This window comes from Ochlerotatus camptorhynchus, unplaced genomic scaffold (genome assembly GCF_037179485.1).
Source record: "Ochlerotatus camptorhynchus isolate MF236.1 unplaced genomic scaffold, CSIRO-AGI_Acam_v1.1 ptg000116l, whole genome shotgun sequence".
Classification (NCBI taxonomy): Eukaryota; Metazoa; Arthropoda; class Insecta; order Diptera; family Culicidae; genus Ochlerotatus; species Ochlerotatus camptorhynchus.
In genome coordinates this window covers 1,276,013-1,336,777 of record NW_027040606.1, presented here as the reverse complement: position 1 = coordinate 1,336,777, position 60,765 = coordinate 1,276,013, and the positions used below count along the sequence as shown (strand labels likewise).

Sequence of the window (60,765 nt, the reverse complement as noted above, 5' to 3'; positions counted from 1 at the left end):
GGAGACATACTTCAAGTCCCCGCGTACATCGTACGGGCTAGGCAAAAATGTGCGTCATCTTGAAAAACTGTCGCTTTAATGGCCCTTCGCTCATTTTCAACTTCTATTCAATTTTCATACTGCCGTACTCTAACGGAACTATCCACCTACATTCTTCTAAAGATCATTCTCTAGCTAATAAATCATCACACTAAAGCTTCATGTTAGCATTTCCAACCAACTCTGAAAATCGTTAACTTCGCGTATGAAGTAACATAAAAAAAAAACACTTTGAAGGTTATAAATTGTTTATAATCCCTGCTAAACTTCAACTGAAATGGTTATGGTACTTTACATGAACGTTTGTGTGATAAAGTTTTAACCTTATGTATTATGGTTTTTTGGAAGCGGACCTTACAAATTATGGGTTGTTAAGAACCATTACCATTCCAATTTCTTGTTTTCTCCATAGATTTCCGGAAAGAGAACTATATTAGAACGTTTTTACTTATGGTTTGAGAACATGAATGGTTATGGTTATGGTAGTCAGTAAGGTCCATTAATGGTTTTGTATTATCGCTCAACTTTACGTGAAATATATCGTGAATTGGTAATCAGTAATTTACAGGCAACCAATTCGCGATATATTCCACATAAAGTTGATCGATGTTACAAAACCATTCATGGACCTTACTGGTTACCATAACCATTATCATTAATGTTCTCAAACCATAAGTTAAAAGGTTTTAGTATAGTTTTCTTTCCGAAAATGTATGGAGAAAACAAGAATTTTGAATGGTAATGGTTCTTAACAACCCATTATTTGTAATGTCCACTTCCAAAAAACTATAATACTTAAGGTTAAAACTTTATCATTAAACGTTCATGTAAAGTTCCATAACCATTTCAGTTTTAAATTTTAACCATTTTAGGTAAGGGCAATTTATGGTTCGCGCTTATGCGGGCGTGTATCCACCGACAAACCGACGTGAATGACCATAGCAAGAACAATAAAATTTCTGGCCAAAGCACACTACTGACATCTGGCTCCGTATTCACGGGAAATATTTAGCTAAAGCCATGAACCTGTATACAAAAGTTATGAATTGGTTTGTGTCTGATCTATTCTGGACAAATTATTTTTATCTAGATCAAAAAATCCTATGGTTTTGACAGTTCGGATCACTGCACATTTAAATCGGCCGTTTACGATTTTCGGGCATAAGTCAGAATTAAGTGTCATGTCGGTTTGTCGGTGGTTTCGGTTCACGAGAAAATGGCTTAACAAGACTTGTTTACAATATGGAGTAAAGGCCATTTCAATTGTTGGTCTTGATTTTTTTTATATTTATATGCAGCTGTCAAAAAATGTGTATATTTGGAGATCCTAAAATGTGTAAAAAAAAAACACATTTGAAGAAGTACCAGTCAAAAAATGTATATTTTTATACTCATTATTGGGTTAAAAAAAACTTCAAACTTTGATGCATCCTGCTTTGTTGACGCACGCCATTTGCTAAATTTTCAGTGAAGAACAGCAAGAAATGGAGGAACTACTGGACAGTGCGCAACGATGGACATGCTAGAGGGTAGGTGATTTATACCTTTTTCATAGCTTTTAGTTTTAGTTTAGTTTATATACTTCATATACTGATTTTTGTTTTTCTTCCTTTGATTTGTTTTCCGTCCTGAGCACCAATGCTACCGACGCCAGGGAGGAAGCTCCCATACCTAGGCCTTACCTATCGACCCATCAACTCATGAACCGGAGACCAATGGCTTCACTTCCCTTCCGAAAGAAGGCGTAATCCTCGGCGCAATCATCAGAGATGTTATGCCTCAGAACATCCCGGCAGCGTCGACTGGGATTGAACCCAGGCCCGCTGGGGTGAGAGGTAATCACGCTTACCACTACACCTCCGGGCTGCTACTTCTTTTTGTTGATGGCATTTCTTTTTTTAATAAAATATTATTGTATTCGAGCAATCTTTATTTTACCATTGACACAAATAAGAAAATTCCGAAGTTAATAAAAAACCATGCGCACCCATTATATTTAAGTTCTAGAAATGATTACTTTTTACACATTTTGCTGTAAAAACCGTTCTTAAAAAATGTGTACAAAATACACTTCTTTTGACGTTTGCTGGGTTCACACATAATTACGTAAACGCAGTTCACACATTTTATGAGTAGGCCCCTTTTTTTCACGAATTATGTTAAATTTTACACATTAATGTGTTTACGCTGGTTACCGTGTAGTTCGTTCGCAAATAGTGTAGAGAAGTACGTGAAAATTCGCAGAAGGAAAGTTTAAAATAATTTATTATTATTCCGTATTATTAAGAGTAATAATATTAAAAAATGAGCAAACTGGACGTGGAGAAAATATGTCGTCTCTGTTGCGAGAAAAAAAGCCGTATGCGTTCCCTGTTTGAGCAACGCCAAGAGTACCCACTCTCCTTGCAGCAGATAATTTTCGATGTATCACGGCTAGAGGTACACTGAACTAACGAGAAACGTAAATTTCACCTGAAAAATCAGGTAACCTTTCAAAAATAGAAATCCAATAAGAATTACATGCTGCACATAAATATCAATGGCATGGTAATGAATTCCACTAAATTCACTGATGGAGTTCAAGTGTTAAACAGATAAATGTTAAGTGAAGTTCACGTAAATTTTAAGTGACCTCATGATGTAAAAACTGTTTTTGCGTATTTGTTAGTTCAAAATGGCGCCGGTTGAAAATATGTGATTTTTGTTACTAGAAGATTGAGGATTTTTAATGTTTGTGAGCGTAAGTTTGATTAATATCAATATATGAATCCTGATTTTCAATACCCAAAATAAATTGAGAGCGTAAAATCGGATTGAGCAGTCCTCACAAGCTTAATCGCCAAACTACAGGAGTGCTTACAACAAAAAGACGTCTATTGGAGACATGATGTCCTTTTCGAAGTCATCAGTTGGAGGAAAATAAATGTAAGGATCAAACTTAATGTTTTAAATAAACCAATAACCAACTTTAACTTTATTCAGAAGCAGCAATTATTATAGAGCATTGAGGAGCAAACAAATGCAGAACGATCAACTTAACAACAGCCTGTTGCACTGGGTATAGATTCAAGAATAGGTTTGATACTCACGATAATTACTAAAAAGAACAATTTTATGTTGATTATAATAAAGTAAAAATTCAACAAATAAGTTAAATTTTATTAAAAAAAAAATCCGGATGATATAATGCAATACCACTGCATTAAAACACATGAAACATACCACAAATTCACATAAATATTACTACAAAATCCAGTGACGATTACTAAACAATTCACGTAACTTTTAAGTGAAGCTAATTTGACGATCATCGGAACGTCCGATAAAATTTACGTGAAAATCACTTGATTTTCATATGAATCACTTGAAACAACATTTCATTCCCAAAACACGTAATATTCACCTGAAAAGTACGATGGAAAATATTTACGTACCTTTTCAGGTGAATATTACGTGAATTTTATTTGCAGTGTAAGTGGAAACCTCGCACATAGAAGTATATTAATGGCCAATGACTTGAAACATAATCATAATCGTTTCGTGTCGTGTTTGTTGTATTAGAAGATAGATAATAGTTTCTTTCATCGATTCGTGTGCTGAAAATATATGGGAATGTCCTAACATGGCCTAGGACCTAATGTTGTAATGTTAGTCCAACCAAGTTATTAACAAAAGCGAAAATCAATGAGCCCTTATGATTCTGAACACTACTTTGGCCACAATCATTTATGCGAAGAACGATGTTTAGCAGAACCGTAATGCTGAATGTATTTTTCCTAAAGATCGAACCCGAGGACGGAATGCCACAGAAGATTTGCAAATGGTGTGTCACCAACCTGCTGAAGATTCACGAATCAATCGAGCTCATCCGGAAAAATGATCTAAAGCTAAGAAATCAGCTGGCCGGACCGTTGCTGATCGAAATCAAACAAGAAGAAGAAGAGATGGACATGGCATTGCTGGAGAAGGTCCTTACGCATGATTTGTAAGTGTGCGTTATCTTATGTTGAATATATTTAGGAATTATGTTCTGCTTTTAGGAAAGTTGATGATATCTGCGTTAAACAGGAAGTTATGGAGGAATACCTAGATGAGGAACTGTGCGAAGAAAACGAAGTCAATGGCAAAAATGATGAGAGCGTTGTTAATATTGAAATTGAAGAAGACATTGCCACATCAGGCAAGGAGGACGACGCGTGGAGGCCAATAGAGCATGATAATGAAGATAAGGATCCCCCGGTAAAAAAATATCGTCGTAGAACAAAGCAAGAGAAGGATGCTAAAGGTAAACGGAAACTTGGACGCTCACGCAAGAAGGTTGTAGATCGACCTCGATTACACGATTACAAATGTTATATTTGCAAAAGTGAGTCGCACGGATCGCCAGAAGCTCTAATTGCGCATCTGAACAGTAGTCATACGGATAAAGTGCCTTACACTTGCCCAGAGTGTGTTATGGAGACGGTTGTTATTAAAGGCGTTCAAGGACTGAATGCTCAGATGAGACAACATTTGAATCCGGAAAAATGTGCATATTGTGACAAGCGGTTTAGCGACAAACGAAGTCTTGCGCAACACGTGCAGACGTATCATATGGATGGCGATGCCCAATGCCAGTCCACGTGTAAATACTGTGGCGAAGTGTATGCTTCCAAGGCCTCACTTCTGCATCATATGAAACTGCATACCAATGCAGCGAGTTGCGAGATTTGTGGTAAAGTTTTTAAGGAGCGGTCGAAACTACGATTGCACATACAACGCAAGCACGAAAAGCTAAAAAAACATGAGTGCTCTATTTGTAATAAGAAACTTGCATCATTGGACAGTGTCCAAATGCACATAAAAACTTATCATTCGACCCAGGTGTTCAAATGTAGTTACTGTCCAAAAACGTTTGGATCAGAGTCATCACACCGATCCCACGAGAAGAAACATATCGAAAATCCGGAATATGTTGTTAAGAAGGATTGGACAGAGTACTACAGCATTGTCGAGGGACAAGAAGAAAAGCAAGGTGCTAAAAAGAAAAAATGCCACCTTTGTGGAACGGTTACCACAGCAATGTTCTTCCATTTATCTTCGGCGCATTTTCCGACCGAGTACCGTTGTACAATCTGCGGTGACATTTTCAAACGTAAGCAAACCTATGATACCCATGTACTGGAGCACGAATATGGAAAAGCATACCAATGCCCGATCTGTGAGCGCAAATTTTCCCTTAAGAAGAATCTTATAATCCATCTTCGGACGAAGAAGCATCAGGATCATCCACTAGCTCAGTCACTGGATTGGCTGGGGGTTAGTACCGTAAAGTCAAAACCAAAGAAGCCCATAGAAGTAAATGATGATGCACAGGACGGCGCACAGATCGAAGATCGAGAGCTGAATGCTGATAGTATGTAGTCAAATTTCGAATGTTTCAATACAATTATTGTATGTTTCTATGCATCGAGTAAATGCGAATGTATATAAATAATTCTAGGGTTCAGAATCATAAGAGCGATCGATTCTTTTCACAGATTTTGTTAATAGCTTGGTTGGATTAATGTTGCTTTTGATAGCAAATACAACTTTACACTGTAGGAAAATATGTTCACTTAATGAGAAAATCGATGAAGAGAATCGGTCATCGCTGTTAGACCCTTATGATTCTGAACGCTAGAAATTAACCAAATAAATCGATGACTGTAGACGGACATAAAAAGTGTAAAAAGTAGCTCGCAACTTTGAGTAGACTTGACTCAGCCTTTGAGTTATTTTTTACGTCCGCGTAGGACGGTTCTCTCTCTAATTTGGTATTGATTTATTACTATACCAAGCAGCCAATAGCCATCGGTCTATACTAATATAGAATATACTAATAAGCTATTTTACGTGACGTCTTGATGACAGTTTCTGGCGGGCCACTCGAACGCGCTCGAGGCATTGTTATTGTTTACGTCTGATGTTTTTGTTTTGATTTTGGTCGTGGTTTGTCAACAAATCGGCCCGCTGGTAAACGTCAAAATAGGTAAACAGAAAAAAACAGCTGACTCGAAACGTCTCGTAATGCCTTTTGCGTTTTTGCGCGAATTTGAGCGAACGAAACATTTGAAACGGGCCTCCCGCATAAACGCAAACCATCACTTAACCTTACCGATAATGGTTATAAATTGTTTATAATCCCTCCTAAACTTTAACTGAAATGGTTTTGGAACCTTACATGAACGTTTGTGTGATAAAGTTTCATTTTCAAGCACAGAAGGGGGTCATAGGGCCAAGTCACCAGCGAAAAATCGCTGTCCATACTGCACCAGGGTAGAGGTATAGATTTGGCATCACAGAATAATAACCACAGGGGTCAAATGAATCCTGTTTACGATACCGGATAGTAAGGAAAGCTGTTGAACATAGGGGATAGTCAGAGTAACAGCAATAATAGTGAAAGTTAGGAAAATAAGCAGGTAGAGATGGTTGATTTGCAATGGCTATCGACTTTGTTATATGGCCTACCGTATCAGATTCAAATTTAATGTCGTTTAATATTGCGCTTATTACTTTTATCTTTATTCTAAGCAATCTCCTTTCATATTTGTTTGTTTTAAAGTGAACTGGATGAAATGAACAAAAAACGTTGCAGAAGTCCATACCATAACATATCTAACTTACTATCGACATTTTTTGACTAATACCTAAATGTAATTTTTAATTTTATGACGATAAGTTGCTCTACTACTACTACTAAAATCTGACTACTATAATCTCAAAAAGATATTCTCACAAATGTATTTCACGCAACCAGGAATCTGAAAACCATTTGACGCTATAATATTACCTTGCACATGCTAGACACAAGAAGAGGCCAAAAGGCAAGCGTCCGACACACAAAACCCTTCAAATCAACCCACAATCAACGATTCTACGAATCACGAGCGCTCACGAATCATAAAACCGCCGACTGCGACACTCTGAAAGCGAAATTGACGGCTCTATGCGTCAAACACCGGCCCTCCAATCTCCTCCCGCATCCAACAAACACAAATCCCTTCTACAACATCTAACGAATTCAAAACTCCGAAAATCACTCATCTATAGCATGTGAATGGAAGAAACTCTGCATGCAACCATTCTTCATGATACACTTTTTCTGCCTATCTTTCTATTCAGCCTGTGGACATGCGTTAGCTTCGAAACTTCTTACCAAACTGGGAAATCTATCAGATCACAAAAACTTGAAAAATCTTTCAAAGATATTATTGATTATTTTACACAAAAACCAGCTAGTAATATTAAATCTTTTGTATCATATGCTAATGCCAATTGACTGTAACAAAACTAATATGCTAAAATAAAATAAAATTTTAATAATATTATATGCAAAATTTACTAGAAGATCATTACTTTATTGGTAAGAAGTTTCTAATAAGCCCTCCCAGTTCCTCTGTATACAGAACAAATCTGATACTACAATCAGAATTGCTCAGTCTGCATGAAGCAGCCGATTTCATCAAGGAAGTTCTATTAACAACCAAGAATTAATCGTTTGAGGCATACTGAAGCATTAAGAAGGTGATATGTGTCACTATAGGAAATCATCATCGTTGCAAATATAAAGAAATTAAACATAACCCTTTGCTTCAGTACCGTCAACCTCCATGTCATTGGGGAGGGAACGTTTGTGTGATAAAGTTTTAACCTTATGTATTATGGTTTTTAGGAAGCGGACCTTACAAATAATGGGTCGTTAAGAACCATTCCCAAGTAACCAAAAGTTCTGATAAAAGGCCATTTGTGGCTTAAGCAGCTTAGTTGGTGATGGTCTTTAGAATTCTAAGCAGCCTCATTTTTAAGTAGTTATAAGAACTTGAAAGTTCCGGTATAATAATTGAAGAGCATTCTAAGCAGCTTCAGGCGGAACTTGAACGGAACTTTTAGAAAATAAAATAAAAAAGGTTTTTGTCCTCTACACCAATTCTATGTTTAAGTTCGCACTTTTATGAAAGTTATTTCTAAAGACAGGTATTAATGTGTATTGATTTATCAGTGTTAGTAATAGAATTTGAGCTGTTTGAAGAATTAAAGCCAGTCCTTCTGCGCGAGAGCCCCAGCACGAACCGCTGCGTCATCTGAAATATATTAAAGTGAGCTGTTGTCCCGCCTACTGTTGGAGTTTTCAGTGCCAGCTGACTGACTTGCATACGAAACACAACACCTTGATGAATTTTAAATTGCTATTTGCCCGCATGGTATTCCAACACATTTGTGGCGCAGTGGTTAGCGTTAGTAGATCGCATGCCAAATACACGGGTTCGAATCCAGGAAATTACTTTTTAAATTTTTTTTAATGTTTGGATACAATGTTGATGCACTGCATAAATATAAGAATTATGATTTATTCGGGCCACTGATCATTTAATATTTACGTACATTAAATTTTGTTACTAATAAAGACTTGTGAGGATTGCTTCATGTGGCTTGAAAGTTCTATCGGAACTTTATTTGAACTTTATGAAACTTGATAGTTCTGTCGGAACTTTATTTGAACTTTTTGAAACTTGAAAGTTCTGTCGGAACTTTATTTGAACTTTATGGAACTTGAAAGCTCTGTCGGAACTTTATTTGAACTTTATGGAACTTGAAGGTTCGGTTGGAACTTTATTTGAACTTTATGGAACTTGAAAGTTCTGTCGGAACTTTATTTGAACTTTATGAAACTTGAAAGTTCTATCGGAACTTTATTTGAACTTTATGGAACTTGAAAGTTCTGTCGGAACTTTATTTGAACTTTATGGAACTTGAAAGTTCTGTCAGAACTTTATTTGAACTTTATGGAACTTGAAAGTTCGGTTGGAACTTTATTCGAACTTTATGGAACTTGAAGGTTCGGTCGGAACTTTATTTGAACTTCATGGAACTTGAAAGTTCTGTCGGAACTTTATGGAACTTGAAGGTTCATTCGGAACTTTATTTGAACTTTACGGAACTTGAAAGTGATTTTAATCGTTGAATGCGGAACTTTTGGTTACTTGGGTTACCATTCCAAATTCTTGTTTTCTCCATACATTTTCGGAAAGAGAACTATATTAGAACGTTTTTACTTATGGTTTGAGAACATTAATGATTATGGTTATGGTAGTCAGTAAGGTTCATTAATCGTTTTGTATTATCGCTCAACTTTACGTGGAATATATCGCGAACTGATAATTATTAATTTACAGGCAACCAATTCACGATATATTCCACATAAAGTTGATCGATAATCCAAAACGATTAATGCTTTGTGGGCAGGCGCACTCCCATCACCATGTATGCGTCATTTCTGGAGCAGAGGAGGAGGAGCCAAGAGTTCATTTGACAGCATGTATATACAATTTCGTGAGCTGTTTTAGCAAAACAATTTGAAACTTCGGAAGATTTTCAAGATGTTTTCTAGCAAAAAACAGATACAATTGATGTAATTTTGTTCGCAAAATCGGTAAGCATTTGTAAGGTTCACTTAAACAAACATAATAGCAGAAATGGATGTAATGTCGGCTTAAATGCTCCTAATTTGGACCCTACTTAAACTCAGCAATCGACAAAATTTTCAATAGCGACCAGAAATTAATATCCATTGGTACCGTCCCAATGACGGGTTCATCTAGATAAAATTGATAAACAGCAGATTTTTAGCGATGGGCCTAATCTTAGATCCATACACGCTTATTCTGGTCAACTCAAAATTGAGTCGAATGTACTCATCTCAGCGGCAAGTATGGCTACTCAAAATTGAGTAGCCTTATGTTGACTCACTTTTGAGTAAACTACGTTCTCACGTAGACTGAGTCAAATCCACTCGCCGGTATTTTCAGTTGCGGGGAGTGTTTTTGTTTTGATTTTCATTCAAGGAAATGGAAATTGCCTGCTCCGGATTCATTCTACCGGAGCAAAACACGGTTCAACACCGTTTCCCTAAGCAATTCGTACTTACCTAAAGGCATTTCAGCCGGTTTTGAGTAACATTTTCTATGAGGTTCCCTCCGACATGACTGGCATTTTTTCCAACTCCAGGATTTTGCTGACTGAGTGGCTTTTACTCAGTTTGACATTTCTCGTTTACTCAATTTTTGACAACTCGATACATCGGACGAAAGTGAGTACGATCGACTCACCTGGTGAGTAAGCAGAAGTTAGCGTGTAGGCCAACACTAGAGCCATTTTCCCATTGGCAAATAAAAGTTGGCACTCGTGGAGAATAGAAGAACTATAACAGTGATGATGGTTTCAAAATTTTCCACGGGGAAGTATACGAATGCAATCTTAAAATGCTTTTATTTTGCAAATGGAACATTTTATTTAAATCTGGTTGCTGCTACAGTGGTAGAAAAGCTCAAATCTATGTGTACACCTAAAAATCTGAAAAGAAATTAATTTTTCTGTATTATTTGTCTATTGAGTAGTCCTTAAGTTTTCTACTAACATAGCATCAACCAGATTTAAATAAAATGCTCCATTTGCAAAATAAAAGCATTTTAAGATTGCACTCGTATACCTCACCGTGTAAAATTTTGAAACCATCATCACTCTCATAGTTCTTCTATTCTCCACGAGTGGCAACTTTGATTTGCCAATTCATAAGGTTAAAACTTTATCACACAAACGTTCATGTAAAGTTCCATAACCATTTCAGTAAAAGTTTAGCAGGGATTATAAACAATTTTTAACCATTTTCGGTAAGGTCAAGGCGAGGGTCAAGTTATGGTTCACGTTTATGCGGGCAGGGAGAGACTAAGATCACAAACGAAGTGACAGACGGAGTGCACACTGTCAAAGATCATATTGCACACAAAATCAACTATGTTCAAATCAAAACAAAAATTCTAGCCCATCTGGTGGCTGATGGCACAAGCTTCTAAGGAAATTCTATTACAGCGAACCACATTATTTTAATTGATTTCTTCGCCAGTTAGTCGTCTGTCACTTCGATTGTGCCAATAGGCTAGTCAAGTAGTGAGCCAATTTAAAATCGTTAGTATCCTCCGGTAGCTTATACTCCTTTGAAATTCATACCGATTTCTTGTGGCTAAAATTCATAAGTGGTTCTTACCGAGGTTCTTACGTTCATTTGCCTCAGTGTAGAGCTCTCTACTCAAATGCTAAGAGGAAGAGGAGACAATACGGGGGCGAAAACGATGTCAAAGAAGATGCGTAAGATAGAGATATAGATAGAGATAAAATCGAGGATAAAATAGTAAGAAGCCAGCTGTCTCCTCCTCCTCTTAGCTCAAATAGCTCAAATGATAGAACCCAACGTTAAGTTTTTTTAAACTTAATCTTGAGTAGTTTTTTCTTTTCGTGTATTTTTTTTTACAATAGGCCATTTTCAAATGTTACGTGAGGATAATTCTCGTCAGCGTCTCGTTCGCAACGTAAACAAATCGGGTGTGTGTTGTTTCGCGTAATATTCGTCCAATGCAGGATTTCAGAAAATATTGCTATTTGCTTCAATAAAGCCAAAATGAGTCAACTGGACGTGGACAAAATATGTCGTCTCTGTTGCGAAAAAAAGGGTCGTTTGCGATCCTTGTTCGAGCAACGGCAAGAGTATCCACTCTCTTTGCGGCAGATGATATTCGATGTATCACGGCTAGAGGTAAGTACAAATGGTACAGACTTTCAAAAGAAAATAGAGGAAAATTTTAATGTAGGTTGGATCACTATTATAAACCAAATTTAATGACTTCAAAGCAGATTCCTCGCAGATTGTCAGCATCTTCTGTTTGCAGACTTTTGCTGGGTTGAATTCTATTTAATTTTACTCTACAGAGGCATTTTCCATGTCATTACAAAGGGGTTAATCTATCATCAGGATTACGTTTGTCTGAATTCTGAATACATTTTAATTTGTTACTTCATCAGTTATTAGTACGGGCTACGGAGGCGTAACTGAACAGTTGTGAGAGCTGATCCTTCTTAACCCTTGCCTTCCCAAAAAGTTATTCGTAGTTTTGAGATGCAAAAATGTGTTTTTGCAAAAAACCAAATGTTAAAATAAATAGTATTTCATTAGTTGCTTAGTTAGTTGAAAAATTAATAATGAGCACACGGAGCTCAAATAAGTTGTGACTATTTAATGGTAGATTGATAAACATGAGACGGACCGAAAAGATGTCGATCACCATGGGAAGGAGATATTTTGTTGCCGAGATGGGCACTGCCGAGCAGCTCGGCATTTTATTTATCTGGGTCTCAATGAAAAACTTGCCGAGATTCAGTTAACAAACATGAATATTGCTGAATGTCGGCAAGTTTTTCACTGAGACCTAGAAAAATAAAATGCCGAGCTGCTCGGTGGTGCCCATCTCGGCAAAAAACCTACGTGTGTACCTTTATACCAAACGGGTTATCCCAAACCAGTTACAGTTCAAATAAAAATAATTTCTAGCAAAAAACGGAATTTACTAGTCCATCTTCCTTTTTCTTCATTGGCATGCGACTTTTGATAACTAGGTAACTAGGTAAACGTATGTTAAGACCATATCGTGTTAAATTTAGCTTTTTTCGCTTTAGGTCGATCCCGAGGATAGAATGCCCCAGAAGGTTTGCAAATGGTGCATCACCACGCTGCTGAAAATGCACGAAACAATCGAAAATTATCGGACAAATGATTTAAAACTGAGAGAACTATTAGGAGCAACGATGCTGATCGAAATCAAACAGGAAGAGGAAGAGGTGGACATGGAATTGCTGGAGAAAGCACTTAAACATAACTTGTAAGCGTTGTATTGTGTTCAATGAGCTACAGTTATTTATTTGGTTTATTAATTTCAGAGAAGTTGATGATATTTGTGTCAAACAAGAAGCTATGTTGGAGGAATATATTGACTCGGAAAGGCGCCGGGAAAGTGAAGTTACTGATAAAATGGACAAGACTGTTATTACAAATCTGAATCCTCCCAATAGCGAAATCGAAAAAGAAACTGCCATTGACAAGGAGGACGATGAGTGGAAGCCTATAAAAGAGGATTCTAAAGATAAGGTTCTCCCGGAGAAGAAATCTCGCCTTAGAGCTAAAACAAAGCATAAGAAGGATGCGAATAGCAAGCCGAAATATGGACGCCGTGGCAAGAAAGATCCAAATCGACCTCGATTGCACGATCACAAATGTTACATTTGCAAAAGTGAGTCACACGGATCGGCCGAAGCATTGATTGCTCACCTGAACAGTAGTCATATGGATCAAATGCCGTACACTTGTCCGGAGTGTGTTATGGAGACGGTTGTTATTAAAACCGTTCAACGACTGAACGCGCATAAGCGTCAGCATTTAAATCCGGAAAAATGTCGATATTGCGACAAGCGGTACACCGACAAAAATAATCTAGCATTCCACGTGCAGATGCATCACCAGAATCATTGCCCATCGACTTGCGAACACTGTGGCGAAGTGTATCCTACCAAGGCTTCGCTATTGTATCACATGAAACTGCATACCACTGCTGCGAGTTGTGAGATTTGTGGTAAAGTTTTCAAGGAACGGCAAAAACTTCGCTTGCACATTCAACGCCGTCACGAGAAGATAAAAAAACATGAGTGCAACATTTGTAAGAAGAAACTCGGATCGCTGGACAGTGTCCGGACACATATTAAAACATACCATTCGAATCAGGTGTTCAAATGCAGTTATTGCCCGAAGACATTTACCGCGGAGCTAACACATCGATGCCATGAGAAGAAGCATATCGAAAATCCAGACTATGTAGCTACAAAGGATTGGAGCGAATACTACACCATTGTCGAGGGGGAAGAAGGTAAGCCTGGTATTAAAATGAAGAAATGCAACCTATGCGGACTGGTTTGCACAACTATGTCGGTTCATCTATCTATGGTACATTTTCCGACCGAGTATCGATGCAAAATTTGTGGCGCTACGTTCAAACGTAAGCAAACCCATGATGTCCATGTATCAAAACATGATAATAGTAACGCATACCAATGTCCCATCTGTAACCGTGAAATTTCCGACCGAAAGAATCTGATTGCCCATCTTCGCACGAAGCAACACCGAGATCATCCACTGGCTCAGTCGCTGGAGTGGCTTGGATATAATCCCGCAAAGGCGAGACCACGGAAGCCAAAAGAAGTGATTGCTGATACTCAGCAACAGGCGCATATTGAAGTAGAAGCTGGAATAGATGATTCTTTGTGAACTATTACTAATAGTTGTAATAAAAACTATATCAGAAAAACACACCTCTTGCTGATCTGTACCGTGACATGCCCTATTACCGTGAGATTAGGACGCTTTAGTTAGAAAAAAAAAGGATTTACAGCGATTTATGTTTCTTCAATCGTCTTTTAATTGTGTACTGCCGGTGCTCGCATATCAGTCCCATTTGATAAATCGTCATATTGAGTTATTTTTCTGCTACTTCTAGTAATAAAATCCAGTACTAATGGTGAACAAAGTTCCATTGCAACATACATTTATCGTTGGCAACTTGAATACATTTATAGCATTGATCTCTCGATAAGATACCTGGAATAAAACGTGATGGGAGTCATATGCGAGTACATTTCGAGACGAGCGCAAAAGTACCGTAATCTATGGGCAAATTGATCACTTATAAACGTAAATACGCAAATATATTTTCTACAAAAAACGAAATTGACAAACTAATGGTATTAAGATAGGTAGCTATGATGACTCTATCGTTCTGCATGATTACCTATCCTCAAATTTGAAAATATCGCTATACGGGGTGAAATTGATCAACCCTTTAAATGGCTTCTGAGTGACTTTCTAGTACATCTAGAATTCCCTGATTCTGAATCAGATGCTAAAATCCTTGTACCAAGGGAATTTTCAACAGAAAAGATCTCTTAAAATGCACAGTTGCGATGTAGGCACATCATATTTGAATAATTTTACCGTGATACATTATATTATTCAGATTCCCTGGGCATTGGCATAACCTTGAGGATTACTTAACTGCAACCAGGTCCCATGGCTTGTCTGTATCTTTACATTTTGAAAAATGCACACTAGTGAAGCTAGTTGTGATGTAGTGGACCAAAAGTTTGTAGGAATTTAACTAATAGCGAAGACTTCAAATCAAGAAGACTGGCAACTTTGCCAGAATCTAAGCGACAGATGCAGTAGCGCTGCGCTTGAGTGAAGGTGGAAGCATCGCATAGAAAAATGAGAAAATACACAAACCTTTCTTCTGAGGATGTAATCTTTACTATCAAATTCGTTCGAAGCATTTACCTTTGAGCGGCAGATGACGCGATTGTACCTGTCTCATAGCGTTTGTATGAGAAAATGGAAGAGTTGCCAGTCTTCTTGATATGTTGTCTTCGTTAGTATTTTGATTTCTATCCGCTGCAATAGCAGCATAGGTAGCTCCATTTACGATTGTGCTACATTTCCCCGAATGTCGTTTCCCCGAATGTCACTTCCCCGAACGCCATTTCCCCGAATCCTAGACAAACATATACCCCATTTCCCCGAATGCCATTTCCCCGAATGTCATTTCCCCGAATGCCATTCCCCCGAATGTAATTTCCTCGAATGAAATCCAAAAATTTATAAAATACTTTGACTGTATTATATTTCTATGGTTGGTTTCGCGAGCATTAAGAAGACATCTTTGAATATTGCAACAATTAACCTTAAAAGAACAGCCCATGATAAAAAAAGGGAAAATCTCTGTTCAAAGTAAATCAATCGGGCGAGAGTTTTAGTGAGGCGGCGGCAGTACCAGAAGTGGAAGTGTAAAAATTGGTAATATATTTTTAGGACATTTTCCCTTATTTTATACATGAGCAGTTCTTTCGAGAACTTTGGCAAAACTAATATAGATGATTTGACGGATTGGTAATCATTTTTTAGGAGATTTTCCCTTCTTTTTAAATTTATTTAGGAGATTTTCAGCCGTAGACATATTTTATCCTTCTTTAATAAATGTTTTTTCGAAAACTTTCTCAAAACTTGTGAGATTGACGGTTTGACAAATTGGTAATGTATTTTGAAGAAATTCTTCCCTCTTTTATAAACGAGCAGTCTTCCGGGAACTTAGACAATATGTGAGGTCGATGGATTTAAAAATTGATAACATAGTTTTACGAGATTTTTTCTTTTATAAATTCAAATCGAGGAATTTGGCGAAACTTGTGAGATATATGATTTGACAAATGAATCGAGGAATGCTGTGAGTTTTACACTCACAACTACTGACAGCATAGCGCCAGCTTCTATGGACGAAAAGTTAAACCGAAAAATAATGTATGCAGATTTCAATATTTTTATTAAATTTTCGTTTGTGGAGGCGAAACGAGAAAAAATATTTGGTAGGGCTGTTGCGCCATAATATAAGCCACCTTCGGTACCAATATTTTTTTCAAAGGGCCAAGGAAAAGGCTCTAATTTAATAAAACAATCATTTTCCGATTTTCTGCGTACAAAACAAATCGCCATAACTTCTGTTTATTACTGTCACCTGTTGAAATTTGGTTGCAATAATTTCCGAAACAAGTTTTGCTAAATTTCCCGAAAGAACTTCTTATGTAAAAAAGTAGGAATAAACATATTTTACCATTTTGTCAAACCATCAATCTCTCATGTTTTTCCAAAGTTCTCGAAAGAATTGCTCGTAAATAAAAGAGGGCAAAACCTCCTTAAAATTTATAATCAATTTGTCAAACCGACGATATTTTGCCAAATTTTTGGTGCTCTTTGGTTTTGGTCTGTCTTTTTGGTTTTGGATTATGTATTATTCTATATATAAAAATGAAAATGCTTTTAACGGCTCAATACATTAATATAGGGGAAAGCGGGGCATAGTCAGCATCAAGTGCTTTGGCAATGCGTTTCTAGCTACTCGAAGCAAATTAATTGGTAGTTGGGTTAATCTCATAAACATTCCATTTGCATGGCTTGACATTTAATCTGGTTTGCAATCTGCTCACTATGCTCAAAATATAGTAGGGGTACTGGGGGTAAGACGGACACCCTAAGGATTTGCTCAGTTTTATCTACGCTGAATGCAATATTTTGCCTGCAATCTCAGTATTCTGTAGGTTAAACGTATGCTTTGAGAAACTACATGCCTTAATTTATTTGAAGTTACGAAATTTAATGATTAATTTTGAAATTAAAAATAGTGTAATAATGCATAATTTGAGTTAGGTGTGGGTAAAACGGACAGGTGGTGGGGGTAAAATGGACAGGTGGTGGGGGTAAAATGGACAGGTGGCGGGGGTAAAATGGACAGGTAGTGGGGGTAAAATGGACAGGTAGTGGGGGTAAAATGGACAGGTGGCGGGGGTAAAATGGACAGTCTTGTAAATTTAATTTTTCTCTATTTTAAAAATTATGCAATGCATTCTCTGAATGTGACATATTTAAAGAAAGATGGTTTTTACGATGATGGTGTTTATTGCTCTCCTTACAGTAATTATTCTTATGACATTACAGAACGGTAGTGCTCTAAAAATAGCGATAAAGTTAAATGCTTAGGTACAGGTATAATGGATTAATTTTCACATTGTATGTACATGTCATGTAAATATAACAATAACATACTAAAAAGGAACCTTATGAACTTGTTTAGGTGCAGGAGGGACAAATAGTATCAACCTTACTGTAGCATTGAGCATGGAACCACTTCAAGCACTTCAGGCATTTGTTCCAGCCTTGCCCTTCAACTGATCCAGAAAAACAAAATCCACATAGTTCGCATAGAACATCTTCAGGATGGCTGTCCACTTTTTGACGTTTAGTAGACGATTGTTTCTGGCCCTTTTTGATTGATTTAATTTCCTTCAAAGCCTCAGCTGTTGCTAGACCTTGGCGATAATGTCCAGAAGTGATTTCTACCGCTTTTTCTGATTTGCGTTTTCTCTTTGATGCTCTCGGTACTGCCATTTTTGGTAGCGGACGAATCTGCGACGGTGACACCTCGAACGAAGATTTCGGAGGAGTTTCAGAAACTTGACTCAGGGCGTTATTTCTGTTTTCGGGATTACCTGAAGAAGTACCAACTGCATATGGTTGTTCTTCGGCCGAGTCGTTCAACACGACGATAGTCGAGTTTTGCATAGGCGTACCACAATGTTGCACATCCGTTGAATCAGTTGCTTCAGGCTGGTCGGTCACTTCGGATGGCGCGAAGGCTTCGTCTGGAAATACTGTTCGATCTGCCGGCCATAGGCCGTGGCCAGGGTAGACGCGACACGCGACGCGATGCGATGCGACTCACGCAAGGAATAATAATAAATAATAAGATTCTTTTGAATTGGTCGCGTCGCGTCGCGAATCGCGTCTACCCTGGCCGTACCCATATTCCGGACTTTTTGAAACCGTTGATGGCCACGCTTGTAGTGGTGGCTTTTACAAACGCAGTGCCCATCAATTCGGCTACGTCATATTGACCGATGTTACGTCCCGGATATTTCCGCATGAAGGCTTCTGCTGCACTCGCGTAGTGGATTTTAAACGGCCCCATGAAAGAGATGTCGAGTGGCTGCATTTTATTGCTGCAGTGTGGTGGTAAAACCAACACTGTTACAAAATTCGCTCGAGCTCTTTCTGCGAACGCCAAGTTCTTCGTATGCGAACTATGACCGTCTATGATCAAAAGAACGGGATTGCTCACAGTTGGGTGCACATTTTCCAGGAAGTGCTCAAACCAATCCAGGAAGATATCTGCGGTCATGTATCCAGAAGGGTTACAAGAGAACTTGGTTCCACTTGGCGCTCCCTTTTTTAACGATTCGTGCATCCGTGCCCTAGCAAATATAACGTAGGGTGGCAGGTGATGACCAGCCGCAGACATGCACATAACTACTGATGTCGTGTCTCCTCTATCTGCCGACGTGATGGAACCCACCTGCTTCTTCCCCTTTTTTGCTGCTATTTTGTTTCTTGGCAGGGACCTAAAATATTACAGTAAGTGTAAGTTTCAATTATAAGAAAATTGTAAAAGAGCTTACGGTACTGATCCCGGTTTCATCTGCGTTGTATATACGCGAAGGCGGGAACCCTTTGTCGGTCAATGTTGCTTCCAGCATATCAAAAAAATCATTCACAGAGGGTTTATTGAACCCTCTGGCACGTGCCGTAGATGTCGCTTCCGGTTTGCGGAAGGATAGAGTTGGATTCCGCTTTAAAAATCCGTGAAGCCAGTCTCGTCCCGCTAGCTGCTTCTTTCTGTTGAACGAATGGGGTATCCCATTCTTTTCCGCCAACTCATACGCGAGCTTCTGCACGTCCGTCATATTAATTCCGTAGAACCGCGATTCCAGATCATGCAGGTGCCGAACAAGTTCCTGTTCTTGCTCAAGCGTGAAAACAGTAGATTTCGGTCCCATCTTCTTGGGCACATCTGGTGAGGCGATCCGCCGGATGAGAGTACTTTGTGGAATCTGATACTTCGCAGAAGCTCCATACACGGACATGCCACAATCGATGGCATGCCTAGCTGTAGCTAATTGCGCTTCTGTCCAGGACTTCCGGCTTGTTTTACGCTTGTATACACGCGGCATCTATAAAAAAATTAAACCACTGTAATATAAACTGCGTATTATAAGATATCAGCACTGTTCGTCTTGCCCCGGGAGAGACTGTCCGAATCACCCCACTGGTAAGTTATTTATGAAAGTGCCAGTGCACGCACTCCAGATAACAAAATTTACCTACTTACTTCATCCAACAAAACAACCGGAATTGAACCAGGAACAGAATGACAACACGTTTTTTATGTATTTGACTGTTTATAAGCAGAAAAACCTTAAAAATTCAACACCGAAATTAACATCGCTGCGTTGCGCGAGCAAGCTAGATTTGTTTTTGTTTATATTTTTACATTTGACAGTTCCTGCACATAGCAGGGTGTCTCGAAAGGCATTCAATGTTGTGAATGAAGGGTGGGTGTGATAATTTTTCAAAAAATCAAAAGATTAACATGCAAACAAGCAACTGTCCGTCTTACCCCCACTGTCCGTCTTACCCCCAGTACCCCTAAGAAAATTGCCAGCAATAACGGTTGGAAATTTCCTAACTTTTTTTTCGGGGATGTGGCATTCGGGGAAATGGCACATTCGGGGAAATGGGTATTCGGGGAAATGGCGTTCTGGGAAATGGCGTTCGGGGAAGTGACATTCGGGGAAACGACATTCGGGGAAATGTAGCACAATCCCATTTACTCGCTGAACATTGTTAGCAGCGAGGGGAGTAGGTATAGATGAAAAATTTGAAGCAGGGGTGCGAATGTAGAATTTGTTCCTCACTGACCGTTGTTAACAGCAGAGTAATTTGTACCTGGTCGGAAACGTGGAGCGCTTAGAACGAGATTGTAGAATTGCTTTGCGAGTCTTACATTCCCAAAAATTGGATTTGTGGTTTTCACCACAATTTGAACATTTAAATTTCTTAGGATCTTCCTTCACAGGACAGTCGTCCTTTGCGTGAGAGGAATCACCACAATTCATGCATTTAGCTGGCATGTAGCAATTTTTAGTTCCGTGACCCCATCCCTGGCACTTACTGCACTGGGTGAGGTTTTGGACATTTCTTCCAGTCTTCCTGAAGTGTTCCCACTTCACTCGAACATGGAGCATAAGGCTAGCTTTTTCTAAGGCCTTAAGGTTGTTTAGTTCACTAGACTTGAAGTGAACTAAATAAAAATCATTAGAAATCCCGTTGCGCGAATCGCCAGGACGGGATTTCATTTTCATTTTGATTACTTGGAGTGGCACGACTCCAAGTAATTTTGCCAGTTCATCTTTGATCTGATCCAGGGATTCATCACTGGGCAGTCCTTTCATGACAACCTTGAATACACGTTCAGTTTTGATGTCGTAAGTAAAACATTTGTGCTGTTTCTCAGTAAGATACTTGAGAATACATTTAAATTCGTCCAAGGTTTCAGCCAATACACGGCATTCACCCCGACGTCTAGTTTGTAGTGCAAACTTAACTTTCACGAAGTTTAAAAGTTCCAAGCGACTGGCCCCTGACCCTCTTGTACATCATAAAATGAAATGAAACATTATTGTATGCTAAATTGATGCTGTACCTCTATAATGTTGTGATGTGTTGTAAACCTAACAATATCGGTCAATTGAAGCATCATTGTGTCTTAAATTAGCCTGTTGGTGTATACATAAATGAATATATATAGCTTTTATGGTAGTTGAAGCTAATGCACGGCATAAAAAGTTTCCTTTTACTTACATTTCCAATGCATCTGATGATGATGATGATGATGATGATGATAGTGGTTTACCACCTTCCCTGTTATATAATATATATTATGTATTTCAATGCATATACGATCAACTGTTATGATTATTGTCAATAATACTTACATTTCGATGAAGATCGTGCTACTTATTTTACCTTTTTTGTGATACTTATCATCACAGAAACCAATCTTGAATCGTAGACCAGGTCCATCAACAATACACTCGTTCCGAGACTAGGCTCTGTGATAAAGCCATCTTCTTCTTCTTCTTCTTCATCATCATGTTCGCACCACCTGGAATGCTGTGAGATTGTTTATTCTGGGATGGCGCTGATGATGTGGAAGTACCGTTGCTGTGTCCATTGGCAGTGTTACCGTTGCTCACATTGCTGCTATGGCCGTTGGTATGATCGACTCCGTTTCCATTCTGATGATGTCCATTCGACGATGATGTCTTGCTGGAGCCATTGCTGTGGCCGTTGGGTTTTCCCGAATCCTTAGCGTCACATCCGATGGGCAGATTGCTCTTGATGTGGTTCTTCGCCGAACAGACGGCTGTGCGAGTCCTGACTGGGGGCGGCACGGCGTGGCGTTTCCGATCCATTTCCGGCCTTCTGCCCATCCGGGGCACGAAACGTGCGAGAAAAAATGACAGCGAAAAATAAGCACGTCCGCTCGCGGCTAAAGCATACTTCGATCTTCACTTACATTTCCAATGCATCTGATGCCAAAATAGGCTATAGGTATTCCTCAAGTTTACTCACTCGTGAGTAAAATAGTGAAAGAAGGGGTGGATGGAAACAGGAGATCGGTTTCAATGTAATTTGATTCTCATGGCACTTAAACGCAAGTCATTGAAATAAACGAAGAAAGTTTATTAAATTTTATATAGGTATAGCATTTAAAAAGAAAGAAACACGACAGCTCACAGAGAATCATCGAGTTCATAATCTTTTACGATAAGATCCTGCTCCTGTGCTTCATCGCAATTTACTTCCTTTAGTTTGTTTGGCTTCGACTGTGGGGCACTAATCTCTAGCCAATCAAGTGACTGAGCCAATGGATGATCTTGATGTTTCTTCGTTCGAAGATGGTTGATCAGATACCTTCTGTCGGAAAACTCACGGGCACAGATTGGACATTTGTGTGCTTTGCCACGTTCGTGCTCCAACACATGGATTTCAAACCTTTGCTTATGTTTAAACACCATATCACAGATCTTGCAACGAAACTCGCTTGGAAAATGTACCGTAGATAGATGAGTTCCCATTGCTTTGGAAACCATACCACAGAGATTGCATTGCTTTAGTTTAGCACCTGGCTTATTAACTACTCCCTCGACAATGGTGTAGTACTCTTTCCAATCCTTCGTAGCCACGTAATTCGGATTTTCTACATGCTTTTTCTCGTGGTAGCGATGCGTTAGCTCCGAACTAAATGTCCTTGAACAGTAGCTACATTTGAACACCTGGTTCGAATGATACGTTTTAATATGAATCTGGACACTATCTAACGATCCAAGTTTCTTCTTACAGATGTTGCATTCATATTTTTTTAATTTTTCGTGCCGGCGTTGGATGTGTAATCGAAGTTTGTGCCGTTCCTTGAAAATTTTACCACAAATCTCGCAGCTCGTCGCAGTGGTATGTAGCTTCACGTGATGTAAAAGTGAAACCTTGGAAGGATACTCTTGTCCACAGTATTCGCACGTCCATGGACACTGGACATCACCGTCCTGGTGGTACATCTGCACGTGAAGTGTGACGTTATTTTTGCTGGTGTACCGCTTGTCACAATGTGGACATTTCACCGGATTCAAATGTTGTCGTATATGCGCGTTCAGTCTTTGAACAGTTTTAATAACAACCGTCTGCATTACACAATCCGGACAAGTGTAAGGCAATTGGCCTTCATGGCTACTGGTAAGATGAGCAATCAGGGCTTCGGACGATCCGTGTGACTCGCTTTTGCAAATGTAACATTTGTAATCGTGCAATCGAGGGCGATTTGGATCGTTAACTTTCGTGCGGGGACGTCCAGTTTTCCGCATACCTTTTGCATCCTTCTCTTGTTTTGTTCTACGACGATATTTCTTCACCGGTGGCTCTTTATCTTCAGCATCCTGTTCCGTTGGCGTCCCCTCATCGTCATCTGCGACTGTTTCTTTTTCGTGTTCTGTATCAGAAAGATCCAGCTTCGTACCAACGCTTTCATCCATTTCATAAGTAACTTCGCTTTCCTCGTGCAGTTCCGAGTCAAGATATTTGTCCTCCACAGCTTCCTGTTTAATGCAAATTTCACCAACTTCCCTAAAAAACAAAATCAGCGTTAAAATATACAACGAAAGTATAACAGACTGTACTACACTAACAATTCCTGCGTAAATGCCTTCTCCAGCATTTCCATGTCTACCTCTTCTTCTTCTTCCTGTTTAATTTCGATCTGCAGTGTTCCGACCAGTTGCTGTCTAAGCTTCAAATCGTTTGCCCGGTAGTTCTCGATAGTTGTGTGTATCTTCAGCAGTGTGGTGACACACCAAGTGCAAATCTTTTGAGGCATTCTATCATCGGGATCGACCTTTACAAAAAAAAAAACAACTTCATCGTTACAGCAATTTCCGTTTTTTGTATAATTTACCACGCTCAGACTATAGACATAACAAGTCATAATAATTATGGACAGGAAAAAATGGCATCAGTTAGGCTTATAACATATTATAACTGCTCAGTATGGCCAGCGTTTAATGCTATGTTCGCACTATGGAGTTGTAACATGTTACAACTTTGTAGTTTGAACATAGCATAAGATTCGTTTTAGTCTGTTTATACAATGACTTCGAGCACCGATTTCTCCCCATTCATACCGGCATTGGTTTAAGTTCTCTCACGGGAAATCAGCGTATCAAGTCATTGGCCATTAGTAATTACATTTTGTTTCGGAGGGAGATTTACACTTACCTCTAGCCGTGAAACATCGAAAATTATCTGCCGCAAGGAGAGTGGATATTCACGGCGTTGCTCAAACAGGGAACGCATACGACTCTTTTTCTCGCAACATAGGCGACATGTTTTCTCCACGTCCAGTTTGTTCATTTTTCCTCTGGTGGGAAATAGTTAGACGCAATTTAATCTAAATTAATTTCAAACGCTTTTCTGCAATGGAAGTCTCTAAAAACAAAAATAAACTAAACATTATCTGCATGTGCAGTGAAACGAGTGAAACCAGTGAAACGAACATTGATCACGATTCACGAACGAAGCCAAAACATGCAGGTCTGTTTTGTTTTGAACATCATTTTTATCATCGATCCTTGTTGACATTGTCATCGATCGAAAGCTTTTGTTACACGCTATTTAAAAACAACCCAAATATGAGTAGAATCAACCAACTGAACCTAAAGCCCTCTACACACGATGAATGGCTTTGAAGATCGATGTATAGAAAATTAAAGAAAATTAACGAAATGGTTGGTCTGGAATAGTAAAAATAGCTTTGAGTAGTCTACAATGGTTTGAGCCTCGCGCGCGGAATACAGGTATAAATGACTAATACGTGGAAATTGTAGCAAAAGCCTTGAATTAGTAAAGGGTTGGCTGAAAGTCGTTTCCATGGATATAGTCCTGGCACTGCCGAAGCTTAAACGTGTAAATCCTAGGTCACGTGTAAATGGAAGTATTGTCGAGGATTATACCTGGACACTTGATAACTAGTTACACCTTTGAATGTTTTTAGTTGATGCCTAAAAGCATATTTAACTGGACATTTATATCTGTAATTGTAACCAGCTCGATTTTGTTTGCAAACCTGGTTTAAATGTTTATATTTAATTATTTTAAAGATAACTCGTCCAGCTCAAACCTTTGTAGGGGTAAGAGGTGGGACCATCATCATCATCATCAGATGCCGTTTGTCTTAAGTAACAGCGCAGAGAAATCCGTGAAAAGTGTACGTTCGTCGTTTCGCTTTGTCATTAAAGTGAATAAATCTAACTGTTAGTTGCTAAGATGATTTCGGTGGTCCTAAAACGACGTATTTTTTAGCATGAAAGCTAGCGATCTGCTTTGTATGATTAAAACCCTGCTTAATATGTTAAGCACTGCTATCACTATGAGATTATATGTGTTAAATTGGAAATAGGAATAACTTTTCGGTCATCAATACAAAACTTTATTTTTCTCGGATCGGTGCGAATGTTATTTGCTCTTGAAAGAATGTTTACGAATCTTAATACAACTTATCAAGTTAATAAAATTAAAGTTAATCGACACAGCTCACAGAGAATCATCTAGTCCATATTCTTCTACGATAAGATCCTGCTCCCGTGGTTCATCGCAATTTGCTGCCTTTGGTTTCCTTGGCTTCGACTTAGCGACACTAAGACCTAGCCAATCCAGTGACTTAGCCAGGGGATGATCTCGGTGTTGCTTCGTTCGAAGATGGGCAATGAGATTTTTCCTGTCGGAAAATTCACGGCTACAAATCGGACATTGAAGCGCTTTGCCATTTTCATGTTCCAATACATGGATTTCATACCTTTGCTTCTTTTTAAAAGTCATGTCGCAGATAGTACAACGGAACTCAGGCGGAAAATGTATTGTAGATAGATGGGATCCCATTGCTTTGGAAATTATCCCACAGAGATTGCATTTTTTTAGTTTTTCGCCTGGCTTATTTGATTCTCCCTCTACAACTGTGTAATACTTTTTCCAATCCTTTTTACTTACATATTCAGGATTTTCTACATGCTTCTTCTCGTGGTATCGGTGTGTTAGTTCCGAGGCATATGTCTTAGGGCAGTAACTACATTTGAACACTCGGTTCAAATGATACGTTTTCATGTGAATTTGCACAGTGTCCAATGATCCAAGTTTCTTCTTACAAATGTTACATTCATATTTTTTTAATTTTTCGTGCCGGCCTTGGATGTGTAATCGAAGTTTCGGCCGGTCCTTGAAAAGTTTACCACAAATCTCGCAGCTAACAGCAGTGGTGTGTATTTTCATGTGATGTAAAAGTGAAACCTTGGAAGGATACACTTCCCCACAGTATTCGCACGTCGATGGGCACTGAACATCACCGTCCTGGTGGTACCTCTGCACGTGAAGATTGACGCCATTTTTGCAGCTGTACCTCTTGTCACAATGTGGACATTTCACCGGATTCAAATGTTGTCGTATATGCGCGTTCAGTCTTTGAACAGTTTTAATAACAACCGTCTGCATTACACAATCCGGACAAGTGTAAGGCAATTGATCTTCATGGCTACTGGTAAGATGAGCAATCAGGGCTTCGGACGATCCGTGTGACTCGCTTTTGCAAATGTAACATTTGTAATCGTGCAATCGAGGGCGATTTAGATCTTTAGCTTTCGTGCGGGGACGTCCAGTTTTCCGCATACCTTTTGCATCCTTCTCTTGCTTTGTTCTACGACGATATTTCTTCACCGGTGGCTCCTTATCTTCAGCATCCTGTTCCGTTGGCTTCCACTCATCGTCATCTGCGACTGTTTCTTTTTCGTGTTCTGTATCAGAAAGATCCAGCTTCGTACCAACGCTTTCATCCATTTCATAAGTAACTTCGCTTTCCTCGTGCAGTTCCGAGTCAAGATATTTGTCCTCCACAGCTTCCTGTTTAATGCAAATTTCACCAACTTCCCTAAAAAACAAAATCAGCGTTAAAATATACAACGAAAGTATAACAGACTGTACTACACTAACAATTCCTGCGTAAATGCCTTCTCCAGCATTTCCATGTCTACCTCTTCTTCTTCTTCCTGTTTAATTTCGATCTGCAGTGTTCCGACCAGTTGCTGTCTAAGCTTCAAATCGTTTGCTCGGTAGTTCTCGATAGTTGTGTGTATTTTCAGCAGTGTGGTGACACACCATGTGCAAATCTTTTGGGGCATTCTATCATCGGGATCGACCTTTACAAAAAAAAACGCAACGTTAACGTTACAGTAAATTCCGTTTTTTACACTACCGGATCAGACACTACACTACCGAGACATTAATGACTCGGAACTGCACGAGGAAAGCGAAGTTACTTATGAAATGGATGAAAGCGTTGGTACGAAGCTGGATCTTTCTGATACAGAACACGAAAAAGAAACAGTCGCAGATGACGATGAGGGGACGCCAACGGAACAGGATGCTGAAGATAAAGAGCCACCGGTGAAGAAATATCGTCGTAGAACAAAACAAGAGAAGGATGCAAAAGGTATGCGGAAAACTGGACGTCCCCGCACGAAAGTTAACGATCCAAATCGCCCTCGATTGCACGATTACAAATGTTACATTTGCAAAAGCGAGTCACACGGATCGTCCGAAGCCCTGATTGCTCATCTTACCAGTAGCCATGAAGGCCAATTGCCTTACACTTGTCCGGATTGTGTAATGCAGACGGTTGTTATTAAAACTGTTCAAAGACTGAACGCGCATATACGACAACATTTGAATCCGGTGAAATGTCCACATTGTGACAAGCGGTACACCAGCAAAAATAACGTCACACTTCACGTGCAGATGTACCACCAGGACGGTGATGTCCAGTGTCCATGGACGTGCGAATACTGTGGACAAGAGTATCCTTCCAAGGTTTCACTTTTACATCACGTGAAGCTACATACCACTGCGACGAGCTGCGAGATTTGTGGTAAAATTTTCAAGGAACGGCACAAACTTCGATTACACATCCAACGCCGGCACGAAAAATTAAAAAAATATGAATGCAACATCTGTAAGAAGAAACTTGGATCGTTAGATAGTGTCCAGATTCATATTAAAACGTATCATTCGAACCAGGTGTTCAAATGTAGCTACTGTTCAAGGACATTTAGTTCGGAGCTAACGCATCGCTACCACGAGAAAAAGCATGTAGAAAATCCGAATTACGTGGCTACGAAGGATTGGAAAGAGTACTACACCATTGTCGAGGGAGTAGTTAATAAGCCAGGTGCTAAACTAAAGCAATGCAATCTCTGTGGTATGGTTTCCAAAGCAATGGGAACTCATCTATCTACGGTACATTTTCCAAGCGAGTTTCGTTGCAAGATCTGTGATATGGTGTTTAAACATAAGCAAAGGTTTGAAATCCATGTGTTGGAGCACGAACGTGGCAAAGCACACAAATGTCCAATCTGTGCCCGTGAGTTTTCCGACAGAAGGTATCTGATCAACCATCTTCGAACGAAGAAACATCAAGATCATCCATTGGCCGACAGTGGGAAATATAGTAGAAATAAGCATGCACGCGAGGCCATCAAGGAACACGTTTTTGGCTATGGTCCATCAATCTCCCATTATCGGAGAGCGCATGCTCCGAACCGCCTGTATTTGCCTTCCGATTTGACTGAGAAGTCTCTGCACAAGAACTATGAAGCCACGCAGGATGTCAAAGTAAGTTATTCGCTGTATTGCAAGGTTGTAAGACAATGCAATATATCATTTGTACGGCTTGGGCATGAGCAATGCGAGACGTGTGTTGCTGCAGAACTGCATAAGAAAGTCGCTGAGCATTCGGAAGCAAAGGATTGTACCTGCTGCTCGGAGCACGAACTTCATATCAAGCGTGCTTCCGAATCGCGAATGGCATATCGTGCAGATGGCGACTCAACATCACCAAACGAGGTGGTATTTTCAGTAGATCTACAAAAAGTAAGTGATTGGAATTACATTATGGTATGTGACATTATTTGTAAGATATGCATATGTTTTCTAGGTCATTCAACTTCCTCGACTGGATGGATTCAAGAGTGTTATCTTTTCATCAAGGCTTTTGGTCTTTAACGAGACCTTTGCCCCAGTCGGCGCATATGCACGATCATTTCCGGTGTCTGCGTGTATTTGGCCCGAGTCGATCAGTGGCCGCACAGCCAACGACATGCTCAGTTGCTTTTACAAAGTAATTAAGAAGTACGCACACCTGAAGAAGATTACGTTTTGGTTGGACAATTGTTCATCACAGAACAAGAATTGGAATTTGTTCCAACACATCATCCTCTTGATAAACAGTAATGATATTCAGGTTGACCAAATACTGTTTAAATTTTTCGAATCTGGCCACACCTTTATGGCCGCCGATTCATTTCACGGAGCGGTCGAAAACAAAATGCGTCACGAACGAGTCGTAACCTTTGAACACTTCAAATCTGTGGTTGGTTGTGCCAAGAAAAATGTTGACGTACTTGACATGGAAGTGGCTGACTTCTTCCAAGCTGAGCTAACTGTCTCACAGTACACGTTGAACTTGTGCAAGCCCCGCCCATACGTGGACACCATGCGAAAAGTGGTATTTCAAAAGGGACGTTATGAACTTGGATACGCAAGCAACATCAACAGCGAGGACCTCGTATACTGCAAACTGTTTTCCAAGAAGCAACTCCGGTTGATCGAAAAGGATACGTTCTCTCTTGAAGCTAATGTACGCTGGCAAAAGTCTCCTCGAGGAATTGAAGCGGATAGGAAGGCTTCCCTGTTGGCGGTTGTTGTACCTGTTATTACCGAAGAAGAAAAACCTTTTTTTATTGACCTTCCGACAAAGCAACAAACATCTGAATAGTAATGTAAGATTAACCGTTGTATGAATTTTTTATACTTCAAATAAATCGCATCACTTTGTTCCATCCATAGCTTTTCAATACGAGATTTTATGTCACGAAGATGTACAAATAAGCACTTAGCAGAAAGCGAATTATGTTCGCCATAGAAGAGGAGATGACAATTCTGATTTTATGATCCCTTCAACATCGGGTTAGGGAAAGTTGACTGTAGGATATTTTTACCTTTCAGGTAATCGTTTGGGACTTGTAATGTGCTTACAATATATTATTTGGCTAACAAGCTTTAAATTTGTTAAACATTTTTTTATATTTAGTTGGAATTGGTGTAGTGGGACAAATATGCGTCTATTTTCTCAATGGGACAAATATGCGTCCATTTTCTCAATGGGACAAAATGACTTCACATTTTTTCGAGCTTTTGTAGAATAAACAGTATGTTTTTATGTGATATTCGAAAAATATGCATCAAAATATGACGATTAGCATCAAAATCTCAAAAGTGACGAAATGTAACATGGGACAGTTATGCGTCCACCGGCAGCGTAGTCCTACGTCAAAAGTACTTAAAAGTAAGTTCTTTTCACTCATCTCGGCACTATAGTGCAGGAACCCAAAAGCACTAGAGGTATATCCATTACACACTTAATTTTGTTTCGCCTAGATTCCAACAGCCGAGCAGTTCTGCAATTTATTTTACTGAAATTCAGTGAAACAATTGCCGAGACTCAGCTAACAAATAACATTTTGCTGAGATATCAGCTAACAAACAGATATTTTGCAGAGATATCAGCCAAAGTAAATGCCGAGGTAATCGGTTCTAGGAGATTTTACCGAGCTAGATTAAGTGTGTAGGGTGGGTAAACTTTACAACCCCCTACTCCCACTGCTCTTGCGATCTGTATTGAGGTCCCCAACAACTGTACCAAATTTGAACGAATTTGGTTATGATCTGAGTGCCGGTATACCGGTGGAAACTAAAGGCCCAAGCGCAATGACAGCGGAAGTGGAACGGCAGTGGCAGCGAATAAACCCCGATCTGAGTAAGCCTACTTGTCGGATTGAAAACTAGTTAGAACCAAATTTATATCGGTTAGGCTTCTTGCGAGGCTTCTTGGTGTAATTAGTAGCAACTGTCAAGCTTTCCATTTCCACATTGCGTTTGGGCCTTAACGATTTTAAAATTGGCTCATTAGAGCAACCGTATCAATGAGTAAATAAGGCACATTTACCAACCTCTACCATAACGCTACTTGCGTACCGGGGGTTGCTATTCAGGTGGGGGAAATAGCAATCCGCACCTTGGGAAGTAGTGAGTTCATAAATTTAGCAGCCCGGTAGCAACGCATCAGACGGTTGTTGTTTTGAATAAACGCCAACTTCCCTAAAAAACAAAATCAGCGTTAAAATATACAACGAAAGTATAACAGACTGTACTACACTAACAATTCCTGCGTAAATGCCTTCTCCAGCATTTCCATGTCTACCTCTTCTTCTTCTTCCTGTTTAATTTCGATCTGCAGTGTTCCGACCAGTTGCTGTCTAAGCTTCAAATCGTTTGCCCGGTAGTTCTCGATAGTTGTGTGTATCTTCAGCAGTGTGGTGACACACCAAGTGCAAATCTTTTGAGGCATTCTATCATCGGGATCGACCTTTACAAAAAAAAAAAACAACTTCATCGTTACAGCAATTTCCGTTTTTTGTATAATTTACCACGCTCAGACTATAGACATAACAAGTCATAATAATTATGGACAGGAAAAAATGGCATCAGTTAGGCTTATAACATATTATAACTGCTCAGTATGGCCAGCGTTTAATGCTATGTTCGCACTATGGAGTTGTAACATGTTACAACTTTGTAGTTTGAACATAGCATAAGATTCGTTTTAGTCTGTTTATACAATGACTTCGAGCACCGATTTCTCCCCATTCATACCGGCATTGGTTTAAGTTCTCTCACGGGAAATCAGCGTATCAAGTCATTGGCCATTAGTAATTACATTTTGTTTCGGAGGGAGATTTACACTTACCTCTAGCCGTGAAACATCGAAAATTATCTGCCGCAAGGAGAGTGGATATTCACGGCGTTGCTCAAACAGGGAACGCATACGACTCTTTTTCTCGCAACATAGGCGACATGTTTTCTCCACGTCCAGTTTGTTCATTTTTCCTCTGGTGGGAAATAGTTAGACGCAATTTAATCTAAATTAATTTCAAACGCTTTTCTGCAATGGAAGTCTCTAAAAACAAAAATAAACTAAACATTATCTGCATGTGCAGTGAAACGAGTGAAACCAGTGAAACGAACATTGATCACGATTCACGAACGAAGCCAAAACATGCAGGTCTGTTTTGTTTTGAACATCATTTTTATCATCGATCCTTGTTGACATTGTCATCGATCGAAAGCTTTTGTTACACGCTATTTAAAAACAACCCAAATATGAGTAGAATCAACCAACTGAACCTAAAGCCCTCTACACACGATGAATGGCTTTGAAGATCGATGTATAGAAAATTAAAGAAAATTAACGAAATGGTTGGTCTGGAATAGTAAAAATAGCTTTGAGTAGTCTACAATGGTTTGAGCCTCGCGCGCGGAATACAGGTATAAATGACTAATACGTGGAAATTGTAGCAAAAGCCTTGAATTAGTAAAGGGTTGGCTGAAAGTCGTTTCCATGGATATAGTCCTGGCACTGCCGAAGCTTAAACGTGTAAATCCTAGGTCACGTGTAAATGGAAGTATTGTCGAGGATTATACCTGGACACTTGATAACTAGTTACACCTTTGAATGTTTTTAGTTGATGCCTAAAAGCATATTTAACTGGACATTTATATCTGTAATTGTAACCAGCTCGATTTTGTTTGCAAACCTGGTTTAAATGTTTATATTTAATTATTTTAAAGATAACTCGTCCAGCTCAAACCTTTGTAGGGGTAAGAGGTGGGACCATCATCATCATCATCAGATGCCGTTTGTCTTAAGTAACAGCGCAGAGAAATCCGTGAAAAGTGTACGTTCGTCGTTTCGCTTTGTCATTAAAGTGAATAAATCTAACTGTTAGTTGCTAAGATGATTTCGGTGGTCCTAAAACGACGTATTTTTTAGCATGAAAGCTAGCGATCTGCTTTGTATGATTAAAACCCTGCTTAATATGTTAAGCACTGCTATCACTATGAGATTATATGTGTTAAATTGGAAATAGGAATAACTTTTCGGTCATCAATACAAAACTTTATTTTTCTCGGATCGGTGCGAATGTTATTTGCTCTTGAAAGAATGTTTACGAATCTTAATACAACTTATCAAGTTAATAAAATTAAAGTTAATCGACACAGCTCACAGAGAATCATCTAGTCCATATTCTTCTACGATAAGATCCTGCTCCCGTGGTTCATCGCAATTTGCTGCCTTTGGTTTCCTTGGCTTCGACTTAGCGACACTAAGACCTAGCCAATCCAGTGACTTAGCCAGGGGATGATCTCGGTGTTGCTTCGTTCGAAGATGGGCAATGAGATTTTTCCTGTCGGAAAATTCACGGCTACAAATCGGACATTGAAGCGCTTTGCCATTTTCATGTTCCAATACATGGATTTCATACCTTTGCTTCTTTTTAAAAGTCATGTCGCAGATAGTACAACGGAACTCAGGCGGAAAATGTATTGTAGATAGATGGGATCCCATTGCTTTGGAAATTATCCCACAGAGATTGCATTTTTTTAGTTTTTCGCCTGGCTTATTTGATTCTCCCTCTACAACTGTGTAATACTTTTTCCAATCCTTTTTACTTACATATTCAGGATTTTCTACATGCTTCTTCTCGTGGTATCGGTGTGTTAGTTCCGAGGCATATGTCTTAGGGCAGTAACTACATTTGAACACTCGGTTCAAATGATACGTTTTCATGTGAATTTGCACAGTGTCCAATGATCCAAGTTTCTTCTTACAAATGTTACATTCATATTTTTTTAATTTTTCGTGCCGGCCTTGGATGTGTAATCGAAGTTTCGGCCGGTCCTTGAAAAGTTTACCACAAATCTCGCAGCTAACAGCAGTGGTGTGTATTTTCATGTGATGTAAAAGTGAAACCTTGGAAGGATACACTTCCCCACAGTATTCGCACGTCGATGGGCACTGAACATCACCGTCCTGGTGGTACCTCTGCACGTGAAGATTGACGCCATTTTTGCAGCTGTACCTCTTGTCACAATGTGGACATTTCACCGGATTCAAATGTTGTCGTATATGCGCGTTCAGTCTTTGAACAGTTTTAATAACAACCGTCTGCATTACACAATCCGGACAAGTGTAAGGCAATTGATCTTCATGGCTACTGGTAAGATGAGCAATCAGGGCTTCGGACGATCCGTGTGACTCGCTTTTGCAAATGTAACATTTGTAATCGTGCAATCGAGGGCGATTTAGATCTTTAGCTTTCGTGCGGGGACGTCCAGTTTTCCGCATACCTTTTGCATCCTTCTCTTGCTTTGTTCTACGACGATATTTCTTCACCGGTGGCTCCTTATCTTCAGCATCCTGTTCCGTTGGCTTCCACTCATCGTCATCTGCGACTGTTTCTTTTTCGTGTTCTGTATCAGAAAGATCCAGCTTCGTACCAACGCTTTCATCCATTTCATAAGTAACTTCGCTTTCCTCGTGCAGTTCCGAGTCAAGATATTTGTCCTCCACAGCTTCCTGTTTAATGCAAATTTCACCAACTTCCCTAAAAAACAAAATCAGCGTTAAAATATACAACGAAAGTATAACAGACTGTACTACACTAACAATTCCTGCGTAAATGCCTTCTCCAGCATTTCCATGTCTACCTCTTCTTCTTCTTCCTGTTTAATTTCGATCTGCAGTGTTCCGACCAGTTGCTGTCTAAGCTTCAAATCGTTTGCTCGGTAGTTCTCGATAGTTGTGTGTATTTTCAGCAGTGTGGTGACACACCATGTGCAAATCTTTTGGGGCATTCTATCATCGGGATCGACCTTTACAAAAAAAAAACGCAACGTTAACGTTACAGTAAATTCCGTTTTTTACACTACCGGATCAGACTACAGAGTTATAACATGTTATAATAATTATCTTATGCCTTGTTCAGACTGGAGAGTGATAACACCGACAAACCGACATGAATGACCATACAACGTACTGTCAAATTTCTGATCAGATCGCAAAACTGACATCTGCCGCCGAGTTCGCGAAAAATGTGTATCCTAGCCGCAAACACGCACACAAAATGTATGAGTTGGTTCGTGTCTAATCTATTCCGGGCAAATTATTTTTATCTAGATAGCAAACTTCTATGATTTTGACAGATGGGATCGCTGCACATTTGAATCCACCGTTATGGATTCTCGATCAAGAGTTAAGTTTAAGTTCCATGTCAGTTTTTCGGGTGTTATAACATGTTATAATAATTATCGACATGAAAAATGTCATCAAGATAGGCTTATAACATGTTATAGCGCTATCTTGATGGTGGTTTCTGTGTTGCAATTATTTGAAATTATTTCGTGACTAGAACGCTGGCCAGACTGTGCAGTTATAACATGTTATAATGGTTGTCAAATAAGTGCAACACAGAAACCACCATCAAGATAGCGGAATAACATGTTATAACTCTGTAGTCTGAACGTACTATAGGTGCGTCCACCGACGAAAAATTCAAATTTAAACTATCAGACTTTTTTTGGAAGGGCGGGTCTCTCGTGGGGAAGGGGTCATTGTTCAACTAAACCCATGAAGTGGCATATTGTGATGTTAGAAATGTTTGTATCACGAGATCCCAACCATGTAGAATGTTGCTTCCTTCTGCAAAGATATTCAAGAATACAAGGTCTTGTTCATCTGAACAACTTAACCGAAGACGGGAACATTCTATCTAGTCAAGATGTAAAGTTAGGGCAAACAATGAAAAAGTAATGTTACACTAGTGCCATCTGGTGAGTGCAATCGAAACCTAACTTGTTTCCATAAAATAAAATGGCGCAACTTGCTCATTTTTGTTTTAGCGTCATCTAATGAATCAATTATATCATACTATATTCAAAACTATCCATAGTTTTGAAAACCTTCTATTTTATGGTAAAGAGTTCAGCTCATACTTCACTCACCAGGCAGCGCTAGTGTGACATTCATGTTTCATTGATTGCCCTAACTTAACATATGGACTAGATAGAAGGTTTCCGTCTTCGGCAAAGTTGTTCAATTGGACAAGACCTATCCTACACGGAAAGAAAAAAAGTACCTAATTTTGAGTTCTTTCACTCAGGTTAGCAGTTCCGTGCGCCTACTCAATTTTGAGTTGTTGTCTTTCACTCGCATGTAAACAGGATTACTTACTTTTAAGTAATTTTAACTCAACGTCAAGTTCAAACTACTCAAAATTTTAAACTTACTCAACCGTTGGGTAGTTTTTTCTCCAAATAAGGTGAAGAGTTCAGCTCAGAATTCACTAACCATGCAGGTAGCGCTAGTGTGACATTAATTTTGAATTATTTGCCCTCAGATGGACTAGATAGATGGTTTCCGTCTTCAGCAAAGCTGTTCAGATGGATAAGATCTATTTTGTGGTAAACAGTTCAGCATAGAATCCAATCGCCAGCTGGCGCTCGTGTAACATTCATTTTGAATACAACTTTACAAATCAATCATCTCTTCAGATCTAGACTTTTGCCCTTCCACTTTATGTTTGGCCAACACTAATATGGATATTCCAGCGCTTGCAGAATAATATCTTCTTTCCTTTATTTAACGTCGGTCTCTGTTCCGCAATCTAGTGCCAATCACCGACGGTCTTGCAGAATAATATAATGCGTTTGATTTTGAGATGTAATAGATTCACCACAGACAAACAGACATAAATCTCGCAAGTTGTTTATCGAACAAGCATTTAACGGACAATTTAGAAGTATCGTAGTTGGTAGTACCGCCACAATATTCAATGAGTTATGTCTGTTTGTCTGTGGATTCACTTCCTCAACTTTGATGCTGGACGCTTTAACATGGTTGTCGGTGAAGCAAAGAATTGTATATTTGACTATGGTGTTCATTTTGACGTAGGACTACGTCTGTGATTTCTATATGGGGTACACTTTGTGAAAACCAAAAATGGAACATGTAACACAATTATGAATGATTTTGAACATTAATAACTCAGCTGCCCCTGGACCAATTTCAATAATTTTATCACCAATCGATCAGAAATATTTCTACGCTTCCGACTAATGATTTTCAACAAGAAACAATTGAAAAAGTGGTAATGTCAAGTATTGCCAATGTACAAATAAAAAGTGATAATTTATCACTGTTTTCATGAAATAAAAGTTCTTCCCAAACCCAGTTGTCATAATCGTGTACCACTTGGTAACACATCGTTCTGTTTTATCCAGAAAAGATATAAAAGAGCGCTGCTGTGGTGAGTAGACAGCAGAAGCAGCAATAACAGCAGTAGGAAGGTGACAGGATAGGTAGTCCACTCTTCTACCTAGCAAGCAACAATGACTGGTCGTGGCAAAGGAGGAAAAAGTCTTGGTAAAGAAGGCGCCAAGTGTCATCGCAAGGTTTTTCGTGATAACCGCCGCCTAGTTCGCCGTGGCGGTGTCAAACGTATCTCCGGTCTGATCTACGAGAAAACACGAAGTGTCCTGAAGGTGTTCCTGGAAAATGTGATCCGTGATGCTGTCACCTACTCTGAACACGCCAAGCGTAAGCGGCCAAGGATGTCGTCTACGCTTTGAAGCGACAGACGCACTCTGTACGGTTTCAGAGGATAAATCATCACCAACTTTGGCAAAAAAACGGCACTTTTCAGGACCAACAAGCTTATAACAGTAAAGAGTTGGAATATAATTTATCTGTGCCTGTTTGTCCATATTCAGAACCACACGCCCCAACGACCACACAAAATGCTCTCCAGAGTAGTAATCTTGTAACCAAACTTGCAAGCACGGATGCAAGTGATTTTGATCGATTCTCTTTATCAACTTTCTCTTTGAAAAAAATCACTACAAATTTGGTACGCCTAGGAGAGTTAAGATAATAGATGATCGATCAATTAAATAAATTAAAACTAAATGCTCTTCACATTCGTTCCGTCCACTAGCAGTCCTACGTCAAGCTTCCGTTGGTGCCCCTTGGCACAGACCCTTCTACTTTTTAAAGTAAAGGTTTGCTGCCTCGATATTTGTATGATCTAATTGAAAGTGGAAGTGATTTACATAGATATAATACTAGAAACGCGAATGAAATAAGAACACCACATTTCTTGACCTGTGCTTCACGAAATGCATTGTATTTTAAGGGAATAAAAGTTTTTAATTCGATGCCTAGACACATTAATTACGCTTACATAATTTAAAAAACGTTGTATTTCACACGTTAAAGCTGTATTTTTAATTTATTTTTATGAATTGACAAATTATGTATCTTGATGAAGTTTTTTACGAATTATTTTGTATGGAAAGCTGTCATAACGAATGGTTTAATAATTATTGTAGATGTTGGTGATGGATGGATTTTCAATATTTGATTTAATAGTAAGTTTTATTTAAAAAAAAAAAATAATGTTGAGTAGACTACAAAAGTTCGAGCCTCGCGCGCTTATTACGGATATAGAGGACTGAATTAACATTTGATAACAAAACATTGAACTTTGAAGCTTATTTGGAAGATGCCTTGCATTAGTAGTGTTCTGGTTCAATTTCAGGGGTTCGGGAGAATTTCTGACGTTGCTTAAAATTTACGATAGCATCAGATTACGGGGTTGCTAGTGTATTAGAATGCTTTGTTGATTTTTCACGTACTCTTGATAGCTGGGAATCTTTAAGGTGGACAAAAATGTGAACGACTAAGCTTTTTCACAATGATATCGCTGTGAAGCAACTGATTTACTGCTGTTTTAATTACTTGATTATCTTAAAAATAAATCGTCCAGCTCATACCATTGTAAGGGTAGGTAAGAGATGGGACGATCATCATCAGATACTGTTCATTGGCATTGGTTTAGGTTCTCTCAAATCAGCGTATCAAGTCATTGACCATTAGTAATTACATTTAGTTTCGGTGGGAGATTTACACTTACCTGTAGCCGTGAAACATCGAAAATTATCTGCTGCAAAGAGAGTGGATATTCATGGCGATGCTCAAACAGGAAACGCATACGACTTTTTTTCTCGCCACAGAGGCGACATGTTTTCTCCACGTCCAGTTTGCTCATTTTTCCTCTGGGTGGAGGTAGTTAGACGGAATTATTCCAAAATATTTTTAAACGCTTTTCTTCCGTGCAAGTCTCGAAAAAGAAGACTTAACTAAAGTTATCTGCATCAGTGAAACGAACATTAATCGCGATTCGCGAACGAAGCCAAAACTTGCAGGTTTGTGTTTACTTTTGAAGCTTTTGAAAATCATTGTTATCATCATCGATGCATCTCTTTGTCATGATTGTCATCGACAGGTTTTTGTCTATGCTTGACAACGCAGGCCAAGTACACTATGCGCTATACAATATGCGGTACTTGAATGCTTAGATTTTGAATAAATAAATAAAACATACACAGCAGAAGAAGTTAACATACATTTAATAGATTACGAGAGAGCTATATTGAGTTTTCTGATGTTTACAACACACACACTTGCGTAGTCCCATTTTCAAGTGTGAAGTTTGTTATCCTCACTTCCTCCCCATGGGGCTGCTGTTGGTTTGTTATTGTTATCCTCGCTTTCGGACCATCAACACTCATAAAATTCGAAACATTTTTATTGGCTAATATTCATGCAAAATTCCACATGATTTTCATGTGTCCACACATAAATATAATCCACTCAGAAGTACACATGAAATTTATGAGTCAAATGAATAGTATGTGTGGTTACACATGAATTTTATGTGTACACCAAATAGGACCAAAGAGAGTACCAGAGCTGAGCCAAAAAGTTGAACATGTTTCTTCGGGACCTTCTACCGTACCAGTCAATGCCATTTGCGGCACTATTTTACTTACGCACAGCGTTTCCATTTTGACTTAATCACTCCTCTCCACACCGGTCGTCGCTATCAGAGTCATAATTTAAGTTACCGTTTTCCACACCGGCAAAACAAACTTTTGGCGTTTATTCAAAACAACAACCGTCTGATGCGTTGCTACCGGGCTGCTAAATTTATGAACTCACTACTTCCCAAGGTGCGGATTGCTATTTCCCCCACCTGAATAGCAACCCCCGGTACGCAAGTAGCGTTATGGTAGAGGTTGGTAAATGTGCCTTATTTACTCATTGGTACGGTTGCTCTAATGAGCCAATTTTAAAATCGTTAAGGCCCAAACGCAATGTGGAAATGGAAAGCTTGACAGTTGCTACTAATTACACCAAGAAGCCTCGCAAGAAGCCTAACCGATATAAATTTGGTTCTAACTAGTTTTCAATCCGACAAGTAGGCTTACTCAGATCGGGGTTTATTCGCTGCCACTGCCGTTCCACTTCCGCTGTCATTGCGCTTGGGCCTTTAGTTTCCACCGGTATACCGGCACTCAGATCATAACCAAATTCGTTCAAATTTGGTACAGTTGTTGGGGACCTCAATACAGATCGCAAGAGCAGTGGGAGTAGGGGGTTGTAAAGTTTACCCACCCTACACACTTAATCTAGCTCGGTAAAATCTCCTAGAACCGATTACCTCGGCATTTACTTTGGCTGATATCTCTGCAAAATATCTGTTTGTTAGCTGATATCTCAAAATGTTATTTGTTAGCTGAGTCTCGGCAATTGTTTCACTGAATTTCAGTAAAATAAATTGCAGAACTGCTCGGCTGTTGGAATCTAGGCGAAACAAAATTAAGTGTGTAATGGATATACCTCTAGTGCTTTTGGGTTCCTGATGCACTATAGTGCCGAGATGAGTGAAAAGAACTTACTTTTAAGTACTTTTGACGTAGGACTACGTCTGTGATTTCTATAGGGGGTACACTTTGTGAAAACCGAAAATGGAACATGAAACAAAATTATGAAAGATTTTGAACGTTAATAACTCAGCTGCCCCTGGACCAATTTCAATAATTTTATCACCAATCGATCAGAAATATTCCTACGCATCTTGTAAATTTAAGTCTTGGGCAAGAATTTGAATATGGCTTCTATGAGCTGTCACGTCGGTTCGTGGGTGATAATATTATAAGATCACGTAGTCCTACGTCGCCATTGCGTACAACCCCATAGGGCTGTCCCTTGTAGTTTTTTCTTACCTTGAAGAGTCAAATACAGTTAACTCTTCCTAACTACACACTAATCGAGTCAGTACGGTTTTACTGAGTTTTTGAATTGCGGAACTGTTCGGTAAAAGTTTAAAAATCTATGGAAAATTTATTAATGAGAAAATTTGCTCTGAATTTGTACATACTTAGTTCTGTTAACCCCATTTAATGAGAGAAAATATAATTGGTCGATTTCATTGATTCCTTACGGATAACGGTCAGTTGAATTTTTACCGACTTTTTCAGCAATTCAAAAACCCAGTAAAAAAATACTGACTCTTGTAAAAAATCTTAGTGTGTAGATATTGAAAGGACCATCCAGCTAGTGAGGATACAGTAAACCCTCCATATATGCGGTGGGTGGTACCGTCAACCCAACGATGTTTCTCGGCAGGATATTCCATGTTTCGGGTGCACGTAAAAATTGTTTATAGCGACATTATGGCAGGTAAAGAAAAGATAATTGATGTTTCTCCATATTAAATCTCCACCATATTAAAAATTCGTGATTTTTGAAAAGCCTGTCAAACCAGTAATATGACTGATCTGACTATGAGTTTTGTACAGGTAGTCCCCCCTATTCTGCGCGTCACGTGACTCGCAAAATAAGGGGGTGTTTGTTTTTCGATGCAGTTTATGATGTCGATTGATTGATTTTGTCCATTTAATTGGCAAAATATATGAAAATGAATCACATGTCCAAAGAAACCTCCCTGTTTACATGTCCGAATGCGGTTTGATGGTTATATGGCGAATATTTTCTTAAATCATTCTTGATCGTTCATATACTTCCCATAACACATCATAAAGGTATCCCTATTGGATGTACACCACATCCTTTTGTTTATTTATTTCATACGGACATGTTCGCTTGCACCCGAGCGTTTAAAGAAGCCCCGTCCGCCGGTACTATAAGGAAGAGTCAAAACTGAAGCGGTCTATTTCCAATGTCTTTTCTCACCAATGAAATTTTAAAACACGTGCCCGTTATCATTGAAAAAATAAAACAAAGAATGTTTATGAATCTTAATATAACTTATCAAGTTAATAGAACGAAAGTAAATCGATACAGCTCACAGAGAATCATCTATTCCATAATCTTCTACGATAAGATCCTGCTCCTCTGCTTCATCGCAATTTGCTGCCTTTGGTTTCCTTGGCCTTGACTTTATAGCATCAATGCCTAGCCAATCCAGTGACTTAGCCAAGGGATGATCTCGGTGTTGCTTCGTCCGAAGATGGGCAATGAGATTTCTTCTGTCGGAAAATTCACGACCACAGATCGGACATTGATGCGCTTTGCCATTTTCATGTTCCAATACATGGATTTCATACCTTTGCTTCTTTTTAAAAGTCATGTCGCAGATAGTACAACGGAACTCGGGCGGAAAATGTACCGTAGATAGATGGGTTCCAATTGCTTTGGAAATTGTCCCACAGAGATTGCATTTCTTCAATTTAAGACCAGGCTTATTTACTTCTCCCTCGACAATGGTGTAGTACTCTTTCCAATCCTTTTTGCCTACATATTCAGGATTTTCGACATGCTTCTTCTCATGGTATCGGTGTGTTAGTTCCGACGAATATGTCTTCGAGCAGTAACTACATTTGAACACCTGGTTCGAATGACTCGTTTTTATGTGAATTTGCACACTGTCCAATGATCCAAGTTTCTTCTGACAAATGTGGCACTCGTATTTTTTTAATTTTTCGTGCCGGCGTTGGATGTGCAAGCGTAATTTGTGCCGTTCCTTGAAAATTTTACCACAAATCTCACAGCTCGCCGCAGTGGTATGTAGCTTCATGTGATGCATAAGTGAAACCTTAGAACGATAAACTTCCCCACAGTATTCACACGTCGATGGGCACTGAACATCGCCGTCCAGGTGGTACATCTGCACGTGAAGTGCAACATTATTTTTGTTAGTGTACCGCTTGTCACAATATGGACATTTTTCCGGATTTAAATGTTGCCGCATATGCGCGTTCAGTTTTTGAACGGTTTTAATAACAACCGTCTCCATCACACACTCCGGACAAGTGTAAGGCAGTTTATCCTCATGACTACTATTCAGATGAGCAATCAAAGCTTCGGACGTTCCGTGTGACTCGCTTTTGCAAATGTAACATTTGTAATCGTGCAATCGAGGGCGATTTGGATCGTCAACTTTCGTGCGTGGACGTCCCATTTTTCGCTTACCTTTTGCATCCTTCTCTTGCTTTGTTCTGCGACGATATTTCTTTACCGGTGGCTCCTTATCTTCAATATCCTGTTCTGTCGGCTTCCACTCACCGTCATCCTTATCTGCGACTGTTTCTTCTTCGTGCTCAGTATCAGCAAGAGCGGGCCTCGTACTAACGCTTTCACTCATTTTGTCAGTAGATTTACTTACTTTGGGCAGATCCGAGTCAAGATATTCCTCATCCATAGCTTCCGGTTTAACGCAAAAAGCACCAACTTCCCTAAAAAATGCAACGCTTCAACATACAACACAATTCAGGGGAAACATGTCAGAAGGGTATAACTCTAAACGTAAACAATGACTTTGAACGTCGATTTCTCTTGAATGACCGCACACCCACGGAATCTGACTACACCAACTCATAGAACAAACATTTCTCTGTCAGATGATTTAGTTAGTTTGAGTGGGTATGTTGTCATTCGTAAGAAACCGACGATCCAAATCATTGTTTACGTTTCGAGTTAGACCCTTCTGACTTGTTTTCTAACTACACTAACAATTCTTGCGTAAATGCCTTCTCCAGCATTCCCATGTCCACCTCTTCCTCTTCCTGTTTAATCTCGATATGCAGCGTTCCTTGTAACTGATTTCTAAGCTTCAGATCATTTGCGCGGTACATCTCGATTGTTTCGTACATTTTAAGCAGAGTGGTAACACACCATTTGCAAATCTTTTGAGGCATTCCATCATCGGAATCGACCTAAACCGAAAAAAAACAAATTTCAAATGTTATCTTGCAGGAAGTGAAACGAGCTCAAGTGAATCAAAATTGGGTTGGTTTCGATTCACTATAGAATCTAAATTGTTTGCACTTTTATTATACACACCCCGAATTTGCACTTACCTCTAGTCGTGAAACATCGAAGATTATCTGCCGCAAGGAGCGTGGGTACTCTTTCTGTTGCTCAAACAGGGACCGCATACGGCTTTTTTTCTCGCAACAAAGGCGACATATTTTATCCACGTCTAATTTGCTCATTTTTCCCGTGTGAACATACAGAAGGAATATTCTAAAATAATATTTTCTGTAGAGACAAAAATTAATGCTTGCGATCACGATTAGCGAACGAATCCAAAGAATGCTGTCAAAATTTGATCATCTTTTTTTTTAATCATCGTCATTTTGAGAAAGAGCCATCATTGTGGTTTCATCGAAAGCTCATGAGTCGAAAGCTTTTGTTGATGTTTGGCAACCACACGCTATTTAAAAATTTCCAAATTTGGGTAGAATCCACCCAGATCGGTCAAATCTGAACCTACCCAAAAATTGGTAATCCTAATAAATCCTGAGATACCAAAGATACAACAGGATCTTCACCGACGCGAGTAAAACGCTGTCCAGACTGGAGAGTTATAACATGTTATAACGGTTGTCAAATAATTGCAACACAGAAACCACCATCAAGATAGCGCTATAACATGTTATAACTCTGTAGTCTGAACTAGAAACACTGGAATAAGAGACCAGCGGAGACAAAAAACATGAATTTGGCAACAAGATAAACATCAAAGCAATCCTGGCATTACTTGCATTTGTAACTGCTTGCAAGTGACTTCGCCAATGCACCGACGAGCGAGTTCATGAGTGCTTGTTAAACGATTTTAATACTCCTCCCTAATTGAAGCAAACCATTTGTAAACATTGCAGATTGGAACCGCTTTTGACAGTTCGATTGGAATCATAACAGTATCTCCGCTGGTCTCTTATTCCAGTGTTTCTAGTCTGAACGTACTATAATGCCTTGTTCAGACTACAGAGTTATAACATGTTATAGCGCTATCTTGATGGTGGTTTCTGTGTTGCAATTATTTGACAACCGTTATAACATGTTATAACTCTTCAGTCTGGACAGCGTTTAAGACTAGTTCAGGAACGGCGATAGCAATGTTCGACGAAACATCCAAGACCAGCAAAGCGGATAAAATAAATGACAATTTTTCAATAACCAATGCGGAGCTGCTAGCCCTGCAAAAGACAGTGGAGTGGGCCATAGAAAACAATATAAAGCAAGCGGTTATCTTGACTGACTCAGCGAGTGCATGCGCCATCCTGAGGAACAGGAAGGAAGTCCCAGAAAACTACATAGCCAGCAATATAGTTGAACTATTCCAAAAAGTTGAAACTTGAAAATCCAATGGATCCCGAGCCACTCAGGAATCCAGGGCAACGAAATAGTAGACGGAAAAGCAGTTAGGAGAACAGAAGGGACCCAAAGCATACACAACTCAATCACCTTCGGAGATGCGATAGTTCTAGCAAAAAAAGAATCGTGGGAGGAATGGAGAAGAGTCTTCGAAGCTACGAGTCAAGATAAAGGTAAATGGTACAGATCAGTACACACAAAAAATAATCGTTAATAAAATTTAAAAAAAAAACCATTGGTAGAATTAAAAGTTTACGTTGGTTCTTTTTGGTAGAAAGTCTTTAGAATTTAAAATAAAATTTAGCCTACTATCAATTCAAAAGTTAACCGCTCCCTACTTTTAAAAGTTTAAACTTTCAAAACGAATTGTACTTCTGTCAAAACAAAAGCATGGCAGTGTTGGAATAAAAAGTGGATTATTTTAAATTCAAAACAAATTTTTATCATGAAAGTGTGGTCTAATTGAAACGATCTTTTTCACTTTGAATTGAACAATTAAAATATTTTCATTTTAAATACCAGCATTGTCAGTATGACATGTAGAGTTTTTTTTTATTATTCAATTTAATTTATTATGATATCAAATCATGGCTCGTGATGAACTGATGAACTCAGACAGTATGTATCAACGGTTTTGGATCGTTAGATATCATGCATTTGGCACACTGTAAGCATTGCTTTTATCTCTGCCAGTAGTCTCCAGGCCAGCTCCATGGTTGCCTTGAAGATTGATAATCCTTGTAACCTGTGAACATGTTGAAGGGTCTATAATTCAAAATCATTGAGAAAATAGAATACACCTACAGTAAATATGATGCACATTGTACAGTCCAAGGAACAGTTAAATCTGGGAAACGAATCCGGCAAAGGCCTCGGGCTTCGCATTTATTTTGGCAGTAATTGATTGCTAAAGTTCAATCGGTGCGGCACTCGATCGTGGTATCTTGGGATCTCGCTTGGGATAATATGAACGGTTCCAGGCCAAGTTTAGCCAGCAGATGGTGCGAACCAAGAAACGTTCATTTTGGGTCGTTTTGAGGTAATACTGTAAACAGCGAAAGTAGTAAGCATTTATAAAGGTTATTTAAAAAATAAAAAAAACACTTACTGGATCGTCGAGTAGGGCCTATTTGATTTGATCCAACATTTCAAAACCATTCACGGAAATCTAAAACCGGAAGCCAATTTTAGGGACGGGCAGAATCTATGTTTGGGAAGTGGATTGATATGACACTACTGCTGCTGCTTCTGTTTTGTTTTGCATGTTTTATCTTAAAATTTAGCGGCAAAATTTCAGTGCTGCCAAAAGTGTTGGTGTTTAGAGGTATTTTTGACAGTAAACCAATTTTTATTTAAAAAAATGCACTTTTAAAATTACGAGTCATAAATGAACGAAAAACTTTCAAACCAAAAAAATAGCTTTCGTTTTGAAAATATTCGTTGTTGAAACTATGAAGTTTGAGGAATTTTCAATTTGAAAGTGAATTATTTTTATTACAACAATTTTTGTTCTTTGTGTGTACACAGAAAAAAAAGTTGTTGAATATTACATCCAAACTGCTGCAACCAGGTCAATCCATCGGTTGTGTAATATAACGTTGTACGATGTACATCGATTTTGCGAACAAAATTACATCCATTGTTTTAATATTGTATCTGATTTTTGCTATTACATCATTATTTCATACATCAGCTTGAATTACATTGATCGATATTACATTTTTTTTTGCTGTGTACAAGCACAACCACGCAGGAATATTTGGTTCAAAAACTTGATACTATCAACGGAAGAAAAAAGAATCATGAGCAGGATAAGAGCAGGGCACACCCTAACGAAAGAAAGAAAAGCGATGTTCAAAATGGAACCAAATGACCGATGCACCGAATGCGATGAGACGGAAAACCTAGAGCACATATTGTACATTTGCCCGAAATTCAACCATATCAGAAGCAAATTCCCAGCACTGGAATACTGCATGCCGCTCGTCGGGATACTGCAAGATGAATGTGAGACAACGATGAAGCAGATCACCCGCTTCATTCAGGAAATAAAATTACATCTATGAATCAAAACCAAGAACACCTGGCAAGATGGACCAACCATGGTCTTAGCCGTCATCAGACAACAGCAAACAAAAAAAAAAATCCTAATAAATTTGTGGTTATTTTGCTTAACGACATGTTTGGGGTATCATCCAAACCATTTGTGGAATAGTTCGATCATTTGGGTTTGTCGTAATTCTGTATCACTATATCGTTCGTTTACACACTTAATCTAGCTCGGTAAAATCTCCAACAGCCGATTACCTCGGTAGTAACTTTTGCTGATATATCTGCAAAATATCTGTTTGTTAGCTGATATCTCAGCAAAATTTTATTTGTTAGCTGAGTATCGGCAATTGTTTTACTGAATCTCAGCTAAATAAATTGCAGAAATACTCGGCTGTTGGATTCTCGGCGAAAAAATTTAAGTGTGTATGGTATTTTGTTTGTTAGGGAAACTGTGTTGGGAGTGACAAGTTGACAAATGAACAAAATCGATCGGATTCATGTTGATGTTGTTCATTTGTCAACTTGTGACTCCCAACATAGTTTACCCACTTTTGGGTAGCTTCAGTTTTGACCGATCTGGGTGGATTCTACCGAAATTTGGGTAGTTTTGAAATAGCGTATACGCCAGATAGAGCTGGAATAAGGGCCAATAGGTCGTATGAATAAAAGTGTTTACTTTACTTTTCCCGTAAGAAAAGCACGGGAAAGTATTGCTGATTGCATCTGAAACTGGACTGTCCCAAAAATGCAATCTAGTGCAAATCACCGACGGACATCGATTGCCATCCATTGATGGCAAACGAATGTGCAGGAATGCAGCTTCCACACCTGCGTAGGATATCGCACCCATTCACAACACACATGGGCTGGGACCAACGGCTTTACTTCCCTTCCGAAGGAAGACGTGACCAGAGATTTTTATGCCTCAGAAAAATCCCACCGACCTCGGCTGGGATTGAACCAACAATCAATACGAAACTAACGATTTTAAATTGGATCACTACTTGACTAGCCTATTGGTCCCAAGCAAACGATTGACGTATCCCATTCTAGTCGAAATTCTACTACTACACAATGTTTGTTTTGATTCGCTATGAAAGTTTGACAGATAAAATGAGGGGTTATTAGATTTTCCTATGTTTCGAGGGGTGAATCGATTAGCTTGGGACCGAAGAGAGTACCAGACCCGCATAAACGCGAACCATCACATGACCTTACCGATAATGGTTATAAATTGTTTATAATCCCTGCTAAACTTCAACTGAAATGGTTATGGAACTTTACATGAACGTTTGTGTGATAAAGTTTTAACCTTATGTATTATGGTTTTTTGGAAGCGGACCTTACAAATAATGGGTTGTTAAGAACCATTACCATTCCAAATTCTTGTTTTGTATATACATTATCGGAAAGAGAACCACGGAACCGAATTTTGTTCATTTAAATCAAAAATAAAAATGTTCATTCTATAAACATATGAATAATTCAAAATAAATTAAAACCATGTTTGCAACAAAAATATATATGTTTGAATCAAAGTCAGAAGCATGTTTATTTCAACAATATAGAATTTGGGTAAACGATTTTTAGCGTGCCCTGCATTTTTTCCTTCTTGTTGACATTCGGAAAAAAATTGCCCCAGCTTTGCCAATCAATGAAAACGGCCCGCAACAAAACCGAAGTCATGGATGCGGAAACCCACTTAGGTAAGTATCTTAACAAAGGGAAACGAAAATCCGAAATGGATTTTGAATCTATTCCGGAACCTCCAGCACCTCCCCCCCCCCCCTTCAAAAGTCATTTCTTCCAGTTTGCTTCGAGCTTTTGTCTTTGATCCGAAACATGCTTCTCATTTACACCTGCCTTGTGTTCTTGCTCTTTCCGTAATTGCTCCAACTTCATCCACTCATTTTCCATTAGCTTCGAAACTTCAGCAAGCTTTATCATATTCACACAATCCTGACTCGACTGATTAATTGGTTGGATCAACTTCTTACTAAAATCAGTGCTGCATTCATCCTCCTTCCTTACCTAACTCAACGGTTTCTCATCATCCTCATCTTCTTCCGATTCCTGCATTTCCAATCCTACATTGCCACGAGCATTGTAATCAAACTGAATTCGGGATCTTCCTGCAGATCGTTTTTTCATCTCTTGGCAATCCATTTTTCTGCTTTATCTTACATTCAAATGCTAATATAATTTAAAATTAAGTATGTTTCTTTCAAACATAAGAAGCATGTTTAAAATAAACATATTTATTTTTGTTCGCATTGTTGTCAAACCAAACAAAAATATTCACGTTTATTTTCAAAACGAATATTTTAAAAATAAACGTAAAATTATTTTTATTTTAAACATTAATATTACATGACTTCAAATATGGAATACGTTTGAAATAAACCTTGTTTATTTTTGTGGCCAGAACAAACTGAGTTTACGTTTAAATTTACCTCAAATATTTTTGTTTCAACGATAAATTTTTCTGCGTGACTATATTAGAACGTTTTTACTTATGGTTTGAGAACATTAATGGTTATGGTTATGGTAGTCAGTAAGGTCCATTAATGGTTTTGTATTATCGCTCAACTTTACGTGAAATATATCGTGAATTGGTAATCAGTAATTTGCAGGCAACCAATTCGCGATATATTCCACATAAAGTTGATCGATGTTACAAAACCATTCATGGACCTTACTGGTTACCATAACCATTACCATTAATGTTCTCAAACCATAAGTTAAAAGGTTTTAGTATAGTTTTCTTTGCGAAAATGTATGGAGAAAACAAGAATTTTGAATGGTAATGGTTCTTAACAACCCATTATTTGTAAGGTCCACTTCCAAAAAACTATAATACTTAAGGTTAAAACTTTATCATTAAACGTTCATGTAAAGTTCCATAACCATTTCAGTTGAAGTTTAGCAGGGATTATAAACAATTTATAACCATTTTAGGTAAGGTCAATTTATGGTTCGCGCTTATGCGGGGAGCTGAGCCAAAAAGTTGAGCACGTTATTTCGGGACCTTCTAGTCTTAGAGTTACCTCTATGATTGAACCCAGACCCATTGGGGTGTTAGAAAGCAGTCACGCTTACCACTACACCACCGGCGCCGGCTAAATCCACACTCCTGACTCGAGAAAAATTTTCCTGTTGCTCCTCGACCGACCTGTAACCGATGGGAGCATCGGACGCAATAAACTCTGATGAAACCCACTGGAACCTCCGTTGGCAGCAGCGAAAATTTCCATCAAAATCGCCCGGAACTCTATCCGACGTGCACATTTGAAAACACTGTCGAATCTCCCCGGAACATCCGTAACATACCAAATATCCACCGAAATCATGCTATGGTATTCTCTCGGCCATAAACACGCATAAACTTACTAGAAACTCCCTGCAACCTCCTCCGGTAGCAACGGAAATCTCAAACGAAATCGTGCAGAAGCTGCCTCCGCAACTTCCAGTGTCAACATCGAAAACCTCCTTCGAAATCGTGCTAAGCCCGGTTCACCGAGAACGCGAGAAAACCCCGTCAAAATTCCGTTGAACCTTCGCTGGCAGCATAGCAAATCTCCACCAGAATCTTGTGGAAGCTCCTTCACCGAAAACACGAGGAAATGACTCCGCTGAGAAAACTTCGTTGAAATGATTTGGAATATCTGCTGGAAGCATCAGAAATCACCACCGAAACCGTGGTGAACCTCGTCCGCCGTGAACGCAAGAGAATGCCATCGAAATTTTGTATGTTCGCATTTTTTTTAATTGCTCATACTGTATGTAATTGTAATTGTTATTTATTTAGTCAAACGTAATTCGTAAATTACGTAATTTAGTCAAACGACGAACAAGAAAAACTTTCCTAGAAGCTTCGTTTGCAGCATCTAGAACCGTCTCCAAAAGAATGCATGCAGAACCTCCTCCACCGAGAACATGAGAAAATCCCGTTGGTAGCATCCACACTCTTTACTGGCCGAAGCTCCGTTGGCAGCGCAGCATATACATTCTCTAGTCCACCGAAATCGTGTGGATAAACGATTTTTCTTTTCATGTTTTGTTTACATATCTTGCTTTGTTTTGACGTTCACATCCCATTGAATGGTTGATGTAAACGATGGAAATCAAATGCATTTTTTTTAAATTTAAATACATCGTCAATAAGCATTTTAAAAGTGAGACGCCCCTAGCATACGGCCCAATGTCGCAATGGGCTTGAGCTGAGAAAAATGAATTTGAAATGTTCAGAATCATTCATTATAAAATAATCTATATATATATATGAACCCATTTGAAAACTGAAATATTTTTAATTATCGAATTATTGGGAAGCATTATTGTGACATAAATGAAAATTTAATAATTTTTATATACACCCGGCTGCATTCACAGAAGCCGTTTCGCCCGCATGTTTTGGACATTGTCTGTTTCGCCCGAGGTGATAAACTATCTTTGATGAGCGTTTTTTGCCGGTAATGTTGGGATTGTGAACTATTGCTATGCCAGCGATTGCCATGATTTCTTCATGCTGAGTGGTCGGAATGATTGTACGCAGTCCGGCGTGTAATTATGTACCTAGTTCTTCGAAAAGGCATCAGGACTATAGTCGCTATATTTATAATCTGGCGGATAGAATGTCGATCTATCAAAAAGCGGAACCAATTCAATATATTATAGACCAACAATTAAAGGTACTATCAACTTTTATAAACAAAACTTGATTATTTTTTCCTCGCCAATCGAACGCAAATTACCGGCACCATCGGATAGGGGAAACTTTCTCCAACCCAAAGATGGTGTTAGTTTGCGTAGGCGAGCCGTGAGTCACGAGAAAAAGGTTTCCGAAGTATTGTTCGCAATAGCTGATGTGCTGTTTTCTGTTGGTGGTCGTGATTTGCTCGATTGGTTCCGCTATTTGACAGCACAGTTGGTTCCCGAGATTCTATCCGCCAGACTACGAATATAGCGACTATAATCAGGATGTGCGCTGACAATGCTATTTGAGAGAATCCATGGCGGGACTTGGTGGAGATTCACGGTTGTGTTTTGAAAAAAAAATGATTATTGTGGCAACATCAATAACAAGTTTGATACATGTTTACCGTTGCCAGAAAAAATTGTAACCATGGGTGCCAAACAGTGCCAATAACTATGCCCAGATGTGCCCAAGCTTATTTTTGGCACACTGTGCGGGGTGACCAACCCTTGGTTTCGCCCTTATGTTTTTTTTCCGTTTTTTAAGAATACATTATTTTTCAAAAAAAAAAAAGATAATAATTTACTTGCCGAGCTGTAAAATCAGCAATTCTTCCAGCAAAATATTGTTGCTGAACGACCAGCAAAATGACCCGACGTAAAAGTGACAGCTGTTTACCGAAACACCAGCAATATAGAGATTACTAAAGTGTGACCACAGACAAACAGACATAACACTCGCAAGATGTTCATCGAACAAGCATTTATCGGTCAATTTAAAAGTATCTTAGTTGGTAGTACCGCCACCTGTGGCGCGCATGGTCAATTCCCTTCCGTTTTACGTTTTCACACTACCGCCATCTGTTCAGCGTACTACCCACCACAGTGTACTCAGCAGATGGCGGATATGTTTTAGCGACGATGTTTTACAGTGAGAAATATTCAATGTATTATGTCTGTTTGTCTGTGGTGTGACTGTGCCAGTGATTTATTTTCGTTAGGAAAATTTACCGCTATAAAGTTTTTTTTCCTGATGAAAACGTGTTGCGTATTCATACACACAAAAAATAATAATTGATAAAATTAAAAGAACCGTTGATAGAATTAAAAGTTTGTATTGGTTCTTTTTGGTAGAAAGTAGCTAACTTTCAAAATGAAAGTCAACCAACTGTCAAAATAAAAGTTTAGCATATTAATAATTTTAAAAGTTTAAACTTTCAGATCAAATTGTAGAACTGTCAAACTAAAAACCAAATACTTTTAGATTGATGTTGGAAAAGTTTTGCTTCAAAAGAAGGCTATTTCACCGCAATTAGTATAAGTTTTCACCTCAAATACGAATTATTTTTTATTTAATTGCTTTTATGTGAAAGGAAAATAACCAATATTTATATTTATTTAAGTATTTTGTTAATATTCATATTTCTATTTTTCATTCACATCAGGATGTTGATATCAGGGATGTTGTCTTTGGCGGATGGCTTTAGTGAAGGTTTTCTCCCAGACGCGGGGCTCCAACATGCAGCGGACTTGGTCGAACGAAAGTGCATCTTGTTTTCACAGCTGGCCGACGATAAGCAGCGAAACCTGGTGCGGATAAATCTTACCAGTGTCCTATACAAAAGAACGGAATCTGTAATCCCTGCAGCGATACATTACAAACGCTATTGATAGCCACCGAAGCATCTCTGCAGTGTGCTCTAACGTCCTAATATGCTGGCGATCTGGAAAATAATCATCTTGTTTTCAAAACCACCCTCGAAATATCTAGACAGTAGTTGCAATCTTACCTTCGCGAAAACTTTATTCTTTCTCATTGCCTCCGGTACCAGAAACGGTTCCCGGAACTGCACGATGCACGATTGATTTTCTGTGGTTTGATTCTAGTGTCTCATACTATATGCCCTATTGGATTTTTGGACCATGTCAATGAGCTTTTCAAGAGGTGATTTTGACAGTTGTTCAATTTTTATTTTAAAAGTATGAACTTTTAAAATTACATGTCGATAATGAAAGAAAAACTTTCAAACCAAAGAAAAACAATACATTTTGAAAATATTCGCAGTTGAAACTACCAAATTCGAGAAACTTTTAATTTGAAATGTAAAATATTTTAAAGATACAATTTTTGTTTTTTTGTGTGTAGCTACGATTACCTAAAATTATCGGTTAAAAGTTATCGGTATTTTTTACCGATAAATATCGGTACTTTTTATTTTGAATATGCTATTTTATACTATAAATTAGGTAATTTTTAACGTTAATTATTGGTAATCCATGATTACCGATAATGTAGGTAGGTATGTGCACTTTCTTCGATTATCGGTAATTTTTACCGTTATCTAGGTATTCTTTACCGACTTTAAGGTATGTGCATCTTATCGTGTAGACAGCAATTTATTTACTGAATTAATACCCCGTACAGACTATGGCTTATATCATGTAATATAGGCTGTCTTGCAATGAGCACTCATACATAGGATTCCCATGTCAAACTCATTTTGACAGGTCTACTTTCATACATTTTTTAAGGTTAGCCAGAGGAAAATAATAAACAACTTTACACGGCGTTGCTTCCGCTAGTGTGCGTTTTCAGCATTTTCGGGGAAAACATACCCATTAAATGAGTAAAATTTTACCCATTTATGAGTAATTACAGCTACAAAAATAATTAGTAAGTATTCATTTGTGAGTATCAAATACTCCTAAATGGATTATTTTTTACTCATTTAATAGGTAGCCCCGGTAGCCCCAGTCTCCCTCGAAAATGCTTACTTTGCAGTCAATATCAAGTCTTTTAGTCATTATTGGGTGTTTTGCGGTTACCGTGAAGCAGGGACGCCAGATATACCCAGTATCACTGATTGTCCCTTTTAACATGATCACCGAGAAATTTTGCTCTCGATGATGATGTTGATGATGACGCCTGATTTTGGCCGAGTTTGGCTGATGAGGAAGTGTCATTCAAACTCGACAGCTCGATTCGACAGCAACTAGCGGAAGCTTTTCATAATTTTTCGTAGTAGTTTATTTCGGTTCGTACACCATTCCTACGTGATTTGCTGGGGTTTGTTGCATTAAAATAGGTAAACTAAATAAACGTATAATTCTCAATTCCTTCCACTTTCCACAAGAGAAAAATGAGCTTGGACGTGAAGAAAATATGTCGTCTCTGTTGCGAGAAAAAGAGCCGTATGCGGCCCCTGTTCGAACAACGGCAAGATTATCCACTCTCCTTGCAGCAGATAATCTTCGATCTTTCACGGCTTGAGGTAAGTGCAGACTTCCATCGGACGTAAATGGCATGAATTACTGGGTCGAATGAATAAAAGAGTTTACATGAGAAATTCACTATTCAGGCATAACATTTGATAACGGCACAAAAGCATTTGTAAACAAACTTTCTAAGGCCCTTTACACGCGAACAAAAGTATGCCCACGCAAACCTACCACATCACCGGATAGGGGCAACTATCACCTTTCCGAAAGTGGTATTGGTTTTCGTGGGCGTACTTTGGTTCGCGTGCAAAGGGCCTTAGAAAGTTTGTTCATAAATGCTTTTGTGCCGTTATCAAAATAATGTTATGCCTGGTCTATACTGACTCAAAACTCATCCTCGCAAATCATCAGCACCGAGGATCGAGCTCAAGAAATCGACGCTTGAAGCCATTGTTTACATACGAGATATAATAACGAATCTAATTAGTTACTACCATTGCTGCGTTTTGTTCTTGGTACAGGTCGAGCCCGATGACGGAATGCCTCAGAAGATATGCACATGGTGTACCACCACACTGCTGAAAATGCACAAAAGTATCGAAAACTTCCGGGCAAACGACTTGAAGCTGAGACAGCAATTAGTCGGAACGCTGCAGATCGAGATTAAACAGGAAGAGGAAGAGGTGGACGTGGATATGCTGGAGAAGGCATTTACACAAGAACTGTTAGTGTTGTGCAGTTTGTTGTACTTGTGTTGACAATAATAACACTATATTTATTTTTTTAGGGAAGTTGGTGACATCAGTGTTAAGCAGGAAGTTATGGAGGAGGAATATCTTGACTCGGAACTTAATGACGACAGTGGAGTTACTGATCAAATACAGGATGCAGTAAGTGTTCCACCGAAACAGGACCTTGCGGATACTGAAAACGAAGAAGAAACTGTCGCAGATGATGATGACGACGATGAGTGGAAACCGATTGCGAATGACACTGATATTGAAGATAAGGAGCCCCCGGTGAAGAAATATCGTCGCAAAACAAAGCAACAGAAGAATGCGAATGATAAACCGAAACTTGGTCGCCGGCGCAAGAAAGCTGAAGATCCAAACCGCCCTCGATTGCACGATTACAAGTGCTACATTTGCAAAAGTGAGTCTCATGGAACGTCCGAGGCACTGATTGCTCACCTAAACAGCAGCCACTCGGAGCTAGTGCCGTACACTTGTCCGGATTGTGTGATGGAGACAGTTGTTATCAAAGGCGTTCAAGGGCTCAACGCTCATATGCGGCAGCATTTGAATCCGGAGAAATGTCCATATTGCGACAAACGATACACCAGCAAAAATAATGTCGCACTTCACGTGCAGATGCATCACTTGGACGGTGATGTTCAGTGCCCGTCGACGTGCGAATACTGTGGCGAAATTTATCCTTCCAAGGTTTCGCTTCTACATCACATGAAGCTTCACACCTCTGCTGTTAGCTGCGAGGTTTGTGGTAGAATTTTCAAGGAACGGCACAAACTACGCTTGCACATTCAACGCCGGCACGAAAAAATAAAAAAATACGAGTGCCACTTTTGTCAGAAAAAACTTGTATCGCTAGATAGTGTCCAGACTCACATAAAAACGTATCATTCAAACCAGGTGTTCAAGTGCAGTTATTGTTCGAAGACATTTAGCTCAGAGCTAACGCATCGGTACCACGAGAAGAAGCACATAGAAAATCCGAACTACGTAGCTTCAAAGGAATGGAAAGAGTACTACACCGTTATCGAGGGAGGAGAAGACAATCCTAGTGCTAAAATGAAGAAATGCAACCTCTGTGGTGCAATTTGCAAAGCAATGGGAGTCCATCTATCAACGGTACATTTTCCTACTGATTTCCGTTGTAAAATCTGCGACATGAGTTTCAAGCGCAAGCAAAACTATGATATCCATGTATTGGAACACGAATATGGCAAAGCACATCAATGTCCAATCTGTGGCCGTGAGTTTTCCGACAGGAAAAACTTGTATGCCCATCTTCGGACGAAGAAACACCAAGATCACCCACTGGCTAAGGCAGTGATTGAAAAGTTGAAGCCAAAAAAGCCTAAGGAAGAAAGCTTCGAAGCCCTGGAACCGGCACAGATCGAGGTTGAAGTTGGAACGGATAATTTCATGTGACTTGTATCGATGTGCTTACATAAGAATAAGAAATTTGATATAGCTTAGTAAATATTCTTCGTTTATTCCAATGATAATGATATGTGTTCGTAAACTTCATATAAAAAAATATCAAAAGGCATCCAAATACTGTATTTATGAGTCCATTTTTTAGGCGAAGCAGGAACCGCTAATCCACTCCATCATCCACCAGGGAATCTGGCATCAATCGTTTTGCTACCTTCTCTTTCGTTTGGCTGGGTTTCACATTCTCTGTCTTGAGTCTGAAATTCGAGTTCATCACCACCTGATGCAGTAACTATTGCTTTTGTGCTACATACCGATATTTTGCATTAGACTTGTGTTCTTCAGTACGGTGAAGATTCAGCTGGCTCCGTGTCGAGAATGTTTTACCACAAAGCGCACATTTGTGCTTCACTTTGCCGCCGTGTACCAGTTCCAGATGCTTCCGGAGTCCATCTTTTCTTGCGAACTTTTTGCCACATATCTGACAACCGTATTCCTGCTCGTTGTGACTTTTCAAGTGGTAGTAATATCTTCCCTGTGTCTTGAACAATTTTCCGCAATCCGGACATGGTTTTCCATCATCGAAGCATTTGCTTTTCTTCTTTCTTGTGCTACCATTCTTACTCGGTTTGTTTAACGATTGGTCGTCATTACCCACCGGATTCACCAGTTCTTCCGTATCGGTATTCTCCTTGTTCGCTTCGACATTTGTGTATTCTACCGAATTCTCCGACCTTTCTGCTACCTGTTCCTCGTTACTTTTCCTTTGAAGCTGCAACATCTGCAGCTGGGACTCTTCACACTGCTTGGCGAATTGAGCAAACTTTTTCACCGTTTGGACACAGCTTTCGCACACTCCAGGTGGCAATCCTACCTCCGTCCGGTATCGACCCAAACAGCAGCGAACCACCTCACTCATTCCGCCCAGCTGCTCCAAACGGTAGCGCATCGGCGCAAATCCCTTCTTTGCGCACATTCGGCAAAAGAACTCTAAGTTGTCTTGATTGTTCACTTCCAGAGCCGCAAGGTTCAACGTCGGTATGGTTCCCACCATCAACCGGGGTTTCTTCCGAGACCGATCGATGAATCGTTCCTCAAAATGCCGCTCGCAAATGAGGGCATCTCTCGGCAGCTCAGTGTTATGCTTGGCCACCCAAGCAGTGCTCTTCCACCAATGCGGCAGATCCCCGAAGGACATCTTGAAGAACAGAAGCTTGTTCCACTCGGCTATGGCCGCACAACCGGGAATGAAGCAATGCGTCTACAATATTGCAAATAATCACAGTAAACATGTTGGTGATCGTATTTGTGTACCTACTCACCATCGGTTTAATATCCATTTTCTTACTCATAATGCCGAAACTTTTCTGCCAAGTCAATAAACATGGATTGTTTTAAAAACCCTCATCAAAACAGTGACGAAAAGCTCTCGTGTGTACAGGTGTACGTGATGCTACTTTTATGCTACGCGGCGATCATTGTGATATCCGCAGTTCAACATCATCATCAGCAATGATGATGCTTATAAATCGTCAGTGAATCCATCCAAGTGATGATTGAAGCTTCGCGACTATGTTTATGTTTAGCACGCCAACTCATAACTATTCAATGATACCGCATTTTACTCACAGTTACGCAAAATGAATAAATATATACAGCATAATCTACACTCAAAAAATAAATCACATTTCCGATGGAAAATATCCATTAGAATTTCACATAACTTTCATGTGACCTCATAATTGGGCATCGCACCACGAAATCACATGAATCTTATGTGTCGAATGAAGTTCCTGTGATTTATCACATAGAATTCATGTTATCATATGAATGTTATGTGAATTTCAGGTAAAAATAATTAATTTTGTTATTGGAAAAATATCATGTGCATTCCCAATGGAAACTATATGAAAACTTTTTTCAGTGATGAAAAATGTAGTATTTTGACGAGTATTTTGAATGAGATTTTCGCTTCGCTCGATCTATATACAGGCCTTAAGCGTTGAAAGACGAAATCGGTTCCAATCTGCTTTGATTTTTTTGTCTCTTAACTCTTCATAAGGTAAATCATTGAAATTAATACTGATTTATTGTGGCTAAAATTCATAAGTGTTTCTTATGGAATTTTTACATTCTTTTGCCTGCGTGAAATGGAATAAAATTTAAGCATTATTATAAATTATAGATTCCACTCATTTTTATTGACGTATTTCCATGTGAAATTCCACATGATTTTCATGTGACCACACAAAAACAGTCAAATGAATAGTATGTGTGGTTACAAATGGCTTTTATGAGTACGCATATTAAGTATGTGTCCGACACATATGTAGCTATCATTTTTGTTGATCACGTTGTAAAAATTCATGTGTGGTACACATAAAAACAATCTTTGATTTTTTTAGTGTATACACTAAAGAAATCAAAGATTGTTTTTATGTGTATACACTAAAATTAGTGTATACATATTAGTGTATACACTAAAAAAATCAAATTTAATTTTATTAACGATAATTCTTTGTGTGAGGAACCATCACATACCATTTTTGAATACTGGGATTGTCCAGAATCTACCTTTGGATTGACTGGATTATATGGAATCCCCCCTGGACAGTCATGAATCCCCCTAAATATTGAGTGCAATTCTTTCTGTGATTGTCCAAAATCCTCCCTGGGATAGTTCATATTCCTTCTTGAGATTTTCCGAAGTTACCTTTGATATTGTTGGAAAACCGAACTGGGATTTGTAGTAGATAGAGTTAGAGTTGAACAAATAATGAGTAGAATCGGGTGAGCGTGAAGCATGATAGTCCGTATGTAAACGGAATCTCATTGGTTAGAGAATTTTGATAGGTTAGCAGGTATAAATATGAAGTACACGCTCGTTTATTTTTACTCTAAAGTGAGTAACTTCTACTCAGTTTGGTATTTTTATTCAAAATGTCAAAAACTGAGTAGCATTGATTTAGCAAACTGAGTAACATTTACTCTGTTTATCTTAAATCAATGATTACTCACTTTAGAGTAACCATCAAAAAACTACTCATCGTGCATTTGTCAAAGAGTTACAAAATGTTCGTAGTCCCCGTTTTTTATTCAAACATGAAATTCCTATAGATATAATAATTTAAAATTGTAGAATCAACATCGACGAGCATTGCTGCATCTTCAGAAAC

At 38.9% G+C, this 60,765-nt stretch overlaps 9 protein-coding genes across 10 annotated transcripts; 4 read left to right on the top strand and 5 right to left on the bottom strand.

Annotated features, from left to right (window-relative positions):
• Positions 1-2,276: 2,276 nt before the first annotated feature.
• On the top strand, positions 2,277-5,779 carry LOC135699780 (zinc finger protein 260-like). The gene is made up of 3 exons (XM_065220097.1): positions 2,277-2,478; positions 3,822-4,024; positions 4,080-5,779. The coding sequence occupies exons 1-3, from the start codon at positions 2,344-2,346 to the stop codon at positions 5,440-5,442; spliced, it is 1,701 nt and encodes a 566-aa protein (XP_065076169.1). The 5' UTR covers positions 2,277-2,343; the 3' UTR covers positions 5,443-5,779.
• Positions 5,780-11,421: 5,642 nt separating this feature from the next.
• Positions 11,422-14,206, top strand: LOC135699816 (zinc finger protein 260-like). The gene is made up of 3 exons (XM_065220160.1): positions 11,422-11,650; positions 12,568-12,770; positions 12,829-14,206. Exons 1-3 carry the CDS (start codon positions 11,516-11,518, stop codon positions 14,204-14,206), a joined length of 1,716 nt encoding a protein of 571 aa, XP_065076232.1. The 5' UTR covers positions 11,422-11,515.
• A 7,964-nt stretch (positions 14,207-22,170) lies between these two features.
• LOC135699815 (zinc finger protein 563-like) lies at positions 22,171-24,503 on the bottom strand. Its single transcript, XM_065220159.1, has 3 exons — positions 24,203-24,503; positions 23,617-23,822; positions 22,171-23,554 (listed from the first exon to the last, which is right to left on the bottom strand). Exons 1-3 carry the CDS (start codon positions 24,335-24,337, stop codon positions 22,171-22,173), a joined length of 1,725 nt encoding a protein of 574 aa, XP_065076231.1. The 5' UTR covers positions 24,338-24,503.
• A 750-nt stretch (positions 24,504-25,253) lies between these two features.
• On the bottom strand, positions 25,254-32,133 carry LOC135699798 (zinc finger protein 836-like). 2 transcript variants are annotated; one of them, XM_065220144.1, is made up of 3 exons: positions 31,833-32,133; positions 31,246-31,451; positions 25,255-26,900 (listed from the first exon to the last, which is right to left on the bottom strand). In XM_065220144.1, the coding sequence occupies exons 1-3, from the start codon at positions 31,965-31,967 to the stop codon at positions 25,517-25,519; spliced, it is 1,725 nt and encodes a 574-aa protein (XP_065076216.1). In that variant the 5' UTR covers positions 31,968-32,133; the 3' UTR covers positions 25,255-25,516. The 2 variants fall into 2 exon arrangements, with proteins under 2 accessions (XP_065076215.1, XP_065076216.1); XM_065220143.1 differs by lacking the exons at positions 31,246-31,451; positions 31,833-32,133 and adding an exon at positions 26,963-27,163 and having other exon boundaries at positions 25,254-26,900.
• LOC135699810 (zinc finger protein OZF-like) lies at positions 27,265-30,052 on the top strand. Its single transcript, XM_065220156.1, has 2 exons — positions 27,265-28,639; positions 30,032-30,052. The coding sequence occupies exons 1-2, from the start codon at positions 27,296-27,298 to the stop codon at positions 30,050-30,052; spliced, it is 1,365 nt and encodes a 454-aa protein (XP_065076228.1). The 5' UTR covers positions 27,265-27,295.
• Positions 32,134-32,883: 750 nt separating the features above from the next.
• LOC135699795 (zinc finger protein 836-like) lies at positions 32,884-39,371 on the bottom strand. The gene is made up of 3 exons (XM_065220137.1): positions 38,896-39,371; positions 34,593-34,798; positions 32,884-34,530 (listed from the first exon to the last, which is right to left on the bottom strand). The coding sequence occupies exons 1-3, from the start codon at positions 39,028-39,030 to the stop codon at positions 33,147-33,149; spliced, it is 1,725 nt and encodes a 574-aa protein (XP_065076209.1). The 5' UTR covers positions 39,031-39,371; the 3' UTR covers positions 32,884-33,146.
• Positions 39,372-41,432: 2,061 nt separating this feature from the next.
• LOC135699794 (zinc finger protein 182-like) lies at positions 41,433-44,368 on the bottom strand. Its single transcript, XM_065220136.1, has 3 exons — positions 44,147-44,368; positions 43,800-44,002; positions 41,433-43,522 (listed from the first exon to the last, which is right to left on the bottom strand). The coding sequence occupies exons 1-3, from the start codon at positions 44,279-44,281 to the stop codon at positions 42,133-42,135; spliced, it is 1,728 nt and encodes a 575-aa protein (XP_065076208.1). The 5' UTR covers positions 44,282-44,368; the 3' UTR covers positions 41,433-42,132.
• Positions 44,369-55,199: 10,831 nt separating this feature from the next.
• On the top strand, positions 55,200-57,590 carry LOC135699778 (zinc finger protein ZFP2-like). The gene is made up of 4 exons (XM_065220095.1): positions 55,200-55,260; positions 55,330-55,465; positions 55,934-56,136; positions 56,200-57,590. The coding sequence occupies exons 2-4, from the start codon at positions 55,334-55,336 to the stop codon at positions 57,581-57,583; spliced, it is 1,719 nt and encodes a 572-aa protein (XP_065076167.1). The 5' UTR covers positions 55,200-55,260; positions 55,330-55,333; the 3' UTR covers positions 57,584-57,590.
• A 159-nt stretch (positions 57,591-57,749) lies between these two features.
• Positions 57,750-59,019, bottom strand: LOC135699779 (zinc finger protein 208-like). Its single transcript, XM_065220096.1, has 3 exons — positions 58,912-59,019; positions 57,904-58,850; positions 57,750-57,846 (listed from the first exon to the last, which is right to left on the bottom strand). Exons 1-3 carry the CDS (start codon positions 58,939-58,941, stop codon positions 57,753-57,755), a joined length of 1,071 nt encoding a protein of 356 aa, XP_065076168.1. The 5' UTR covers positions 58,942-59,019; the 3' UTR covers positions 57,750-57,752.
• Between the last annotated feature and the right edge of the window lie 1,746 nt (positions 59,020-60,765).

Excerpts from the sequence above, each read along its gene's own strand:
- LOC135699798 (XM_065220144.1), bottom strand. The coding sequence starts at position 31,967 with ATGAACAAACTGGACGTGGAGAAAACATGTCGCCTATGTTGCGAGAAA. Across the intron at positions 31,452-31,832 it reads TCGATGTTTCACGGCTAGAG|GTCGATCCCGATGATAGAAT; the intron begins GTAAGTGTAAAT and ends TTTTTTGTAAAG. Across the intron at positions 26,901-31,245 it reads AAGGCATTTACGCAGGAATT|GGAAGTTGGTGAAATTTGCA; the intron begins GTTAGTGTAGTA and ends TTTGTTTTTTAG.
- LOC135699794 (XM_065220136.1), bottom strand. The coding sequence starts at position 44,281 with ATGAGCAAATTAGACGTGGATAAAATATGTCGCCTTTGTTGCGAGAAA. Across the intron at positions 44,003-44,146 it reads TCGATGTTTCACGACTAGAG|GTCGATTCCGATGATGGAAT; the intron begins GTAAGTGCAAAT and ends TTTTCGGTTTAG. Across the intron at positions 43,523-43,799 it reads AAGGCATTTACGCAAGAATT|GGAAGTTGGTGCTTTTTGCG; the intron begins GTTAGTGTAGTT and ends TGCATTTTTTAG.
- LOC135699810 (XM_065220156.1), top strand. The coding sequence starts at position 27,296 with ATGGATGAAAGCGTTGGTACGAAGCTGGATCTTTCTGATACAGAACAC. Across the intron at positions 28,640-30,031 it reads AAGCCACGCAGGATGTCAAA|GTAATCGTTTGGGACTTGTA; the intron begins GTAAGTTATTCG and ends TTTACCTTTCAG.
- LOC135699816 (XM_065220160.1), top strand. The coding sequence starts at position 11,516 with ATGAGTCAACTGGACGTGGACAAAATATGTCGTCTCTGTTGCGAAAAA. Across the intron at positions 11,651-12,567 it reads TCGATGTATCACGGCTAGAG|GTCGATCCCGAGGATAGAAT; the intron begins GTAAGTACAAAT and ends TTTTCGCTTTAG. Across the intron at positions 12,771-12,828 it reads AAAGCACTTAAACATAACTT|AGAAGTTGATGATATTTGTG; the intron begins GTAAGCGTTGTA and ends TATTAATTTCAG.
- LOC135699780 (XM_065220097.1), top strand. The coding sequence starts at position 2,344 with ATGAGCAAACTGGACGTGGAGAAAATATGTCGTCTCTGTTGCGAGAAA. Across the intron at positions 2,479-3,821 it reads TCGATGTATCACGGCTAGAG|ATCGAACCCGAGGACGGAAT; the intron begins GTACACTGAACT and ends TTTTTCCTAAAG. Across the intron at positions 4,025-4,079 it reads AAGGTCCTTACGCATGATTT|GAAAGTTGATGATATCTGCG; the intron begins GTAAGTGTGCGT and ends TTCTGCTTTTAG.
- LOC135699795 (XM_065220137.1), bottom strand. The coding sequence starts at position 39,030 with ATGAGCAAACTGGACGTGGAGAAAACATGTCGCCTCTGTGGCGAGAAA. Across the intron at positions 34,799-38,895 it reads TCGATGTTTCACGGCTACAG|GTCGATCCCGATGATAGAAT; the intron begins GTAAGTGTAAAT and ends TTTTTTGTAAAG. Across the intron at positions 34,531-34,592 it reads AAGGCATTTACGCAGGAATT|GGAAGTTGGTGAAATTTGCA; the intron begins GTTAGTGTAGTA and ends TTTGTTTTTTAG.
- LOC135699815 (XM_065220159.1), bottom strand. The coding sequence starts at position 24,337 with ATGAACAAACTGGACGTGGAGAAAACATGTCGCCTATGTTGCGAGAAA. Across the intron at positions 23,823-24,202 it reads TCGATGTTTCACGGCTAGAG|GTCGATCCCGATGATAGAAT; the intron begins GTAAGTGTAAAT and ends TTTTTTGTAAAG. Across the intron at positions 23,555-23,616 it reads AAGGCATTTACGCAGGAATT|GGAAGTTGGTGAAATTTGCA; the intron begins GTTAGTGTAGTA and ends TTTGTTTTTTAG.
- LOC135699778 (XM_065220095.1), top strand. The coding sequence starts at position 55,334 with ATGAGCTTGGACGTGAAGAAAATATGTCGTCTCTGTTGCGAGAAAAAG. Across the intron at positions 55,466-55,933 it reads TCGATCTTTCACGGCTTGAG|GTCGAGCCCGATGACGGAAT; the intron begins GTAAGTGCAGAC and ends TTCTTGGTACAG. Across the intron at positions 56,137-56,199 it reads AAGGCATTTACACAAGAACT|GGAAGTTGGTGACATCAGTG; the intron begins GTTAGTGTTGTG and ends TTATTTTTTTAG.
- LOC135699779 (XM_065220096.1), bottom strand. The coding sequence starts at position 58,941 with ATGAGTAAGAAAATGGATATTAAACCGATG. Across the intron at positions 58,851-58,911 it reads AAATGGATATTAAACCGATG|ACGCATTGCTTCATTCCCGG; the intron begins GTGAGTAGGTAC and ends GCAATATTGTAG. Across the intron at positions 57,847-57,903 it reads AAGTCTAATGCAAAATATCG|ACTCAAGACAGAGAATGTGA; the intron begins GTATGTAGCACA and ends CTCGAATTTCAG.